At 39.1% G+C, this 72089-nt stretch overlaps 4 protein-coding genes and 2 pseudogenes across 6 annotated transcripts; 1 reads left to right on the top strand and 5 right to left on the bottom strand.

Moving 5' to 3' along the window:
- Positions 1–28062: 28062 nt before the first annotated feature.
- On the bottom strand, positions 28063–29939 carry LOC112189251 (annotated as a pseudogene).
- An 856-nt stretch (positions 29940–30795) lies between these two features.
- Positions 30796–39340, bottom strand: LOC121051778 (7-deoxyloganetin glucosyltransferase-like). The gene is made up of 3 exons (XM_040515039.1): positions 38803–39340; positions 37702–38696; positions 30796–31180 (listed from the first exon to the last, which is right to left on the bottom strand). The coding sequence occupies exons 1-2, from the start codon at positions 39308–39310 to the stop codon at positions 37756–37758; spliced, it is 1449 nt and encodes a 482-aa protein (XP_040370973.1). The 5' UTR covers positions 39311–39340; the 3' UTR covers positions 30796–31180; positions 37702–37755.
- A 778-nt stretch (positions 39341–40118) lies between these two features.
- LOC112189715 (7-deoxyloganetin glucosyltransferase) lies at positions 40119–43862 on the bottom strand. 3 transcript variants are annotated; one of them, XM_040515038.1, is made up of 4 exons: positions 43441–43862; positions 42466–42753; positions 41423–42358; positions 40119–40652 (listed from the first exon to the last, which is right to left on the bottom strand). In XM_040515038.1, the coding sequence occupies exons 1-4, from the start codon at positions 43589–43591 to the stop codon at positions 40618–40620; spliced, it is 1410 nt and encodes a 469-aa protein (XP_040370972.1). In that variant the 5' UTR covers positions 43592–43862; the 3' UTR covers positions 40119–40617. The 3 variants fall into 3 exon arrangements, with proteins under 3 accessions (XP_040370972.1, XP_024184832.2, XP_024184831.2); XM_024329064.2 differs by having other exon boundaries at positions 42466–42913; positions 43441–43858; XM_024329063.2 differs by lacking the exon at positions 43441–43862 and having other exon boundaries at positions 42466–43053.
- A 1100-nt stretch (positions 43863–44962) lies between these two features.
- On the bottom strand, positions 44963–47782 carry LOC112189714 (annotated as a pseudogene).
- Positions 47783–48272: 490 nt separating this feature from the next.
- LOC112189716 (7-deoxyloganetin glucosyltransferase) lies at positions 48273–50587 on the bottom strand. Its single transcript, XM_024329065.2, has 2 exons — positions 49690–50587; positions 48273–49582 (listed from the first exon to the last, which is right to left on the bottom strand). Exons 1-2 carry the CDS (start codon positions 50195–50197, stop codon positions 48642–48644), a joined length of 1449 nt encoding a protein of 482 aa, XP_024184833.1. The 5' UTR covers positions 50198–50587; the 3' UTR covers positions 48273–48641.
- Positions 50588–65926: 15339 nt separating this feature from the next.
- On the top strand, positions 65927–67909 carry LOC112188300 (7-deoxyloganetin glucosyltransferase). Its single transcript, XM_024327399.2, has 2 exons — positions 65927–66542; positions 66695–67909. Exons 1-2 carry the CDS (start codon positions 66041–66043, stop codon positions 67630–67632), a joined length of 1440 nt encoding a protein of 479 aa, XP_024183167.1. The 5' UTR covers positions 65927–66040; the 3' UTR covers positions 67633–67909.
- Positions 67910–72089: the final 4180 nt, after the last annotated feature.

The following is a 72089-nucleotide window of genomic DNA, read 5'->3' as shown; positions in this document are numbered from 1 at the left end:
TGACCAGTTACACATTTTTAGCCCAATATATGCCCAACTACTCCACCTTCCTCTAATTTTGCCCACTTACCCAATTCTATACGTTCAAGACTCTTATAGGTTCAGGGAACAAACATTATTACGGTAGTGCCACTTCACTAACACCCCACGACTCGTCAGTTACCAATCCTTATCAATCGTCAAACCGTTTCAAATCTCTTCCTCCTTCCATACCCCGATTCTCCCTCTCTCTGCCTCACTCACTCTCTAACCCTCTCTCTATTTGGGTCTCTGACCAGTATTCTCACCGTTATACTGCGACGACGCTTCAAGGTCCGACAGTTTAGTTTTTAATTTTTCTCGGCTTGGAAGATATCGAAACAGGTAAAAACCTATTACGACTCCGTTTTCCAGATTTTGCTTGATTTCTGGTGGACCTGTTACAAAATCTTTCGTTTAAAGTAGATTGAAGTTACTATTTGGTGACATTTCTGTGAATTTTCTCGAACGAGTTTGCATATATTTGTGAAACTGGTGAAATATAGGGTTTCTAGTTCATAACTGTGAAAATATGATTCGAATCTTAATCAGTTCTTCAAAACATTTATTTTAGATGAAATGAGGTTGGACCTGAGACATATTGGGGAGGCCCCTTAAAATTGGTAACATTAGTGCCCCCCAGTAGAGTACGTACTGGGGGCCAATTATCAATGATTGATTCATTGGCGTCTTTCAACATGCTATTCCAAATTAAATTTTGGATAAAACTGCAGTAGTCGATTATTTGTTCAAGTTATGTTGTATGTCTCAGTTTAGTTGGGGGCAGTAGACAGTATATTTACCATCCTAGTGCGTGATATTGGGACATTATTTTTTCTTTTCGGTGTTATTTTCTTCTATAAACCACGAAACATAGAATGCGGGGTAATTTTTGATGCAAAATGTGAGGGATTTGGCAGTCTAGTGGGGGGCAGTAGACATTTTATTGACATTCTTACTGTGTGATTTTGTACATTAATTGTTATTCTGACTGTGAATAACTGCTATAAACAGTGAAACTTGGGATGCGGTGGATTGTTAGATGCAAATTGTGATGGTTGTTCAGGGCTAGTGGGGGGCAGTAGACAGTATATTGACCATCCTGATGTGTTAGTTTTTGGACATTAAGTGTTGTTTTGATTGTGAATAAGTTCTATAAAACGCGAAACATAGAATGCGGTGGATTTTTTGATGCAACATGTGAGGGGCTTGGCAGTCTAGTGGGGGGCAGTAGACATTTTATTGACCATCCTAATGTGGGGTTTTATACATCCTAAGTTCTATAAAACGCGAAACATAGAATGCGGTGGATTTTTTTATGCAAAATGTGAGGGGCTTGGCAGTCTAGTGGGGGGCAGTAGACAGTTTATTGACCATCCTAATGTGGGGTTTTATACATTAATTGTTGTTTTGAGTGTGAATAACTGCTAAAACCCGTGAAACATGGGATGCGGTGGAATGTTTGATGGTTTACTGGTGGGCAGTAGACTAGATAGTGCCAACCAATAATGTTTCTCTGGTTTACTGGTGTTGTTTTGGTTGTGAATAAGTTCTATAAAACGCGAAACATAGAATGCGGTGGATTTTTTGATGCAACATGTGAGGGGCTTGGCAGTCTAGTGGGGGGCAGTAGACAATTTATTGACCATCCTAATGTGGGGTTTTATACATTAATTGTTGTTTTGAGTGTGAATAACTGCTAAAACCCGTGAAACATGGGATGCGGTGGAATGTTTGATGGTTTACTGGTGGGCAGTAGACTAGATAGTGCCAACCAATAATGTTTCTCTTAGGACACAGTCATCATCTTTTGTTGATTATATAATGATCATTTTTGGTTTTCTTTGTGATTTTAGTGCATTACACTGTTAATCCAAAAAACTTGTCCTAGTTTTGATGGCTTAGTGGATGACAGTAGACACATTACTGCCCCTCAATAATAGGGTTTCTGTAGTCAGAACCCTTGTATTAGCTATTTTTGATTGATCATTGTGGTTTTATTTTCGGTGCAGAATGGGTAGACCAAAATTCACATTGATGAGTGACTCAGAGGAAGATGACCGGAGTTCATAGAGTTCCGATAACTTTACTGAGACCACGTTTAACCAAACACTGCAAACAAAGTTTGTCGAAATAAGAAAGAGGAAGCGACAACAGGCAGCACATTTTACTGACGAAGGATCCGCTGAAGAAGAAGTTGGAGAAGATTCAGGACGATCGTCTGAAGAAGAATCAGAATCAGAGGGTGAACAGACAACGAAAAGGTTTGTAATCAAAACAAGAAAACAACCAAAAAGGAAACAACTTCTAGAGGAGGTGGGTACAGAAGAAGAAAAGCCAAAGAAGAAAGCGAAGAAGCAAATAAAAAAGGCAATTAAAAAGGAGGAGAAAACAGAGACAACGAAAGCAAAGATTGAGTGGAAGCAACAGAAGTGCACGCTCAGTGCGTTCTGGAGGATGGTCAACGGACACAAAGACAGAATACCAGACCGAACGAAAGAGATTTTGATGGGCACCAACTTTGGTGAAATGATGGAGCCTTTCTGGTAGGACAAGATAACAGAGATCCAGCTGCACAAACATGAAGCGGACCTAGAGATACTCCTAAGGCACTTCGATCGTACCGACAACAAGTGGAAGTTTGGTGATACTGTTATGGAAATAACAGAGGAGGATGTCACTACTTTGTTTCACATCCCGGCTGAAGGAGAAGTGTTCAATGTGAACAGGAGGGTGGTAAGGGAAGACATGGAAGACTCTCCAATATTTGGGAGCCCTTTAAAGACGCAGGCTGTCCTCAGAACAAGGGTGGAGTCGACACTGATAGATGAGTTGACGAAGCCGGCATAAGAGAAAGATGCCAGGAAGATAGCCGTGCTAATGATGACATATCTATTCAGCACATTCTTCTTCACCAGAACCGGTGCTCAGATCACATGGGATATGGTCGCGATATGTGAACGGATTGAGACCATTAACATGTACAATTGGCCAAAGTTAATTATGAACTTCTTGATGGAAGGGTTACAAAAGTATAGGAGGAACAGTCCATCTGTTTTGAATGGATGCCTTCTCCTGATCTATTACTGGTTCCTTGAGAAAACCAAGGCAAAGACCTGGATTCCAGGAAGGCAGAATGAGACTCCACGTTTCATCCGATGGTCAATAAAGGAAATTTTTAGCCTGGAGCAGTTGTACATGAACGAGAACTTAGCCGTGGTAAGAAAATTACAAAAACATTATATATTTATACCTTATTTTCACTGTTGACTACACATTACTTACTTTATAAATGTATCAGGATTTGATAAAAGGGGGACCATGGTCTGCTAAAATTAGACTGGAAGACATCGAGCTGGGCGATGAGGTGCAGGACACACCAAGTTTTGACAACTGGGTGAGTGGCACAACTGAGCTTCTTACTGTGTCTAGTGGGGGGCAGTAGACATTTTATTGACATTCTTACTGTGTGATTTTGTACATTAATAGTTATTCTGACTGTGTATAACTGCTATAAACCGTGAAACTTGGGATGCCGTGGATTGTTTGATGCAAATTGTATCGGTTGTTCAGGGCTAGTGGGGGGCAGTAGACAGTATATTGACCTTGTCTAGTGGGGGGGGGGCAGTACTAATTGTGGTGTAATAAACACATTATTGGGACCCAGTAATGTGTTAATTCAGTAATAGGCCGGTAATAGATATGTTAAACATAGTCCATGAATCGAATTACTGATATTTGTTGCTCTAATTTAAAATCATTGAATTGTTTACATGTAGATCTGTGCTTTTTTGGCAATCTACTGGGGGGCAATAATATTGTTACTGGCCCCCAGTAACCACATTATTGGGGACCATAGATTGATGGTTATGGTTATATTCTGTTGGCAGGTACCACTGGCAAGCCAAGCAGAAGAGCAACAAAATGAAAGGCTAACGGGGAATATCAAGGAATTGATTAGGGAGATGGAGGAAGCCATTGGTGATACAAAGGCCACAAAAGAAATGGAGGTAAAGTTAGCAAGGATAGCCAAAGCAAATGAGGACCTGACTGCACAGAACAAGGATTTATGGGGAAAACTGAGGGTTGCCGATGAGAGAATCCGGGAGTTGGAAATTGAAAAGCGGGCCAAAAATAACCTCATCAGGGCATTGTACATACGTCTTGAAAAGGAGAAAGGAGAGGTCCCCCCACCTCAAACCCAACTTGAGATAGTTCCTTTCAAGCAAGGTGTGGTCCACCATGATGAAGTTGAGGATGAAAATCCAAACTTTGGACCGAACGTCGGAGAGGAAACCCATCATGCAGCCAGTGCGGGAAAGTCGACCGACACGGTGACGTCAGCGTTTCCTATCGCATAGGATGTACCTGTTGTAGATATAGAAAGCCGTTTGCCTATGGGGCAGCAACAACATGGCAATGAAGATGAAGATGCCCAGCTTGACAACATTATAAGGAACATTGCTGAGGCAGAAGTGATGCAGTTAGTTGGAAAGGAAAAAAAGAAGGAAGGGACACATGCCGATGAGGAACAAATGAAGAAAACTTCGGAGATACATTCGATAGTGAAAAACGTGAAGACATACCAGAGGGCTGCAAAGAAAGCTAGAGAGGAGGAGTGGGAGTACGACACTCCTGAAGAGGCAAAAATTTCAAAGCGAGCTGCACCTAAGAAGGCCGGAATCATGCTGCAAGCCCACGGAAAATTTCACAACAAGATAAAACTTAAGGGAGTCAAATGCGATAAGCAAACATGGAAGACATTGGATCCTGCAGTGGCAAGGTATTATCGAGACTTCTTCAACGTTGCTCAGAAAGACACGTAAGTACACATTATGGTTTAAAATTGGTGTTACAATTTAATTTCCGGTTTACATACAGAAAAAATACGTGTTGGAATCTAATGTTTCTGTTTCAATAGGACCGAGTACTGGATTAGCAGTGATCTTCTACGCCGGATCACGAAGCACAACCTAAGAGTAATAATCCAGGAGGGGGACATTGAAACTGATGTAAGTCTTTCAGTGAGCCGATCCAGTCAATTATCTACTGCCCCCCAGTAGATAGATTACTGCCCCCAGTAATCACATCAATTACTGCAATTTCCATTTTTCTTGTTACTTATAAAGTTTTGATGCATAGTCCACGTACTGAATTTTGCAGGTGATCGCCGTTTACATTGACTTGCTGAAGTCTGATGCAGAAAAGCAAAATGCGCAAGTGGGATTCCTCACAGTAGACGCCTACGTAAGTAGCATAAACCAAATCTATTGAGTTATGTGTTTATTCGGAAGCCACAATGAGTAAAATCCTGAAATATGGAGTACCCTTTGTGGTTACTGGGGGGCAGTAATCTATCTACTGGGGGGCAGTAGATAGTTTATGGCCCACTTTGTGGCAATCAGTATATGTAATTTTGTGTTTTGAAGATGTTCTGTATATGTATATGGAGTACCCTTTGTGGTTAATGGGGGGCAGTAATCTATCTACTGGGGGGCAGTAGATAGTTTATGGCCCACTTTGTGGCAATCAGTATACGGCTTCCTCATATTATTGCACCCCAGTAATTAATAAGCAAAATTTGATCTAGATTCAATGATAAGTTTTATTGTTAATTTGAATTAACTTGTTTACATTATGTTTACAGTATTATGCCATAAAGTATGAACAAACGAAAGAACAGGAAGAGGACACTCGGCCTTTTGAGTGTGGAGTCGAGACTATGATTTATGAACCACTATGGTCTGTCTTCCATTTCAAAAAGGTGCTATTACCAATTCACCACATCACAAGCATGCACTACACATTACTGGTAATCGACAATGAAAAAAGGAGATTCAGCCATATGAATTCATTGAGACCACCAGTAGATGAATTCAACAATGAGGAGAAGTACCACCTGAATGCAGCTAGAGTGGTATGTAGTAATTACAGAAATTCAGTTGTATCTTTTAAATACTGTTGGCATGCTTTTGTGGAATTAAAATTCTATGTCTGTTAAAAATAGGTAAAGCACATAAAGAAGTTCATACATGCTGTGAACTTGACTAAGATTAGAATGCCGGGAGAAAGCCAAGATCCCAATGTCACACGAGAAAAATGCAAAGGCGAAGATGATAACGAAAACCTGATTATTGTTGAAGAAGCAATGACTGAGGAAGAAAAACAAACCAGGAACTGGATCATACAGAATAACGTTGGGGAGAGAGACTATGAACTATATGAAGACTTTGACTGCCCGCAACAGAACCCATCATCGTAAGTACATTGAAGCAAAATATTTGTCATAATACTTGTATAACATTTGTCGTTGTTGCGTACATTCCTAAACATGTCTAATTTTTTCTTCTTTACAGTGGTGATTGAGGGCCCTTTATGCTACATTACATGGAGAGCATTGTAAACGGCGTGGAACCAACCAAGGAAGGTGGGGACAACATGAGAAAAAGACTGCTTGAGAGGTTGATGCACCTAGTATTGGGAAGAAAGTGAGGCATGAGATTAGATATTACATATTTATACATATAGTTTTCATATCCTCAGAGTAGGGGTTGTACAGTTATCGTACTAGTCTAAACTTTTTTACTATGTTGAAATGAACTGCATTATTAGATGATATTATACTGATGCTGACTTCAATTTAAAGCAGGCGCTTTACAAAAAATGCTCCAAATTAGACATGTTACTACCCTATATGTCCAAGTAAACCAATTACTGCCCCCCAGTAACACAATTACTGGGCCCCAGTATTGACACCCAATAAGCAATAACCCTGATTGAAAATTGAACTTGTGTTACGTCAATTCAATTTTAATCATCCCAAAACTAAGAATCTGACATGCGAATGGGAGAATGTTTATTTGAGACTGAATAGTAACAATTACTGCCCCCCAGTAACCCAATTACTGCCCCCCAGTAACCCAATTACTGGCCCCCAGTATTGACACCCAAAAAGCAGTAACCTTGTTGGGAAATTGAACTTGTGTTACGTCGATCCATTTTTAATCATCCCAATATTAAGAATCTGACATGCAAATGGGAAAATATTTATTTGAGACTGAATACTATCAATTACTGCCCCCCAGTAATCCAATTACTGGCCCCCAGTATTGATACCCAATAAGCATTAAACCTGTTGAATAATCATCACAACAGTAAGAATCTGACATGTGAATGGGAAAATGTTTATTTGAGACTGAATACTATCAATTACTGCCCCCCAGTAATCTAATTATTGGCTCCCAGTATTGATACCCAATAAGCATTAAACCTGTTGAATAATCATCAAAACAGTAAGAATCTGACATGTGATTAGGAAAATGTTTATTTCAGCCTGAATAAAAAAAATTACTGGAACCCAATAATCCAATTACTGCCCTCCAGTATTGCCACCCAATAATCAATAATCCTGTAAAAAAATTGAACTTGTGCTATGTCGATGCAATTTTTATCATCACAACAGTAAAAAACTGACATGTGAGATAAAAATGTTAATCTGAGTATGAATATAAACAATTACTGTCCCCCATTAAACCAATTACTGCCCCCACTAGACAAAGTCAAACCATTAAAACTCTCTACAGAAACATATATACTACTGCTGAACGAGAGGTTCAGTGCAGCTCAACTTGTTATGAGTGCCCATTTTTCCACAACGACCACAACGAAACAGCTTCTTTTCAACCTCTCCGGCCGACTTGAACCGCTTCACCCTAGGCCTCCCGGGGGGCCTCTTCGCAAGGGGAGGTAATATACATTCAGAGGCAGAATCCGAGGAAGACATATCAACATTGGTTATCGGATGGATAGGAAAACTGTAGCTCTTCTTGAACATACCAACATGAAAGTACTTATCAATATAATCATATACATTTTCAGAGGCAGCTTGTAATGCAGCAAGGCCGTGAGGACAAGGAAAACAATTGATCTGCCATTTAACACATGAACACGCATGATCGGAAATGTTGACAACATATGAAAAGTCAGATCGAACCTCATAAACTCCAGGACTTGAATAATGGACACTGAAGCGACGAGATTTCTCCATCTGCACCTTCAACCTTTCCTCCATTTTGGGAGTTAGTTCTGTGGTCCAGTGTTCTGCTTCTTCCCTCCTTTGACCCGCCATCTCCATTTGTTTAATTCTTGTCTGGTCAAGCATACAGTAGACTGGCATCAAACGCTCAATTGCAATTCAAGAGTTAAATGATTCAGCAATCCCATTAGCCATAATTCCATATCAGCAGCTAGTATAAAATGCACGGCACCAATTTTCCACAGGCAATTCAGAAAGAAAAGGGTCAATAATATCGGCACCTCCAGCTTCTCTACGCAACCGCAAATTGAAACGGTACTCATTCTGTGTAGACGAATATGCGACCTTAAAAAACTTCTGCTTTACATCTTCTATCAGTTTTGAATTACCTTTACCCCTATATTTACTGGCAAGGTTTGCCACCAAGTGCTTGTAACAAAACAGATGAGGATTACCAGCAAAAACCTTATCGAAAGAGCTCAACAATCCAACACCCCGATCACTAATAAATGTGATAACTCTCCCTTGAGGTTCAAGCAGACTCTTCAAATGTTTGAAAAAGAATGTCCAGTTTGCATCTGTCTCTGAATCACAAAAACATATAGCTAGAGGATAGAAACCTGCATAAAACAGATCACAGTAAAACTCAGTCTATTGGGGGTCAATAATGTTGTTATTGCACGGCAGTACAATGTCACAACGTCGCACAGCAATGTAAAAATGATATATAACACAATGACCGAAACTAAAACAAGAAATATTAAGTTCACAGGAAAAACTATAACAAAGGCCAATATTACTGGGTGACAAGAATAAATTTATGGGGGGGGGGGGGGGAATAAACAATTCAGTTACCTTGATTCCCATTCCTTCCAGTTGCAGACAGAATCTGCCCCTTGTAAATGCTTTTACCAAACGTTCCATCAACATACAACACTGGCAAACAGAATTGGAAGCCTTCTACACAACCTCCGTAAGCTACGAAAAGCCTCTGAAAACGATTTGAAGATGGTTCAATCTCCAACACAAAAGAAGAGCCGGGGTTACTATGCAAAACAGCTTCCTTATACCAAGATAACTTGCTGAACGTGTCTGCATTGGAACCATAAATCGCTTCCTTGGCCCGATGTTTCGCTTTCAAGGCAACCTTGTATGAAATATCAAACCCATATGTTGATTTAAACTTGCTCATAATCTCCCTTGGCTTCAATGAAAGATTAAAACTAACATCAGAAGCAATGCAAGTCTTGACAACATTGGACCCCAAAAGCTTGTGTTTTTGAGTCCTAACTACACCCTTGCAAGTGTGAGTATTATTCAACTCTGTGATATACAGGCAACCATTGGCAGATGATGAAAAAGCACGAAGATGCCAATCACAACCTTCCGTTCCAACATTTGCACAGACTGCATGAATACAGTCCAGATCATTTCTCAGGAATACAAACTCGAAACCAACTGCAATTGCATACTTCCTGAGCTTTTCACGGAGCTCAACAGCGCCATGAAACTTATCCCCGACATTATAGATATAAGAACTCCACTCATCAGACAAATACGTCTTGTGAACTTCAGTCCTGAATGCATCACCCAAATAATCATCTTCATCAATAACTTCCGAACCACTATCCACCGAACCATTTCTCCTAAAACCTCCCCCAACCTTTAAAACTGAAATATCGACACACTCTAGCCTATGTATCCTGGCAGAGCAAAACAACATATGGAAATCACGATCATTACGCAGAAAACAGACTTCACAACCTGGAACTGAATACTGAAGCTCAACATTATCAGTTGGGAAAAACTGGAATGTACGGAAAATGTCTTCATACAACTCAGAGTAGTCCATGCATTGATTCAAAGGAATCATATAACCTTTGCCAGAGTAAAGACACCTAGCAACCAGAGGATCAGGAATAGACCTACGAAGAAAACACAGGCAGACGAAGATGAAGTAGTACCAAACAACTTTCAAACCTACCAAAACACATATTACTGCCCCCTAGTAAACTGAATACTACCCCCCAATAATGAAATCAAACCTACCAAAACGAAGATGAAGTAGTACCAAACAACTTTCAAAAATGATGAAAAAGATGAAAAAAACAACAATTACAACTACTTAATAACACATTAAAACATTACTGCCCCCCAATACACAAATTACTGGTCCCCAGTAATATAGTCAATACAACCATTTAAAATTTGTAAGAGTTAATAAATTGCAATGTATTCAAAATAAATCATCAGTAAGCAACAATTATAGATACTAAAATATCGTTGAACAACATTATTGGCCCCCACTAGAAATATTACTGCCTCCCAAGAATATGGTCAGAACTACCGCAACACTCCGGGTACCAGCTCAACCCCAAAATCCAAACATGAATCCAACGAAAGAAACATGAAATTAATACAGAAACTCAAACCTAACACAATGCACTCAAAAACATCTGGAAGTTCAATACCAAAATTACAAAACCAATTCATAATCAAAACAATCGCCTGGAAGCTCTGATTCGGAAAATTCAGTTCGAAAATAAGACAACAAATCGTACAAAAAAAAAATCCTAAAATCAAACATATTAAACAGAGCTAAAAGCCAAACGAATTAGATAGATGTAAAGAAACAAAAGCAAACCTCAGTGGATGAACTCGAAGAGCATCTGGATCACGATCCATGTGAAAATCACAGCAGAATTCCTCGCTATATGAATCGCAAAACTACTACCACCAGCTCTAAATCGCCGAAGATTCACACACCGAAAACGTCGTATAGCTTCAATAAACGGGACCAGGATGCTTCTCTCTCCTGCCTATATAAATCGCACAGCACCACTCTCTCTCTCTCTAAAATGATAGAGCTCCACACTCAAAACCGGAGAACTTCTCTATCTACAGCCGAACCTCTCTCACTGAAATCGGAGAGCTTCGCTCCCTAAATCCCGTTTCTGTTACGATTTCAAAACGTTCAGTTATAGAGCTTTCAGTTATAAAGGGGCAAAAGCGTCCACAAAAATGAATAAAACAGCCACACGTTGAAAAAGTTGTTTAATTGGGGTTTAAAAATGAAAACTAATGATTAAGTGGGCAATCTCTTAGAGTGTTTGGGTAAATGGGGTCAAATGTCACAGAAATGGGGTAAACGATCATTTCCCCTTGAAAAAAATCATATTTGTATTTAATGTTATGAATTATAATTAGAACCTTATAATGACATTAATGACTAAGTTGGGAATATGGAGTATCAACACATCAGATGCATTTATAATTTATGCATGTAGGGTGAAAAAAGTATTTGATAGGGTGGAGAGCCTCACCCTTAAGAAATGCAGAATTTATAACGAGTGACCAGATGACAACATAGTTGGAAAGTCGTTATTTTACTGTATGGAAATTATTCTATGCACCGACGGTGTAAGACCATTTCCCAAGTATGCACTTTCGAAAGGCAGAAATTCAACAATTAGGGTGTTGTGTGCTACTTGGCTGCAAGTTCGACATATACTGAATGGGGAAGCTCATTCAATAGTTTTAACGTAGTCATGATTTGACTACACGTACAGTTAAATTGGAGTATGGGGTTTTAATTTTTTTTTTTTACTATGTACTTTGTATTTTTTTTTGTTTATGAGCGAACATGCATATGTAACTATGACATTATGTGAGAGAAACTTATTTTTACGGGTCACTATATGGCAGATCTGTTTGTAATGTTACAATTGATAAATAAAGTTATCATTTCTACTAAAAAAAAAGGTGAGTGATGGGATGGGATGGTGTTAGGAGTATGTTAGGGTAGGTACTTCGGTAATTTTGGTAGTTATTAAAAGCTGAGAAATATAAGTTCTTGTAATTCTGTAATGGGTAATCAAGTAAGTGACAATGTAGTCCTTCATGATATTTCGCGTTTCTTTTCCTTTCGGTTTTCCTTCTTCTTCCTTCCTTCTTCTTCTACCTCTAGACTATATCTAAAATTCCAGCAAATGGAACCACTGATAAAAGTAAGGGTGGGGGAAGATATATATGTAAGACCTTATTGAACTAGACATCAGCATTTCACTTAAGTTGACATTGTAAGGAGTATTAGAGTTTATTTTGTAACATCAGAGTATTCAATAAAACTTGTAATCAAAAATAGTTTTATTAATGCAATCTGTTTTGAATTTGAATTCAAATAGTATGGTTATTTAGAATAATCCATCAGATAAAGACAAGGAAGTTAGAAGACAGTTCCTTGATGGAAGGAACTGCCTTAACTGCTTTTCTGATCATATAAAGTGGATTAAAACGCCTTCATTGATCCTTGCTAGAGCACCACATGATGAATCTAGGAGAAGAACAATGCAAGGAGGCAGTGGATCTAGTTAGTATCTCTACAATCCGTTTATCTTTGATTTCAATTTATATTGCTAGCTGCGATATATATATATATATATATATATATATGTATGTGTACTTACTGTGTTATGAGATTGCAACGTCATACGCATCCTAACTTAGGATCAAAATAACATATCAATCCTATATTTGTCGTAGTTGATCTTCTGTTCATGTAAATCTGCAGATATTAGGATAGATATATACTGTTGCAGTCCTAAATTAGGATGCGACTACCACAACACTCCTAATATGCAAATTACAGTATATGTGTTTACATGTGCTTATTCTAAGATAGTTTATAGTACTCATTTTGTGTAAATTCTAACAATTGGTATCAAAGCTCACTATCTTCAGATGAGTTATATGTTACTGATATTCAATTAAACTTACTCTCAACCGATTTTTGGGAATTTCATGTCCATATAATCCGCATGCAGTTATATATATATATATATATATATATATATATTGCATATATGATGCATTTATCCACATATGCACACTCTCACATTTGCCAATCCAATTTGCTCCGAATTGATGCAAGTGAAATTGGATTCTCCCAAATTAATGATCCATTACCCTCATTCGTTGGGAGGAGGAGAAAACGACCAGAGAGTAATTAAGGCAATCACCAACCGATATCACTCATGTATCCACTAGCCAATGGCTAATATTCCCTCGAGTTGCAACAATTTAGAGCAAATTGAGCCAAAGAATGAGCAACCAAGTTGAATATCAGCACAAGGGTTGTAATGACTAATGAGATTACAAAAAATTAACAAAAGAATTGAAGAAAAGGAGACACCCTCTCAACCCTCTCAACCCTAGCCTTGCCGGAGTTGTTCTTCCAATCCGTCTCATGCAGCAATTCAAGATCCTTGCTTGGAACTACAGAGACCTGAATAATACAGAGACCCAGGATGCGCTCGTCGACATTGTCAGGAAACAAAACCCTAGCCTGGTTTTTCTTTTTGAAACCCTAGCCTCACTGGATCTGTTAACGACTGTTCGTCGTAAAATTGGCTTTGATGGGGTCGTGTGTGCTCCTAAGGATGATGATTGCCATTGACTGGCGCTGTTTTGGCTCAACGAAACTCCAGTTCGACTTCGGACGTATTCTCCTAATCATATAGATGCTGAGGTTGGGGTTGTAGGATCTGAAGGTGTTTTTCATTTTACCGATCTGTATGGAGTCGCTACTGCAGCTAATCGTACCATTACTTGGGACATTCTTCGATTATTAGCCTCTCAACTTTATCTCCTTTAGCTGGTAGCCGGAGACTTTAACGAAATACTTAGATATGCTGACAAATCAGGGGGTCCTCCTCGTAGTGCAGACCAGATGAACAGGTTCAGACAATCACTTGTGGATTGTGATCTGATAGACATGGGGTTCGTTGGAGCTCGATTTACGTGGTCCAACCGTTTCACCAAGGAGCAACTTGATCGAGTTGCCAAAAAGTTTCATGGAGAGACTTATATCCCTTCTCTATGGTTATAACCTTCCCTCTGAGTCAATCTGATCATTGCCTTGTCCTAGTAGAAGTCAATCCGGAATCGATTATTTTGCATCACAGGCCTCGATCCTTTATTTTCGAGGAGATGTGGTTACCTCATCTAGAGTGTGATAAGGTGGTAGAACAAGGATGGATGCTCCCTACTTCAGGTGATTCCATGTTATAGGTTGGAAGGAAGATCAAACATACAGGGCCACTTTTTATGAGCTGGAACTCTGGTGTGTTCCAACAGTGGCAAACTGAAATGAAATTGATACAAGGTAAACTGGAGGAGTTGATGAAGCATGGTCTTGAGGATGGACATTTTGATGAACAGAAAGCGCTACAACTTCACTTGAATGAGTTGCTTACTACTAATGAAACTTATTGGAGACAAAGATCTAGAGTTCAATGGTTGAAAGAAGGCGATCATAATTTCACTTTTTTCCATAGACGAGCTTCGAATCGTAGATGCCGGAACTGGATCAAAGGTCTCACTAATAAAGCAGGTCATTGGTGTTCCAAACTTGAGGAAGTTTAAGAACTTTTGATACAGTACTATGAGAAGATCTTTCAGGCTGGTGGATCTGATCCTGAAGCCCTTAACACGATCCTAGATTGCTTACAACCTAGGGTTTCTGCAGAAATGAACTTAGAGCTTACTGCCCCTTATTCGGATGATGAGATTAAGCGGGCATTATTCCAAATGCATCCTTCTAAATCGCCGGGTCCTGATGGCATGTCTCCTTACTTCTTTCAGAAATTTTGGAATGTGGTTGAAAGAGATGTTTGCATGGCAGTTCGAGAGGTGTTGAGTACGGGTCAGATTGCTCAAGAGTCCAATTTTACTCACCATACTCTCATTCCCAAGGTTAAGGAACCAAAACTTCCTTCAGATTTAAGGCCTATAGCACTGTGTAATGTGGTGTATATATAAGATTTCCTCCAAGGTTTTGGCTAACAAACTTAAACCGATCTTTCCTCACATTATTTATCCACTGCAAAGCGCTTTTGTTCCCGGTAGACTCATATGGGATAATACCTTAGTGGCAATAGAAGTAGCTTATTTCATGAAGAAACTTCATAGGCAGGCTGAGGGTTTCTTTTCATTAAAATTGGACATCTCTAAAGCATATGATTGGCTACAATGGAAGTACTTAGAGGCCATTTTGCTCAAGATGGGCTTTTGTCGAGGATGGGTGGACATTGTGCTTTCAACAATTAAGTCCGTTAGTTATTCTATCTTGTTCAATGGCTTACCTACGGGCTTTATCTTTCCTTCGAAGGGTATCCGACAAGGGGATCCCTTATCCCCATACTTGTTTATTCTATGCGCAGAGGGACTTTCTACACTTTTTTCCTCTTGTGTTCAGAATGGTACCATTAAAGGTCTCTCTATGACTCCTACAACTCCTACTATTCTTCACATGTTATTTGCAGATGATAGCTTCCTATTTGGGGAAGCCTCGAGCTGTGAATGTCAAGCTTTCAAACATGTACTTTCTATCTACGCACGAGCTTCTAGCCAACACGTCAATTTATAGAAGTCTAGTGTTGTTTTCAGTGATAATGTCAGTCAATGAGTCAGGACTTCTTCTACCATACTGAGAGTGCAGTGTGTTAAAGAGCATGGCTTGTACTTGGGCTTACCTATTCATATCGGGCATAATAAGAAGGACATTTTTTTCTACTTGAAGGAGAGATTATCCAAGAAACTCATTAGTTGGCGTTCAAAAATCTTGAGCTCAGGAGGAAAAGAACTACTTATTAAAGCAGTGGCCCAGACTTTGCCTAACCATGTGATGAATTGTTATGCTTTACCTAAGTCTATGTGTTATGAATTATAGCAACTATGTTGTCAATTCTTCTGGGGAAGTACTGATGATAAAAGAAGAATTCATTGGAGGTCTTGGGAGATGATGTGTATCCCTAAAGACAAAAGAGGTATGAGAATTAAACATCTGCACTCACACAACCTAGCTATGCTCTCGAAATAAGGTTGGAGATTACTTTCAAAACCGGATTCTCTTGTGGCTCGAGTTTTCAAAGCAATGTATTATCCGTTTAGTTCCTTCCTTACAGCTAACATGGGCGACCGACCTTCTTACTCATGGAGGAGTCTGATGGGGGCAAGACCGGTTTTGCAAGCAGGCTTGCTTTGGCGTATTGGCAATGGCCAATCTGTTAGAATTTGGGAAGATGATTGGATCCCTATTATCTCTCACTACTCTTTATCTTGACCCTCGAACTCAGTTTTTGAGACAGTCTCCAACTTGATCAATCAAGACTCGTTATTGTGGGATATCCCTGCAGTCCACTCCTGCATTGAACCTTCTGTAGTGGCACAAGTCTTGTCGATCCCTCTCAGTAGGCGCTTTGAAAGAGACAAGCCTTTATGGAAGCTTGATAAGTAAGGTTACTTCTCGTTCAAGTCAGCATACAAAATAGCCTGTGACTTCTCTATCGCTAATCTACTTGCCTCAGCCTCCACTGGAGATCCATATGGTCCTGTATGGAAAGCTTTGTGGAAATCAAAAGTACCCAGCAAAGTAGCCATCTTTAGCTGGCGAGTAGTTCACAATCTGCTTCCCACACGAACTGCTTTGTCCTAGAAGGGCTATACGGGTACCATGCAGTGTGTTATGTGTTCTACTCAAGTGAAAACTTTAGAGCACGTATTCTTTCACTGCAGTTTTATGTGTGAGATTCTTGGTGCTCTGCCTTTCTCTATTCCTACATCATCCTTGTGCTGGAAAGACTGGATTTTAGATTGAGTCTTGTCGTTATCTCCAAGAGGTTTTGATCAATTATTAGTATTGCTTTGGAGTATTTGGAGAAACCGTAACGATGGGCTCTGGCTTGACCACGCCCAAACTAGTGCTACTCTGGTGCATGGCTAAGGCTATGGCTTGACATGAGGAATATCTCCAGGCTAACTAGTCTCCCAGTGTTAGTCCACAAAGTCGGTCTAAGCGCTGTAAAGTATGGGTTGCCCCAGAAGAGGAGAGGTTGAAAATCAATGTAGATGGAGCTTTTCTAGCTTCGGTTCAGTATGGTGGCCCAAGAGGTGTAGTTAGGAACTCCTATGGCCAATTTCTTGCTGGCTTCTGGTTCAGAATGGATTTTGTTAGCTCACCGCTTCATGCTGAGTTGCTTGCCTTGAAAAATGGTCTGGAATTGTTGCAGGCTATGAGTATTACTTGTGCTACGATTGAAAGTGATTGTTTAGTTGTAGTGCAGGCTATTAATTCTTCAGCCCCAGACATATCTCCTTTGGGTGCGCTGATTGCAAATATTCAAGGACTGCTAGCTGCCACTGTGGACTTAAAACTTTTACATGTTCCTCGCCAGGCCAACACAGTGGCACATAGGCTGGCAAACTAGAGTTTTGAATTCAATGGTCATCTTGAATGGTTCTTTATTACTCTAGATTTCATCCTGGATGCCCTCTTGTACGATTTCAATCGTATCTAATAATAACATCTTCTCTATTCCTAAAAAAAATAGTGCCATCTACCAAGTTGGTGTCGACCCAGGCCTTGCTTTATGAGCAGATGAGTTGTGTATCCAAAATATCAATCCTTGATTTGGTGAGTTCCCTTAAGGCATTATAGTGAAACTATAATTTACTTGGTTGTTTGATATTAAAGTATGCTGCTTACATTGTTAGTGTGTGGCTAGTTTAATTGGTATGTGTTAATGTATTACCTGGATTATAATTGATGGGTGGTGCAATCTGTGTTAAATGATTTGAAGCTTTGACATGTATGATCATAGTCATCTTTGAAAATTTGCATATGAAATCATAGACATGAAATTGACTTAATGGTCAGCAACAAGACCAAATTTGGCTTTGCTAGTCATACATTATATATTAAGCAATTGTATCATGGGGACATATGATTGTTTACTTGTTTAATTAATGTGCTTTCAATCCGAGTAACAGTCTGAGAACATTTCTTAGAAATCACAATGCTTTTCTTGGTTGGTAAATCGGGTGGTGAAAAGGTTTTTAGCCAAAGAAAGAGATTTTAGCCATTTTCAGATTTTCTGGAATTTCAACTCAGCCATTTACTTTTGTAAAACTGTACTGATCTACTGGGAATTTAAGGTTGGTTTCTTCTAAAGCGTTCTAGTAGACATCTTAAAGAGTCAATTAGAACTGAAATCACTCAAAACAGAATTTTCTGGAATTAGTTATGAATTTCCAAAGTCAAGAGTCGATCACAGAAATTTCTGATATCAACTTATTAAGTTTAACCAAAGGCAGACTCTTATAACACCTTTGATTCAATAGAGGACCTCTATTTCATATGAAGATTATATAGTATCCATCTCAGTGCATATTTATATTTTTCAGATTATTTCGAAATGCTAAATGATGGATATGCATATTTAAAGTTTCTTATATTGATTTTGAAAAACTTCATATATGAAGCCACTAATGAAGATTCTAAAGGATCAAATACACTGATGAAATGTATAGAATGAATTCAATTGCATTTTGCATATGAAAAATGCTATCAAAATGGTCTCATACAGATAGCAATAAAAACTTTCTTCAGTTTCATCAAGAAAGAATTATGAAACATAAAATTTAATTTGATCCTTATTTCCAAAGAAGTCTGGTATCAAATATCTGGTTCCTGATTTTGAATATGATGAAAATTAAATATTCAGATATCATTGGAGATTAGTACATCCCAAAGGATGTCAAAATCTTGAAAATGATAAAATTGTTTAAGGAAAACTGAATTGGGAGAGAATTGAGTCGTACTTTCATTGATAATAGGAGCCTCTTTATATAGAGGATTACAAGATATAGAATCAAAGTTGTATAAGGAAAGATAATCCTACAATTAATCGGATATCTATGAATATCTCTAATTCAAAACCTTATTTCAACTAGGTCAAGTAACCTAGAGTTTGGGCCAAACACATATTTTGGATTTACTTGAACACTCCCCCTTGTGTCGCCCAAAGGTGGTGCTCCTCTCGTTGCCTCATTAAAAACCTTGTCGAGTAACAAAAATCCAGTGGGACAAAAATAACCTTGATCAAAGGGGAAAAAGAGCATAACACACCCTTCACGTTTCGAGACCATACATGTAGACATCTCCCCTGATGTCTACATCTCCCCCTGAAGACAACAGTCATGGGAGTTCGGATAACTTCCGCAAACGACGCTACCAACATGTTTCTTGAAAGTGGAATTTAGGCAATGACTTAGTGAGCAAGTCTGCCATACTGTCCTTAGATTGAACCTAGTTCACTTTGATCTTGAGGAGAGTCTGTTGTTGCTAATTATGCTTGGTGTTGTCGCTTTTGATGTAGCACGCCTTGCTTAATTTGTTCAAAACAAGCAGCATTATCCTAAATGCTTGTAGGCTCATATATGATAGACTTCAAACCACAATTGTTCGAACATGCGCAATTATGGATCCAATCCATATACATTCACGAAACACTTCTTGAAGAGCAATAATCTCTGCATTGTTCAAAGATATAGCGACTAGGGTCTATTACGTAGACCTCCAAGATATCGCGATCTTACCCATGGTGAACACTTAACTAGTTTGAGAATGACCTTTGTGTGGGTCAGAGAGATACCCAATATTAGCAAAACCTTCCAAAACACATGTCATTTTGGGATGGGGATAAAGGATGCAGGCCAGTGTTTGCGGCGTTCCTAGTGTGTGATGGGTCCAAATCCATCGTCTCTCTGTAGGGATAGAAAAAGCTCATATCAATCGTATATCTCAAGTACCGAAAGATATCTTTTACACCAATCAATGGCGTCGCGTTGGCGCAAAGCTATATCTAGCTAACAAGTTCACTGCAAATGAGATGTTCGTCTTGCGCATTGAGCTAAGTACAATAATGCGCCTATTGTACTTAAGCATAACACTTTTGCCTTTCGCACGTCTTCGTCATCATCCTTTGGATGAAGAGGATCATTTTCAAGATCAAGACTACGGACGATCATGGGGGTGCTTGAAGGCTTGACCTTGTCAAAATGCCTAAGCATCTATCAACACGATGCCCAAATTCCAAACCAAGATATAATCGTGTTCTCCCAAAATCCTTCATCTCAAACTCGGATTTCAAGTATTCAGCGGTTTCCTTAACTCTTTAAGTGCTTCCAATGAGGATCATGTCCAACATGAACCGCGATAGAATCAGAAACTTGTTATGAAAACGCGCGGGCATATCTCTTCCCAATGAAGTAGTCACTTTAGGGAGCGTTTCAACCTTATTGTAAACGCGCTCCATGGTCTAGAGCCACGTGACTTGGGTAAATGAAGTTCACCATGAACCTTCGTGTATATTCCGTATCTAGATCCCTATAGAGATACGTAGTGACCAGATTTATAAGCTGCATGTTCAGTTATTCGGAAACTACCAAACTGACAAGGTAGTGGAGTGCAATGACATCCATTACGAGAGAATATGTCTCGTCGTAGTCGGTTCCAGGGAGTTTTGTGGGAATCCTTGCGTCGTAAGGCTAGATTACTATATCTTTTTCTCAACATGCTTTCTAACGAAGACCCATTAGTCAATAGGTTTTGTGTCTGGAGGTGTTGGCATCATCGGCTCAAAAACCCACCTCTTCTTTAGAGAATCCAACTTAACCTGGAAAACATCTTTCCATTTAGGCTAAATCTCTCTACATTGGCATTCATTCATCAACGGAGCGTGGTTCCATATCATAGGACTCAACAAACTCATACGCAATGAAATGCGCAACTACATCATCAATTATGATGGAGTTTCTATCCCACGTCTCATGTACATTAGTGTAATTTTTAAAGAGCTCTATATTCTCAGGAATAGGTTCTGATGTTGAGGTGTCTCCTAACGATAACCATAATCTGGAAGATTCTCATGAGACGGATTTTGAGTCTTGATGATCAAAGGATTGGAATGTGCCAAAGTATCATTCGAACCCACGGGCCTCCCAAGTATCATAGCTGGGCCATGGCCTATAACGCCAGAGTGTCACTCTCTTTGGCGTTGGCGCCATGCCTACCTTAGTGTAGGGTGGTGCTACGTCCTCTCGTAAGGACGTCATTCCTTGCAGGCATGTTTGTAGCAGATATGTGTGATCTCGTCACTTTAGTGGGGATCGAAATGAGACATAGTGGGGATAGACCACGATAATTCATGTCGTTCCTGCTGAACATTTGTGTTCTTATCTCTCCCTAACGACGGGAAGACTATCTCATCAAACTGATAATCCACGAGACATATGGTAAAGAGATCGTCTAGCAAGAGTATTAAGTGGCTGACTATTGTTAGAATCTCAAATCCAACGTAGTTGCCCATTCATCTGTAAGGACCTATATAGTGCGTTGTGGCGGAGCAATTGGCATATAAATGGCACACTCAAATATGCGTAAGTATGATACTTATACCCAGTCACTAGCTGTAACGCAAAGGTAGACTGAGTGGCGATGGGTCGTAGATGAATTAGCATAGCTGCATGCGATATTGCATCACCCCAAGCGGATATAAGAAGATAGGTGCGCATTACCAATGTCCGGACTACCATCGTAGTCGTTTCTGTGAGACCATTTGGGTGTGTTCATGGGAAGATAATGTCCAACATCAGTCCCAATGCAACAACCATCGAAAGTCTTTACTATAAACTCTCTAGCAATGTCAAATCCAATTGACTGAATAGGATGATCCGGGGAGTGAGCCCGTTCATATGATATGTGCTAGGAGTGTAGCATAAGCAGCATTTATAGGTGGACAATGGCATAACACGTGACCAGCATGTTTACGTGTCAACCAACATCATGAGATATTTAAACGTCCGCAAGTTGGTTGAACTAGTCCACAGAATCCCTACGGACTCTATGTAAGAACAGAATGATATTTTCATATCCTTTTCATAGGATAGTCTCAGTCCTAAGTTCCCTAAGGAACAAGCTTTGTAAAACTAGTGAGAGGCTTTAGAAGCAACCAATGAGGATTTTGGTTGCATGGGCCTGGGTTATTCCATGCCAACCAGGGCGCCATTTAACAAGGTGAACTTGGGCTATTCCATGTCCTTGAATTAATACTGATGGACCAGCCATCATAGTCACAAAGTAGTATGCTCAGAATCAAAATGGAGTCATAATGAAAAGAACTCGAAATTTTATTCATAAGCCAACAGAGTACATCATTGTCTCTTAACCATTAAGAAATCTAATCCAAATGCTAGCTAATGCAAAACAAAGGTAGTCGCTTGACTTCTTTCGGTAACTCCAAAATAAATATGACTAGGTGAGTAGAGAGATGTCGGTGGTGTAAAGGTCACTTAAGTACCACTTATCTCAAAATCTTCCTAGACATCATACTCATTTTGGATGAGCCTATGCGAAGAAAAACTAAACCAATGGCATTTACTACAAAGTATATTGCAATTGCCTATTACATCTCTTAGGAAAATAAAGACTTAAACAGAATTGGCGATCTATTGATCCCAGCCAGATTTGTAGTCTTCAACCCTTCATTCTAGATCATCTTCTTGATCTTCTTGTTCCACATAGTGAGCTTCTTTTTCTTCAAAATATGCTTTGTAGGCGGTGACAATTTCTTCACGAGCTCTACAAATGTATGCCTAACGACTGGATACTCCACATCAAGAACATACATCTCTTTACTCAGACTCCATTGATTGAGGCGTTTTGAATGCGTCATTTTGATGGCTCTTAGTGTTGGTGGGGCCACCAACATGGCCCCACTCTCTCTTTCCATGTTGACCTCTTAGGCTTCGTGTTTACCTATTTTGAAGGTTACCTTCCCAAGTAGAGTGATTATATGGACCAGAACGTCCAGAAATATCCCTAAGATTAGGGTTTCTCTCTTGGCTCCCCCTCTTAGAGGCGCAACTATAATTGGATTCTGAAATATGCTCTGTTTCCATGGATCTCTAATTATAGTTATTCACAAGGATGTTGTCATGCTTTACAGTGACATTCATAGCTCCAATGAGCTCATGAAACCTTGTGATCCGTCCTGCAGTAACATCGATTCGATAGTTCTTAGCAACCATCAATGTAGAGACAGGGAAGGTAGAGAGAGTGTTCTCAATCAACATCGCATCTATGATCTCTTTACCACAGAATTCCATTAAGGATTTAATGCGAAGTGCTTCTGAGTTGTAGTCAAGAACTGACTTGAAATCACAGAAGCGGAGGCTATGACATCTCACTTCTAGATCAGGAAGCAGGGAGTCATGGACATTGCCAAATCTTTCTTCGAGTGAGACCCACAGCCTTTTGGGGTCTTCTTCATTCATACACTCGTACTAGAGAGAATCATCCATATGACTAGTCATTAGGATGATGGATTTTGCCTTATTTTCCTCCAAGGCTGCTCTATTTACTTCCAAAGCTTGAGCTGGCTCAATAGTTAACACGTTCTGGCTAGGCTTGAGAATTGTATCCAGGATTCCATCGCCCTTGAGATGCTAGTGGACATCACGAACCCACTTGTGATATCCAGAGTCAGTTGTTCCCAATAGAGCAAAGTCCAATTTGTTCAGGTTACTCATCTTGAAAGAGAACAAGAAAAAAGGTTAGTTTCGGAGTGGAAACAGCTACCACAAAAACATATAAAATTTCTGAGCGTAATTGCTTCCAAGATATTCTGAATTTCTGAGCGTAATCGCTTCCAAGAAATTCAATTCCAAGAGGTATTGGATTAGATCAAAACAATGGCGTAAGTGGTCGATCATAAATTCTCTACAAACTCTAAGTTTGGAGATCTCAACAAGCTCCAAGCTTGGATTGAGCACGAACCCCCACAGTTTGGCTTAATTAGGTCTCCCATATGATGAAGAAAGGGGGGTAGAAGAAGAGAATTTGCAAGTCCCCAAGAAATGAAAAGCAAAAACAATAAAAAAACTTCAAAACCTAGAACTAATAGAACCTTTAAAACATACCTTAAAAAGTGTAGAAAATTGCCGGAAAAAGTCCCTGGAATTTGGTTGCAAGAAATCGACAGTGGCTGGAGGTGGCCGGCGGTGGCCACCAGTGACCGGAGTCGGCTGGAAGCTGGGAGCCTTCTTCTTTTTCCCTTTTTTTTTCTTTCCTTCTTCTTCTGCTAATATGGGCCTCCTTTTTTTTTCTTTTCTTTTCTTTTCTTCTTCTGGCCCCGCTCCTTCTCTTTTCTTTTTCTTTTCTTTTCTTCCACTCTTCTTCTGTTGGCGGGCTTCTCCCTTTTTTTTTCTTTTTGTTTCCTTGCAGACTTTGACTGAAAAGTTTGGCCCCCCCTTCATGGCGGCTCCCCACAATTTTTTTTCTTCTCTTCTGCCTTTGATCGAGGGAGCCTTTTTCTTCTTATTTTTTTTTTTCTTTCTTTCTTTCTCCTCTGCCTTTGACCGAGAGCGTCTTCTTCTTATGTTTTTTTTTTCTTTTCACTGGCAGGGGCTAATCGGCTATAACATGCAGAAGCTTTGTGGATGAGGCTAACCGGCAATGAATCGAGGCTAACGCGCACCTTTTTTTTTTTTTTTTTTTCAAGGGTTTGGGATTTTAGGGTTTCAGGGTTAGAACTTCGTGCTGATAACTTGTTTAAGGAAAACTGAATTGGGAGAGAATTGAGTCATACTTTCATTGATAATAAGGGCCTCTTTATATAGAGGATTACAAGACATAGAATCAGAGTTGTACAAGGAAACATAATCGTACAATTGATCGGATATCTATGAATATCTCTAAGAATATCTCTAATTGAAAACCCTATTTCAACTAGGTCAAGTAACCTAAAGTTTGGGACACATATTCTGGATTTACTTGAACAAAAATTTTATTTTTTGAACATATGCATTTGGTCTGAAATGAATGTTCAAATCATGAATTTTCATTTTATTTGGGACATAATCATGAATTTTCATTTTATTTGGGACATACAGACAATTACAGAATTATGGTAAACTAGAATGATTTTATTGATCAATTTCATATACACTTGTACATTTTCCTTTGAGCATGAATCAAGCTGCACTACAGCATGACTCAAATTTCGGAAAACGGTAAAGTGACATTGAGTTGAACTTGGGAGTACAAGACTAAGATGGAAAACTCAAGTGTGTCATGTAAGTCTGTTATGTTTGTGTGCTGGTATTTATGTATTCTGCAGATATAGGATTGATATGGCGACTTCAATCCCAAGCCTAAATACACAATCTAATGATGCACAGTGATTTCATTTATATTGCTTTATAAATCATACAGTTTATACAATATGCATACATAGGATATACATGATGTTTCAATGCTAAATGCTAATTACGATCACTATTACACTGCCACATATTTATATAGAAATTCTTGTTTACATGTGTTCATGATAAAATAGATTTATAGCACTAGAACAGAGTAATTTCTAATTGGTAATGCACATATTGGAGAACAATACAGTAGACTTCAATGTCTTAGCATTGATACTGTTTATATTTGTTTTGTCATATGAGATATAGTTTAGACTACTCTCATCTATGAGTCATCATTTTAATTTTTGGTTCAATAAATAATAAAAAAATGGGGGAAATATACATGTATATGTGTTTTTATTATCATAGTTATAGTTATTTTCTGCATGTACTTGAATTTGATTGTCTCAAATTGTAAATTTATTGAGTTCTCTTAAAATCTGCTCCTCATATTGTATCAGAAAAGGTAAAAGTGAGGAACAGTGGGAGTAACTTCCTAGTGAATTACTTATTATCTTAGCAATTTTTTTTAGTCTTATATTGGTGCATATCAGTTTTACACTTTTTGCTGCAAATTATATTTGTGTGATTTACAAATACATGATACATTATGGATGATCAAAGCTTTGAGTTTTGATTATATCTCAATAGCATTTGAATCATTATCTTCATTCATAACATATATCTGCAAAGAGTATAGTACTGTATTACTTATGTTTCGAGTTATCATAATGAATCCTTGATGTTGACATAGCTATTGGTATCGCTTGCGAGTTGGAGCTAGTATCTAAAAATTGGTCAATCTTGAGTGTAAGACCAGAAACTACTGCATTTACATTGTATTACATTATGCTGCCAAAGTAGCCGTGTATGCAAAGTTATATGCAAACTAAATGTGTTTTCTTGATTATTTCATGCATCTTATACTTCTACCATCAAAGTGGTTGTTGTGTAATTGCATGAACTAATTCATTTGTTAACAGAAAACTATAACTCAAATTAGCTTAAAATTTAATTTGATTCTGATTTCTAAAGACGTCAGTGATCAAACATTTGGCTATTTGAGTTTGCATGCATGTATACATCAATAAACATTCAGATGATATCAGAGATAAGTGTATCACAAATGGTACCAATTTCTTGAAAATATCATAGTTTGTTGATCTGTGTATGTGCATTCAATAAAATGTTGTTCAAAATAGGAATTAACATTTGGGACAAACATTTCTGGTGCATAGTTTAATCACCAGAATAGAAATGACTAGTTGCTAAGCTGCGTAGGCGGTTGATAGCATGCAACAATGACACTTTTGGCCCAAGGTTGAGAGTGAAATCTGAAGTCTTTTGTTTATTTTCATCTGTTTATCAGTGATTTTGATTTTGCTGGTATATTAGGATTCAAATAATGTTGCACTCGTATATTAGGATTGAAATAATACTGCTCTCCTTCTGTACCTTATCTATATATTGTTATTTATTTTTGTTTATATATATATATATATATATATATATACTGTGATTATATGTTATATTCAGTGACCCTATGAATTGATTTAGGCATAACAATTTATGACTTTTATGATGCTTTGCTTCCATAGTTTAGCTATAACTCTCTGTTACAGTTCTATCTTCTTCAATGATGCCATATGTCTCGATCATGAATTAAATTGTGCATTCTGTAGTATTCTAAACTCATAGCAAGCTTATTGTTTCCCTTTACTATACCATACCAAGAAGATATGGTTATTCAGAACAAACAAATTGTGATGCATCATAAATTGGTCTTAAACTATCTAGTTATGCATCAATACTTTATTTAGAATTAAGCAATCAAGTTTAACTCTTTTGAGACAAGATTTCTGAACTTAGTGACTATAGGCACGAGAGCATGGATGTGATAGATTATTTGTATATTACTTGAATATCTCATCCTTTTGTTTATTCCAACTCATCAATGATTATTAATGAGAATAGATTATGTCAATATGTGATACATTTGTATGAACATATTATGTGTCTATTTCAGTTAATTAGTCATTTATGAATTTATCATCTGCATTTTGTCATTTGAATAATTAGTTTTCAACATTTAGTTGCTGTATAGGTAGAACATGTACATATGCAGAACCTTGTACATATAAGGAACCTGATACTGATATACTAAATCAGTGAATATGTACGTACATATGCAGAAGAACCTGACACTGATATGCCAAATCAGTAAGATAATACAGCTCTTCATCTAGTTGAAAATAATTTTGGATCAAACATGTTTTTCAAATCGATTACTGTAAATAAATTAAACATATATAAAATCATACTTGAGGTAGTTTCATGTAATTTTACTTGCTGCATTGTGATCATAGAAAACTAATGATTTTCCAATTCATTATAATTTTCTGTAGTTCAATGCAGTTTAGCAAAATTGACAGGACTTTGAAAAACAGATGATGTCCTTGAACTCTTGTGCACACTTAAGAATACAACTCAACAGTATAAGTTGATTTTGCATGATATCAAGTTCAGTGGGAGATTGTAAGACCTTATAACATATCAATCCTATATTTGTCATAGTTTATCTTCTGTTCATGTAAATCTACAGATATTAGGATAGATATACTATTGCAATCCTAAATTAGGATGCGACTACCACAACACTCCTAATATGCAAATTACAGTATATGTGTTTACATGTGCTTATTCTGAGATAGTTTATAGTACTCATTTTATGTAAATTCTAACAATATAAGCATCTTTCGATTACGACATTTTCGATTACTACATTTTCAAGCACTAAAAGCTAAGACCTTAACATTGAGATCAATGCAAGACCAGATGATATGAAGTTCAAGATCGTAAAGTATAGCATGAGTACTGTTGAGTACATCTATTTTCTTATTGATGAAAAATATCTAGCGTTTTTCTTAGTAGCACTTGATTCACTAAGTTGTCTAAGTTTGTGGATGAAGAACCATGTGGAGCAGTGGCTTCTTCCGCAAGTTTCTCCACTCCATGGCCTTCTCTTTTATTTTCTTACCCTTCTCTCCCTCCATTAACTCCCTCACAAGCTTCTCTATATTGTCTCTCTTGACATTGTTGTCAATCTCCATGCCACTGCCCCAATCGTTGCAAGTATAGTAACAGTTCGTCAGCTGCTCGGCGAGGATTGGCCAACAGAGCATAGGCACTCCTGCAGACAGACTCTCAATGGTTGAATTCCATCCGCTATGTGTCAGAAAACCTCCAACTGATGGGTGGTTAAGAACTTGCTCTTGTGGACACCAACTTGCAATCAGACTTCTTCCCCTTGTCTCAGCTACAAACTCAGGTGGCAAAATTGCTGACTCGCCATTTACTAGATCAGGTCTTATTACCCAGAAGAAGGGTAGCTTGCTATTTGCGAGTCCCCAACCAAACTCGAGAAGATGTTCGGGTGTAATGACTGCTAAACTGCCAAAATTAACATAAATAACTGAATTTGGTGCCTTAGAATTCAGCCACTGGAGGCACTCAGTTTCTTCTTTCCAAAGACTGTACCCTCCAGATTTGAGAGGGTCTTCTGGTACTTGATTGAGTAGTAATTGGAGAGGCCCAATGGCATAAACTGGTGGAGGCGTAGAGGAGAGAGCATCCAAAACATCTGGCTCCAATGCATCAAAAGTGTGGACAACAACTGCTGAAGCTTTGTGCACTCTATCCATTGCTTCTATGCAAAAGTTAAAGAAGATGTCATCGGGATTTGTGGTTCGAAAGCAGCCTGGGAGATCCCTTAAACGGATACCTTTCATTCCTGGAATCCAATCTACAACCTTGTCCAAGAAGCCATTTGTAAAACAGCTCTCATCTACGACAGTATCCAAGTAGTTAATTGAATGAATTCACTTTTCATGTTTAGAAACAAGCAGAGAGTCATGAAACAAAGGAAATGCTCTAATATTTAATTGTTATACCTTTCAGTGGGGCAAGTCCTTTCTCCTTCAAAACGGAATATTGTTTGGACCCCAAGAAACCGCACCCAGCAATAGTTAAGAACAGTGCAGTAGGGATTCCAAGTTCTTCAGCAGCTGTGATGGTGAATGTCATATTGTCATGAAGCCATCCGAAACAATACTAGTTACTGGAGGGTTGTTGGAATAAGTTGCCGAGTCATTGAGTTTGTTGAGGAGATCACAAAATGGAGCCAAGCAATTCTTTCGGCCGATGGAATCACAAAGCAAGATGAGGTCTTGGGTGTCCTCTTCATCTGAACTTGGAAGGCCATCTGGAATAGTTTCAAAGCGAAAATCAGGCAAGCCATCAAGGGAGTTTGGTCCAAGAGATTTAAGAAATCGCTTGTGGTTGAACTCTGTGTTGACAAAGGTTATGTGAAAACCTCTATGGTGGAGGAGTTTTGCTAGTTTAAGCATTGCCTTTATATGGCTTTGCATGGGGAGTGGAATACATACAACATGAGGCTTTTTGCTTACTTTCATGGAACTCATCTCAGATTTACCGTAAGCGTATGTTTTTCCACACCTACAAATGCCTTACCACATATAAAAGAAACTAACAATTCTGTGTTTAGTTATGGGGCTATCAATAGCTATGTAGTGACTGACAATGAGTCCAACAAAGAGTCTGGTCACAAAGAACAAGAATGGACGGCAAAGTTTGTTCTTTCATCCAGGTACACATCGAACCTTTTAGCCTGCCGTTTAAATTAAGGCAGGCAAATCAGTCCTTAAACCATAGCCTTTGTCTTTTACCTCTCTGAAAAGCAGCTTATACGAAGAAACAGCATGATTTTTTTTTTTTTTTTTTTTTTGGGTTAAAAGATCGTGGATAGGAGAGGAAAAAGCCTCCCTATCACACCATTTTATTAATCAAAGAAGAAGAGCGAAGGAGGGTGACCAAAACCAAAACCTCCTAAAAAAACAAACAACAGACTAATTAAAACGAAATTGAGGCAGACCTGTAATGTCACTATTACAATACGATACTATAAAAGGTGGAGGATCATCCCACCACACGAAATTAGAACAAGACATACCATGATAAGCAAGACATACGATACTATAAAAGGTGGAGGATCATCCCACGCATAAGCTATTTTATTTCCTTCCCGAAAAATATGAGAAGCTCTAATTAAAGTTCATCTGAGAGATTTTATATAAGCAATTCAACCAACGAACTCGAAGAGACCAATGGACAAGAGAAGGTATACGGATATAACCAAGTACTAGAGATGAATCAACCTCCAACCAAATATGTTTCCAATCTCGAACCCAAGTAAGCTCAATGGCTTTTATGACAGCCATTATCTCTGCTGCAATCGAACTAGGAGTCTCAAGATTTGAGCCAGAAACTCCAAGAAATTTACCTTTACAATCCCGGTAAATAGCACCATAACCACCAACTCCCTCTTCATGTTTCCATGATCCATCAGAATTAATTTTCATCCAATCAAGAGAGGGTGGGAGCCAATTAACTTCAACCACTCTAAGAGCACGACGAGGTCGACATGGGGCTCCAAAACACTTCAATATGTAGCTCTTGGACAGCATTATGCATGGGACCTGTTGTAAGATGGCTAGTTGCTCTTATATGCCCACAAATAAGCCTACAAACGTGCAGCTTGAACTGAGAAGCGACGACCATAAAAAACCGCATGATTTTACAAACACATTAATTAACCAATTTTATTACGATAAAAAAAATGTTTGGAATAAAATTCAAATCATTCGTTCGTTGGTCTGCTGAAGCTGTAGACCTTATTTTCAACAAAAAACCAAAAACAGCAGTAGCAAGTAGCAACTAATTCTAAGAAAACCCAACTTGGGGCTGTTGACACAGAGCAAGCTGATATTGATCAGAGCTAAGGAGTTGGAGAAGAAGAGTGCTTAATGGGAAGGAGTTGGAGAAGAAGAGTGCTTAATGGGAAGGACTTTGGCTGCTCACATAGATTACATCTATACCCAGAAGACTAACCTGACCTTCATTTGTTTGTTAACTACTATATCTATGGTGACTATTACTTGTTAGCTACCTAGCTATATAATTAACAAGATGTTTAAGTATAATGTATTTGAGAGAGATTGATGAGAGAGATGTGTTCTTATTATTGAGAATAGGAGCCCTATATATAGGGATTACAAAGTGCTAGTTCTAATGTTACAAGGAATACCAATCCGTGTAGGATTGGGAAATCTAGAACCTTCTCTCCTATTCCTATTCCTAGTTTGATAAGGCACACTAAACTTGATTTTCCTTCAACACTCCCCCTTGTGCCGCTCAAACTTGGTGGTGACGCTTCATCCGTTGCCTCGTTAAAAACCTTGCCAGGTAACAAAAACCCTGTGGGACAAAAATAATCCTGGTCGAAGGACAAAAGGAGCACAACACGTCCTTCACTCTTCGAGATCGAACATGTAGACATCATAACTCCCCCTGATGTCGATATCTCCCCCTGATTGCTACAATCGTGAGAGTTCGGATAACTTTCTCAATCCGATGCTCTTCACATGTTTCTCGAAGGTGGATTTAGGTAACGACTTAGTGAATAAGTCCGCTACATTATCCTCTGATCGGATTTGATTTACTTCAATCTTTAGAAGTGATTGTTGTTGCTGATTATAAAAGAACTTGGGCGATATATGCTTGGTGTTGTCGCCCTTGATGAAACCTAACTTCATTTGTTCAATACAAGCTGCATTATCCTCATAAATGCATGTAGGTTCATCTGTGGTAGACTTCAAACCACAACTTCCTTGAATATGTCGAATCACAGACCTTAGCCATATACATTCACAAACGGCTTCATGTAGAGCAATAATCTCTACATGATTCGAGGAAGTAGCAACAAGGGTCTGTTTCGTAGACCTCCAAGATATCGCAGTGCTTCCCATGGTAAAGACATAACCAGTTTGGGAGCGACCTTTGTGAGGGTCAGAGAGGTACCCTGCATCAGCAAAACCCATCAAGACATCATTGTCGTTTTGATGGAGGGGAATAGGGTGAGGCCGGCCACCATGGGCGGCGACGGCGCTGGCGGTGACAACATGGCCGACAGTCATGTTATGGACGGCGGCTCCATGCCTAATGGGGTCCGATCCCATTCTTCTGTCATTCCTTTTCTCTCTGTAGGGATAAAGTAGGCCCATATCAATCATACCTCCAAGGTATCGAAAGATTGTCTTTATACCAATCCAATGGCGGCGTGTTGGCGCAGAGCTATGTCGAGCTAACAAGTTCACTGCGAATGAGATATCCGGTCTTGTGCATTGAGCTAAGTACAATAATGCGCCTATTGCACTTAAATAGGGCACTTCGGCCTCTAGGGGTTCTTCGTCCTCATCCCTTGGACGAAACGGATCTTTTCCGGGCTCAAGACTACGGCCGATCATGGGAGTACTCGCAGGCTTTGCTTTATCTTCATTAAAGCGCCTTAGGATTTTCTGAGTATATGCAGACTGATGGATCAAATCCCATCACTACGGTGCTCGAGTTCTAAACCGAGACAAAACCGTGTCTTCCCAAGATCTTTCATCTCAAATTCGGATTTCAAGTATTTAGCAGTTTCCTTCAACTCATCTAGAGTTCCAATTAGGTTCATGTCATCGACATAAACTGCTACGATTGCAAATCCGGAACTTGTTCTTTTGATGAACACGCATGGGCATATTTCATTGTTAATATATCCCTTCCCAATCAAGTAGTCACTTAGACGGTTATACCACATCCGTCCGGATTGTTTTAATCCATATAGTGAGCGTTTTAATCTTATTGAAAACGCGCTCCGTGATTTAGAGCCACTTGATTTGGGTAATTGAAGTCCATCTGGAACCTTCATATATATCTCTGAATCTAGATCCCCATAGAGATATGCTGTAACCACATCCATAAGCTGCATGTCAAGTTTTTCGGAAACTACCAAACTGACAAGGTAGCGGAACGTTACAATGTCCATTATGGGAGAATATGTCTCCTCGTAGTCGATTCCAGGGCGTTGTGAGAAACCTTGCGCCACAAGGCGGGCTTTATATCTTACCACCTCATTTTTCTCATTACGCTTTCTAACAAAGACCCATTTATGGCCAACAGGCTTTACACTTGGGGTGTCTGCGTTACAGGCCCAAATACCTGTCTCTTTGTTAGTGAATCCAATTCAACCTGGATCGCATCTTTCCATTTAGGCCAATCTGCTCTTCGTTGACATTCTTCAACAGAGCGAGGTTCGATATCATCATATTCTATAATCCCTTTCGCAATATGATATGCAAATGCATCATCAATTGCCATGGAATTTCTATCCATCATCTCATGTACACTAGTGTAATTTATGGAGATCTCTCTATTCTCTGGAGTTGGTTCTGACATTGGAGCGTCCCCCAATGATAACCATAATCCGAAATATTCTCATGAGATGGATTATTTATATCGATGATTAATGAATTATTTTGTGCCAAACTCGCTTTCTTTCTTGGGCGAGAATCCATCGAACCTATGGGCCTCCCGCGCTTCCTGGCAGGAGCCGTGTGCCTAGCCATAACGTCACTACCACTGTGGACGTTGGCGCCATGCTCAAGTGCCCTTGAGGTGGTGTCATATCCTCTAATTTTAGGGACATCAATCCTTGCAGGCACGTTCGCAGCAGGTATGTGTGATCTCGTCACTTTAGCGATATCAGAAAACGCATCAGGCATCGATTCTGCTACGTTCTGAAGATCGAGAATTCTCCGCATTTCAATTTCGGACTGTGCGGTTCGGAGATCAAGATGAGACAGAGTGGGGACAGACCACGACAATTCCGGTCGTTCCTGTTGAACATTGATGTTCTTATCTCCCCCTAACGATGGGAAGACTGTCTCATCGAAGTGACAATCCACAAATCTTGCGGTAAAGAGATCGCCTGTCAAGGGTTCTATGTAGCAGATAATCGTTGGAGAATCATAACCAACGTAAACGCCTAATCGTCGTTGAGGACCCATTTTGGTGCGCTGTGGAGGCGCAATTGGCACATAAACTGCGCACCCAAATATGCGTAAGTGTGAGACATTGGGCTCATACCCAGTCACCATCTGGGACGCAGAAAAGGGTTGAGTGGCAGTAGGCCTCAGACGAATAAGCACAGCTGCATGCAATATTGCATAGCCCCAAGCAGAAATAGGGAGATTGGTGCGCATTACCAATGCCCTAGCGACCATTTGTAGTCGTTTAATGGCGGCTTCTGCGAGGTCATTTTGGGTGTGAACAAGAGGAACAGGATGTTCAACATCAATCCCAATGGGTATGCAATAATCATCAAAAGTCTTTGATGTAAACTCTCCAGCATTGTCTAATCTTATAGACTTAATAGGATAAGCAGGGTGGTGAGCCCTTAACTTAATGATTTGTGCTAGGAGTTTAGCAAATGCAGCGTTCCTTGTGGATAATAGCATGACATGTGACCAGCGTGTCGATGCATCAACCAATACCATAAAATATCGAAATGGTCCGCATGATGGTTGAATAGGTCCACAAATATCACCTTGGATTCTTTGCAAGAATGGTATATTTTCTTTAGTGTCCTTTGCATAGGATGGTCTTGATCCTAACTTTGCTAAAGAGCAGGCTTTGCAGAACGAATGATGGGCTTTATAAACAACCAATGAGGATTTTGGTTGAGCCACAAAGGCACAAGTGACTTTAGAAGTAAAAGTTGGAGACAAAAGAACCTTGGTGGCGTCAATGCCACCCTGAGGCCGCAGGGGGAAGGCGGCGCCGGCCAAGGATGGCCGGATTTGGGGGTGAACGGCGCCGTGAGGCGCAGGGGCTCCTTCGGTGTCCAAAAACCGAGTTTTACTTCTTTTCGTTCTGAAAAAGGGATGTCCGTGTGAAGTCTTTAATATACGGATCATCATGTCACGACCTGGGTGTCCCAAACGGTCGTGCCAAAGCCTATATGTGTCGGAATCCCATAAATCATCTCTCATGACATGGTTGGATTCAATGACTCGAATAGTGGTTGCATACAACCCACTAGAGCGACACATAAGTTTCTCTAAGACTCGTTTATGTCCGTAGTCATTAGAGGTAATGCAAAGGAACTCTTGTCCATTCTCACAATGCGTTTCCGCATGAAAACCATTGGCTCTTACATCTTGTAAGTAATAAAGTTCGAGAAGTATGTCCATGACATAAGATAAAATAAATCGATACTTTATTAATAATAGCCAATGATTACATCAAAGTTTCTTGACCAAAATCTAATCCAATATAAAAATCAAACCGTAGACAAATCGTAGTCACTCAATCCTTTCGGTAATTTCAATTTAGTTGTGACCAGATAAGGTAAGGCGAGATTTTGGTGGAGCATTGCTCACTTTTAAAACCGTTCTCTCAGATCCAACCTTGCCTAGACATCACAAGTACTCTTGAGTACGCCTAGAGGGAAAGAGTTAATACAATAAGTCATTTTATTGATTTAAGGCATAATAGCCATTACATAATTCTTGGAAAAATAAAAGACTATAAATAAAAATCTGCTGCATTTTGTCTTCATTGCCAGATTTAAAGTCTTTGTGATCTCGAAGTCTTGATCACCATGATGCGACTACCTTCGTAGGTACATTGCAAGTTCAGGTCCATTGATCAGACGTTCCATATCAGAAATAGACACCATAAAAAGGATTCTCCCTTGATTGAGGCGCATTGGCGCAATGTGCATAGTCCCTAGGACTGGTGGCGTTGGAAAGTGATATCCATGGCCAACGTTGGCTCCATGGTTTCCAACCCTATGTCCCTCAAAATCACGCCTCCTACGGTCGTGTGATTGTCGCCTTGAGCGATTACCTTCTTGAGCATTTCGATCGTATGGATCATGACGTCTATGGCGACTTTCTCTAGCCATAGGATGATGCTCTTGATAGCTATCTTGAAGCCTATCAAATCTTCTTTGCACAAGTTCATTGCCATGTCTTTCAGCAGTGGCCATAGCTTCAATAAGCTGTTGGAAACTTGTGATCCGTCTTGCATTTACATGAGTCCGGAATAAGTCAGAGGACCTCATAGCATAGACGGGGAAGGTATTGAGGGTTTTCTCAATCAATTGGTCTTCTGTGATTGTTTTTCCACAGAGACGCATCATTGCTCTGATGCTGAGAGCTTCCGAATAAAATTGCATGACAGTGTCAAATTTAGAGAAGCGAAGATCTTTCCATTCTGCTTCTGTATTCGGAAGTATGGAGTCACGAACATTGCCATATCGTTCGCGAAGCGCATGCCAAAGCTTTATGGCGCTATCCTCATTTATGAACTCAAACTGTAGGTCACTATCCATGTGACGTTTCATGAAGGCAAGTGCCTTGGAATTATCTTTCTCAGTTTGAGGGTCTGGAGCTGTTTCTATAGGACAAAGCTCTTGGATAATATGCAATAAATCACGGGCAATAAGGTGGATCTCGATATCAATGACCCAAATTAAGTACCTTTTGCCTGCATAATCCAATGGAACAAAATCGAGTTTGTTCATGTTTGACATCCTGAAAGATGAAACAAGAACAAGTTAGTTTCGGAGTCAATGCTTCCACGAAAACTAATATAAATAAGATTTCCGAGCTATGCTACCAAGAAATCTATTTCCAAGAATAATTGGATTAGACCGAAACAATGATGTTTGTATGGTCAAAATAGATGCTCACGAACGCTCTTAGTCCGTAGCATACGAACGCTCTTAGTTCGTTAAATCGATGCTTACGGACGCTCTTAGTCCGAAGTCTTACGAACGCTCTTAGTTCGTTAATTGCGTGAATCCCCACGATTCCGCTTTTCAAGAATCGAACCCACGTTATAAGAAAGGTGGGATGTAGAAGAAGGGAGGTTTTCAAGTCCCCGAGAAAAGAAGAAGAAATATAAATTCCGAATTATAGGAAACTTCAAAACTTACTCTTTTGAATACTTACTTGGTGAAAATTCGGAGCAGATTCTGTTCTGAACAGCTTGTACCTCGATTGGTGTACAGATCTCAATATGACTCCGATAAGGCTGAAATTCGGACGTTAGATGGAAGAGACAGAGACGAACAACTTTGATGAAGAAAGTTTTTCGATCTGAGCTTCCGAACTAGACGTTTCGAGGCTTCAAGAAGACGGATGTGCACAGGAACGGAAAAAAGATGCAGTGGGTGTGCGTTGGCTTGTTTGCGCAGCAGGGATGCTTCGGTGGCAGCAGGCTGGAACGCAGGGCTGCAGGAAGGGGGCAGCAGGGGCTGCTTTGCAAGGTTGCAAGCACACGGGCGCTCGGGCTGCAGCGAAGGCTCGGCTAGCTCGGGCTAGGGGCTGCTTTGTGAATGAGTTTTGGTTTTCTGTTTTGTGGTTAGAGTCGTGCTGATAACGTGTTTAAGTATAATGTATTTGAGAGAGATTGATGAGAGAGATGTGTTCTTATTATTGAGAATAGGAGCCCTATATATAGGGATTACAAAGTGCTAGTTCTAATGTTACAAGGAATACCAATCCGTGTAGGATTGGGAAATCTAGAACCTTCTCTCCTATTCCTATTCCTAGTTTGATAAGGCACACTAAACTTGATTTTCCTTCAACACAAGAAATTTAAACCAGCAGTCTTATCTAAAAAAAGAACTGTATGAATAACATCTAGCCTTTGCTTAGTAGCACTTGATATACTAAATTGTCCAAGGTTATAAGTGAAGAACCAAGTGGACCAGCGGCCTCTTCTGCTAGTTTCTTCCACTCCATGACCTTATTTTTCATTTCCTTACCCGTCACTCCTACCATTAACTCTTCAACAAGTTTCTTTACTTCATCTCTTTTCACATCATTACTGATCTCCATGCCAATACCCCACTCATAGCAAGTATAGCGACAGTTGATCCGCTGGTCAGAAAGTAATGGCCAACAGAGCATAGGCATTCCTGCGGAAATACTCTCCATAGTTGAATTCCAACCGCTATGTGTTAAAAACACTCCGACTGATGGATGGTTAAGAACTTTCTCTTGTGGGCACCAACTTGCTATAAGACCTCTTTCCTTTGTTTCAGCCAAAAACTCGGGTGGTAAAATAGCAGATTCGCCAGCAACCAAATCAGGTCTAATGACCCACAAGAATGGAAGCTTGCTATTTGCAAGTCCCCAAGCAAACTCAATGAGATGTTGTGGTGTCATAACCACTATACTCCCAAAGTTCACATACACAACTGAGTTTGGTATCTTATCATTAAGCCATTGGAGGCACTCAGTTTCTTCTTTCCGTAAACTGTATCCCACAGACTTCAAAAGGTGTTCCGGTATCTGATTGAGAAGTAATTGGAGAGGGCCAATGGCATAAACAGGTGGAAGCATAGATGTAGTGCTGGAGAGAGCTTCCAAAACATCTGGCTCCAACGCCTCAAAAGTATGAACAATAACTGCTGAAGCTTTATGCGCTCCCTCCACTGCTTCTAAGGTGAAGTTAAACACGATGTCATCTGGGTTTGTAGTTTTCCAGCTACCTGGAAGATCCCTTAAACGGATATCTTTCAGTCCCGGAACCCAGTCTATTACCGTGTCCAAAAAGTCATTTGTTATACAGCTCGCATCTGCAACACCCATGTAAAAGAAATACTTCATCCTCTGTTTATACTTTATACACAAGCAATATTTAAGCATAAAACTGGTAAATTGTTCAAATATTGCTTTCATTACCTTTGCGGGGTGCAAATCCTTTCTCCACCAAAGTGGGAATTACTTTGAAGCTCATTAATCCAACTGCGGCCACGGTAAAGAACTGTGCAATAGGAATTCCAAGTTCTTTGGCAACTGTGATGGTGAATGTCAGGAAGCCATCCGAGACAATGCTAGTCACCGGAAGATTCATATTGCCATTCAGTTTGTTGAGGAGGTTACGGAACGGAGCCAAGCAATTTCTTCTGAGGGAATCACAAAGCAAAGGGATGTCTTGGGACTCCTTTTCATCTGAACTTGGAAGGCCATCAGGAATAGTTTCAAACCGAAAATCGGGAAAGCGATCAAGAGAGTTGGGTCCAAGAGATTTAAGAAAGCGCTTGTGGTTGAAGTCTGTGTTGACAAAGGTTATATGAAAACCTCTGTGGTGGAGGAGTTGAGCTAACTGAAGCATTGCCTTTATATGGCTCTGAAATGGCAAAGGAATGCAGACAACATGAGGCTTATTGCCTACTGCCAAGGAACTCATGTTAGACTGTATTCAGTTTTCACAAAAACGCAGTACTGCATCTTTATAGGATCGACTAAGAAAGGTTTGGCACGGCTGTTCCCTGTGATAAATGGTCCAATAAGGTAGGTAGGCAGTCAGTGCGGTCTTAGGAAAAGAAGAAACCGCTCGGCCGACTTTATTGAATATTGAAAAGGTATCGTGCATGATGCATCTCATGTATGTATATAGTTAGTCGCTTAAAAATAAGAAAAAAAAAGGCCCTAAAATCCAAATAACAAAGAAAAATGCCAACGAAAGAAACCACAGAGAAAGTTCAACATTTCTGGAAACTACTTGTACAGTCCTACCAAGCATGGAGCTCATTCATGCATATCATCCTAAAGTAGTAACACCAGAAAAAAAGAAAAAGAAAAAGATATATATGTATATCTGTGTGTGTGTTATTCAAAGGCGCGTCAGAATTACTAAGGGATCTGGTATAACTTAAAAGAGCATCCCCACTGCAAGAATATGCAGCTTATCGGCAATATTTTACTCACAAAAACCAAAACAGATGATAATCAGAAGAATCGAAGAGCACACAATTCAAGCACAACACTAGACACCAAAACACTCGAGGCAAGAACCACATATAGCTAACAAACAGCAGAAGAAAAAACCAATAAAAGGGCACATAACCTCATTCACAAAATCTAAGAACAAAAGAACAAACTATAGCAACTCGGAATATATATCAACTTCTACAGGCATTACTTTGTTCAAACACGTACGGTACGTGTAACGTATAGACATCACTCACTATATGCTAAGGCACTCTGAAAAGAAGGAAGTTCAAACAAGTAATTCTATTATTGCCAAAAAAAAAAAACAAGCAATTTCTATAGATCCAGAAGTAAGGGCCACAGAAAAAAGGGCCTCAAGTCCTGTTTACTCATTCCACAAATTTCTTGTACAATATTCACAGGGGAGAAAGAACTAGTCTCTCATATTAAGGAAACAACTAGTCTTGCACATTTCCAGCACACATGCATTGAAGTCAAGAAATCAATGAGTTTCATTAGCAGATTGCATATTAACCAGAAGGGCAGGCGGTCCCTCACACATCGCTCCTGAGCTTGCCGCACTAACAGCAAGTGGTTGTTGAAGCAGCTGACTGCCTCCAAATTCAATCTGAGCATTCTTTCGAAGGAACTGAACTAGAGAAGCAAGAACTGCGTCTTACACCAGAGCTGGCTTCGACGTTTGTCTCACTTGAACCATAGGTCACCTTGGCACCACCACATTGAACACCAGCAGCAGCTGAATGCCTACATGCCGCAGTATGCTCATTGCACCACTTGAAAAAATTGCAAGAGATTCCCTGCATCAACCATAACTTATCTACTAACCACTTCCATCCCAATTCAGAAACGCACAGTACATATACATGAGAGATTTTCACATATGTCTACTTGTAGCAAGATAACAGAAGAAGAGCTTTCTTAGACTATCAAGAACATCATTTTGCGTGGATATAAAAAAAAAAAAAAAAAAAAGAAGGTTCAGCGTGGATCTGTTATAGGATAGTGAGTCCTATAAAGAGTCTGGTCGCAAAGGATAACAATGGACGGCATGGTTTGTTATTTCATGCAGGTGAAAAACAAATTTTGTAGAATAGTAAAATGGCCTGTCCGTTGATAGAGTATATTAGAGCAGGAAAACCAGTTCTCAGACCACGCCCTTTATCACAAACCAGCGCTCCAATTGATGAAGAAACCACAAGATCTTCCCTAAATCAGCCAATTAGAGAGCCATTAACCAGTTTTATTACAATCCAAATGCATAGTACATGGAGATGAAAGATTGCAGTTAATAATATATCTTCAGATATACCAGTTTGTTCATTGTCCCGCCAAAGCAGTATACCATCCTTTGAACAAAATCAAAATAAAAAAACAAGCCAAAGAAACTGAAAGTTGAGATCAACATAAATCTTATAGCAAATGAAATTAAAGATGGTTAAAGAGAGTTGAGACAATGGCCACTAAGCAGTATATGCCTATACTACATGTAGTTACTTACCAAGGCAACCAATAACATCCACAAAAACTTAATTAAGGTCGTCATATGAATAACATCTAACATTCTAACCTTTGCTTAGTAGCACTTGATACACTAATTTGTCTAAGGTTATGGGCGAAGAACCAAGTGAACCAGCGGCCACTTTTGCTAGTCTCTTCCACTCCATGACCTTATTTTTCATTTCCTTACCCTTTTCTCCTACCATTAACTCTTCAACGAGTTTCTGTACTTCGTCTCTCTTCACATCATTACTGATCTCCATGCCAATACCCCACTCATAGCAAGTATAGCGACAGTTGATCCGCTGGTCAGCAACTAATGGCCAACAGAGCATAGGCACTCCTGCGGAAATACTCTCCATCGTTGAATTCCAACCGCTATGTGTTAAAAATGCTCCGACTGATGGATGGTTAAGAACTTTCTCTTGTGGGCACCAACTTGCTATAAGACCTCTTTCCTTTGTTTCAGCCACAAACTCGATTGGTAAAATCGCAGATTCACCAGCAACCAAATCAGGTCTAATAACCCACAAAAATGAAAGCTTGCTATTTGCAAGTCCCCAAGCAAACTCAATGAGATGTTGAGATGTCATGACCACTACACTTCCAAAGTTTACATACACAACTGAGTTTGGTGCCTTACCATTTAGCCATTGGAGACACTCAGTTTCTTCTTTCCGTAAACTGTATCCCAAAGACTTCAAACGGTGTTCCGGTATCTGATTGAGAAGTAATTGGAGAGGGCCAATGGCGTAAACAGGTGGAAGCATAGATGTAGTACTGGATAGAGCTTCCAAAACATCTGGCTCCAATGCCTCAAAAGTATGAACAATAACTGCCGTAGCTTTATGAGCTCCCTCCACTGCTTCTAAGGCAAAGTTAAACTTGAAGTCATCGGGGTTTGTAGTTTTCCAGCTACCTGGAAGATCCCTTAAACGGATATGTTTCACTCCCGGAACCCAGTCTATTACCGTGTCCAAAAATTCATTTGTCATACAGCTCTCATCTGCAACACTGGTGTTAAAAGAAGTACTTAATCCTCTGTTTATAATGTATACACAAGAAATATTCAAGCATAAAACTGGTAAGTTGTTCAAATAATGCTTTCATTACCTTTAAGGGGTGCAAATCCTTTTTCCACCAAAGTGGGAAATATTTTGAAGCTCATGAATCCAACTGCGGCCAAAGTAAAGAACTGCGCTATAGGAATTTCAAGTTCTTTGGCAACTGTGATGGTGAATGTCAGGAAGCCATCCGAGACAATGCCAGTCACCGGAAGATTTATATTGCCATTCAGTTTGTTGAGGAGGTTACGGAACGGAGCCAATAAATGTTTTCTGACGGATTTAAAGACCAAAGTGGTGTCTTGGGAGTCCTTTTCATCTGAACTCGGAAGGCCATCTGGAATAGTTTCAAACCGAAAATCAGGAAAGTGATCAAGAGAGTTGGGTCCAAGAGATTTAAGAAAGCGCCTGTGGTTGAACTCTGTGTTGACAAAGGTTATATGAAAACCTCTGTGGTGGAGGAGTTGAGCTAACTGAAGCATTGCCTTTATGTGGCTCTGAAATGGCAAAGGAATGCAGACAACATGAGGCTTATTGCCTACCGCTAAGGAACTCATCTTAGATAATTTTTTTTTTTTTTTTTTGCCAGAAGGAACTCATCTTAGATTGTGTATTCGTTCTTCACAGAAATGCATGCAGTACAGCTTTATAGGACTAAGAATGGTTTGGCACGGCTGTGTCTAATGATGATAAATGGTCAAATAATGTAGGTAGAAATTCAGTGCTGTCTTAAGAAAACAAGAAACAGACGTTATTGAATATTGAAATGGCATCACGCCATCATGCAGGCTGATGACTATATCAATGATGTATGTATATGATTAGAGTCACTCAAAATAGGGGAAAAAAAAAGGCGCTAAAATCCAAATAACAGAGAAATGCCAACGAAAGAAACCACAAAGAAAAAGTTTTAACATTTCTGGCAACCAAGTAAGGAGCTCATTCATGCACATATCATCCTAAAGTTGTAACAACAGAAAATATAATCTTCAAAGACTGGAGCATCCCAACTGCAAATCCTTACCTTTGACTGTCCTCCCCACGCCAATTAAGCCCAGACCCTCTCGCCACGGCCACCACTCATCCGGCGGCAGAAACTCACCCTTGCAGTCGTCGTCGTCGTCATCCGCCAGGTCAGCGAAATCATCGTTGATCCCCTGCCGCTCCATTATCATCGCCTTGGTCAAGTCACACGACTGGGGCCCCCATCAGAACTCAGTGCTGCAGATGGGATTGACTGCTTGGGTCGAGAATTTGACTGACATTCTCGTCTTCTTTTTATAATTAGGGAAAAGTTTTTTGTTTTATGTACCCATGTGGAATTTTTGTGGGATCCCAATGGGGGCACATCATCATATAACAGCCATGTCAGCCATTAACCGCCACGTCATCATTTGACAGTTTTTTTTTATTAACGAATTTGTTAACCAAGGTATGAAATTGTCTTTTTTTTTTTTTTTTGGAGAAATAAGGTATGAAATTGTCTCTTCTTAAAAAAAAAAAAGGGTATGAAATTGTCTAACGGAAGAATAGTAATCTATTTCTCTAAAAAAAAAAAAAAAAAAAAAAGTATGGTATGAAAATGTAAAAATTTGAAGGTTGGATTTGAAATTGAAAATAATCCTCTAATTTGGAGGGGTATTTTGTAATTAATCCCTACTAATTAATTCCACAAATTTCTAGTACGACACTCACAAGGAAGAAAGAACTAGTCTCATATCTAAAAAACTAGTCTTGCACATTTCCAGCGCACATGCATTAAACTCAAGAAATCAATGTGTTTCATTAATAGATTGCATATTAACCAGAAGAGCAGGCAGTCCCTCACACATCGCTCCTGAGCTTGCCGCACTAACAGCAAGTGCTTGTTGAAGTAGCTCACTGCTTCCAAATTCAACTTGAGCATTGTCTTGCACAGTATGCTCATTTTACCACTTGAAAAACTTGCAAGAGATTCCCTACATCAACCACCAACTTATCTACTAACCACTTCTATCCCAATTCAGAAACGCACAGTACACATACATGAGAGATTTTCACATTTGTCTACTTCTCGCAACATATATAACACAAAAAGAGCTTTCTAGGATTATCAAGAAAATCAATTTTTGTGGATATTAAAAAAAATAATTAAAAAAAAGTTCAGTTTGGGTCTGTTATATGATAGCGAGTCCTACAAAGAGTCTGGCAGCAAAACAGAACAATGGACGGCATGGTTTTGTTATTTCATGCAGCTGCAAATCAAATCTTGCAGAATAATAAAATAGCCTGCATGTTAATAGAGTATATTACAGCAGGAAAACCAGTTCTCAGACCATACCCTTTATCAAATACCAGCGCTTCAGTTGATGACGAAACCACAAGATTTTCCCTTAATCAGCCAATCAGAAAGTCATTAACCAGTTTTATTAAAATCCAAATGCATAGTACATGGAGATGAAAGATTGCAATAACCAGTTTCTGTTCATTGTCCTGCCATATACCATCATTTGAACAAAATAAAAAAACAAAGCTAAAGAAACAGAAAATTGAGATCAACATAAATCTTATAGCAAAAAGAAATTAAAGACGGTTAAAGAGAACTGAGACAAGGGCCTCTAAGCAATGTATGCCTATGACTACATATAGTTAATTACTTAGTAGCACTTGATATACTAAATTGTCCAAGGTTATAAGCGAAGAACCAAGTGGACCAGCGGCCTCTTCTGCTAGTTTCTTCCACTCCATGACCTTAGTTTTCATTTCCTTACCCTTCTCTCCAAATATTAACTCTTGAACAAGTTTCTTTACTTCATCTCTTTTCACATCATTACTGATCTCCATGCCAATACCCCACTCATAGCAAGTATAGCGACAGTTGATCCGCTGGTCACCAAGTAATGGCCAACAGAGCATAGGCACTCCGGCAGAAATACTCTCCATAGTTGAATTCCAACCGCTATGTGTTAAAAATGCTCCGACTGATGGATGGTTAAGAACTTTCTCTTGTGGGCACCAACTTGCTATAAGACCTCTTTCCTTTGTTTCAGTCACAAACTCGGGTGGTAAAATCGCAGATTCACCAGCAACCAAATCAGGTCTAATAACCCACAAAAATGAAAGCTTGCTATTTGCAAGTCCCCAAGCAAACTCAATGAGATGTTGAGGTGTCATGAGTCATGACCACTACACTCCCAAAGTTCACATACACAACTGAGTTTGGTGCCTTACCATTAAGCCATTGGAGGCACTCAGTTTCTTCTTTCCGTAAACTGTATCCCACAGACTTCAAAGGGTGTTCCGGTATCTGATTGAGAAGTAATTGGAGAGGGCCAATGGCGTAAACAGGTGGAAGCATAGATGTAGTGCTGGATAGAGCTTCCAAAACATCTAGCTCCAACGCCTCAAAAGTATGAACAATAACTGCCGAAGCTTTATGAGCTCCCTCCACTGCTTCTAAGGTGAAGTTAAGCTTGAAGTCATCGGGGTTTGTAGTTCTCCAGGAGCCTGAGAGATCCTTTAAACGGATATCCTTCAGTCCCGGAACCCAATCTATTACCGTGTCCAAAAAATCATTTGTCATACTACTCTCATCTGCAACACCCATGTTAAAAAGAATTACTTCATCGTCTGTTTATATTTTATACTGAATTATATGCAAGCAATTAACCATAAAACAGGTAAGTAATTCAAATATTGCTTTCATTACCTTTGAGGGGTGCAAATCCTTTTTCAACCAAAGTGGGAAATACTTTAAAGTTCATGAATCCAACTGCCGCCAAAGTAAAGAACTGCGCTATAGGAATTCCAAGCTCTTCAGCAACTGTGATAGTGAATGGGAGGAAACCATCTGAGACAATGCAAGTCACAACAGGAAGATTCATGTTGACATTCAGTTTGTTGAGGAGGTTACGAAACGAAGCCAAGCAATGTGTTCTGACGGCCACACAAAGCAAAGTGAGGTCTTGGTTGTCATCTTCATCTGAACTTGGAAGACCATCCGGAATAGTTTCAAACCGAAAATCAGGCAAGCAATCAAGAGAGTTGGGTCCAAGAGACTTAAGAAAGCGTTTATGGTTGAACTGTGTGTTGACAAAGGTTATATGAAAACCTCTGTGGAGGATGAGTTGAGCTAACTGAAGCATTGCCTTTATATGGCTCTGAAATGGCAAAGGAATGCATACAGCATGAGGCTTATTGATTACTGCTATGGAACTCATCTTGGTTTCTGTATTAGGTATTCACAGTTTCACACAAATGTTCTCACAAATTTTGGAGTGGCTCTATCTTGTGAAAATGTGGCCTATAAAGAGTCACTCTAGGTAAAAATCAAAATGTGGCTTACAAAGAAGAATCGAATCTTATTGAATACTGAAACGGCATCCTGCATGTTCTTAAGTATGTTTTATAATGTATATGGTAAGAGACAATTATAACAAGAAGAAAATCCAAATAGTGAAGAACAATGCGAACAAAAGAAGCCACAAAGAAAAGTTAACAATGCTGGCAACTTCTCTAACCCCATGATGCAAGTGAATCTCCCTAAAAGAGATATATTTAAATTGGGTATTTATCATCACTTTTTTTTTAATATATCAATCAAGCAATCCCATCTAGTATTGGACCTCACTCATGTATCTTGATCATCCTAAAAGGGTACGTAAGCACGTAACAACAGAAAATACTCAAAGACCTGTCAGAATCAAGGGCACTTCTCTCTATAACCTAAAAAGCATTTCAACTGCAGCTCATTGGAAATGTTTCATTTTTTTATGAACTAAAACTGAGGATAGTCTGAAGACTACAAGAGCACACAATTCGAGCGACTAAGCACCAAAGTGTGGCCAGAACAAAATAACACAAAGTTTTCATTCAAAAATCGAAGGACCAAAAGAACAAGTTGAGGCAATTCAGAATATCAACTCCTTTTGGTCCTTTATTTGAACATGTACTTGTACGTGTAATGTATGCAAACATGAGACATATCGATCACTACATGGCTATGGTCCTCCAAAGAAGAACATCAAACGAGCAATTTCTACTGAGAATAAAGTCAGGATCAAACAACAAAGGCATCCAGTTCTGTCTACTGGTTCCACAACTTGTAAAATATTCATAGGCGAGACTACTCCCATCTCATAACATGCAACATAAAACTGGTCTTGGCAATTTCAAACAGAGATGCATTACCCATTAGTCAAGAAATTAATGTGTCATCAGCAGATTGCATATTAACCAGCAGGACACTACTAACCCGATGATAGCTTGCCACACTTATAGCAAGTGCTTGTTGAAGCAGACCGTCCTCCAAATTCAAGTGGAGCATTGTTCGAAGGAACTCAGCAATCTCCATGTCCAGTGCCCTGCTTTTCCGCACTAAAATCAGGAAGAACCGGTACTTGCACCATAGCTGCGTTGAACCATAAGTCACCTTGGCAGCGTCATGTTGAACACCAGCAGCTGCCAGTGTGCTCCTTGCACCATAGATGCCTATATTAACCAAATAATTTATCTCTTCCCACCTGCATCCCAATTCAGAAGCACACACTACATATACATGACAGACTACACATTTACCAAATACCTTTATCTACTTGTACCATAATTTTGAAAAACAGATTTATAGGGATATCAAGAACAGCATTTCATGTGGATAAAAAAAGAAACCGAAAGTTCTGTGTGGGTCTTCTATATGACAATGAGTCTAATAAAGAGTCTGGACACAAAGAATAACAATGTACGGAATGGTTTTGTTTTTTCATGCATGTACAAATCAAATCTTGTAGAATAGTAAAATGGCCTGAACGTTAATAGTGTATATTATAGCAGGAAAACCAGTTCTCAGACCATACCCTTTGTCATAAACCAGCACTCCAATTGATGAAGAAACCACAAGATCTTCCGTTAATCAGCCAATTAGAAAGCCATTAACCAGTTTTATTACAATCCAAATGCATAGTACATGGAGATGAAAGATTGCAATTAATAATATATCTTCAGATATACCAGTTTGTTCATCGTCCTGCCAAAGCCGTATACCATCCTTTGAGCAAAATCAAAAAACAAAGCAAAAGAAACTGAAAATTGAGATCAACATAAATCTTATAGCAAATGATATTAAAGATGGTTAAAGAGAGTTGAGAGTTTGGCCGCTAAGCAGTATATGCCTATACTACATGAAGTTACTTACCAAGGCAACCAATAACATCCACAAAAACTTAATTAAGATTGCCATATGAATAACGTCTAATCTTTGCTTAATAGCACTTGCTTAACTAAATTGTCTAATGTTATGGTTGATGAACCAAGTGGAGCGGTGGCCTCTTTTGCTAGTATCTTCCACTCCATGACTTTATTTTTCAGTTTCTTAGCCTTCTCTCCTACCATTAACTCTTCAATGAGTTTCTGTACTTCGTCTCTCTTCACATCATTACCGATCTCCATGCCAATACCCCACTCATAGCAAGTATAGCGACAGTTGATCCGCTGGTCACCAATTAATGGCCAACAGAGCATTGGAACTCCAGCAGAAATACTCTCCATGGTTGAATTCCAACCGCTGTGTGTTAAAAATCCACCAATTGATGGATGGTTGAGCACTTGGTCTTGGGGACACCAACTTGCTGTTAGACCTCTTTCCTTTGTTTCAGCTACAAACTCAGGTGGCAAAATTGCAGATTTACCAGCAACCAAATCAGGTCTAATAACCCACAAGAATGGAAGCTTGCTATTTGCAAGTCCCCAAGCAAACTCAATGAGATGTTGAGGTGTCATGACCACTACACTCCCAAAATTCACATACACAACTGAGTTTGGTATCTTACCATTTAGCCAATGGAGGCACTCGGTTTCTTCTTTCCGTAAACTGTATCCAACAGACTTCAAAGGGTGTTCCGGTATCTGATTGAGAAGTAATTGGAGAGGGCCAATGGCGTAAACAGGTGGAAGCATAGATGTAGTGCTGGATAGAGCTTCCAAAACATCTGGCTCCAAGGCCTCAAAAGTATGAACAATAACTGCCGAAGCTTTATGAGCTCCCTCCACTGCTTCTAAGGCGAAGTTAAACGAGATGTCATCAGGGTTTGTGGTTCTCCAGGAGCCTGAGAGATCCCTTATACGGATATCTTTCACTCCCGGAACCCAGTCTATTAACGTGTCCAATAATTCATTTGTTATACAGCTCTCATCTGCAACACCCATGTTAAAAGAAGTACTTTATCCTCTGTTTATACTGTATACGCAAGCAATATTCAAGCATAAAACTGGTAAGTTGTTAAAATATTGCTTTCATTACCTTTAAGGGGTGCAAATCCTTTTTCCACCAAAGTGGGAAATATTTTGAAGCTCATGAATCCAACTGCGGCCAAAGTAAAGAACTGCGCTATAGGAATTCCAAGTTCTTTGGCAACTGTGATGGTGAATGTCAGGAAGCCATCCGAGACAATGCTAGTCACCGGAAGATTCATATTGCCATTCAGTTTGTTGAGGAGATTACGGAACGGAGCCAAGCAATTTCTTCTGAGGGAATCACAAAGCAAAGGGATGTCTTGGAACTCCTTTTCCTCTGAACTTGGGAGGCCATCCGGAATAGTTTCAAACCGAAAATCAGGAAAGCGATCAAGAGAGTTGGGTCCAAGGGATTTAAGAAAGCGCTTGTGGTTGAAGTCTGTATTGACAAAGGTTATATGAAAACCTCTGTGGTGGAGGAGTTGAGCAAACTGAAGCATTGCCTTTATATGGCTCTGAAATGGCAAAGGAATGCAGACAACATGAGGCTTAGTGCCTACTGCTAAGGAACTCATCGCTTTACCAAAATCTTCTCTTATCCACCGAACCCCAAATTTGTCTTCACAATTCCAGAGAGAGCCTTACCCGCCGAACGACAAGGGTCAAGGCTCGGCTCGTCGGACAGGAGAGCTACGTCAGCAGCGGGAATGAGCAATCCGGTGACGACGTCTCGCCTTGTCAGTCCACAGCTTCCTCGAGGAAGAAGAATCGTCTTCGGATTCGCGGTCGCCGGACAACGACGATTATGACTCGGTGTCGGATCGTGAGTTTTGTGATCGTCGGCGAATGCAAATGATGAAGAAGAAGCTCCGGTGCACTTCAATCGTCCTCTAGTAAACGATTGTGAGGATCCAAGCAGGGTGACTGAGAGCTGACCCTTAAGGCCTTAACTCATCGAATGAGGGCTGAGAGTACGAGATGGGCCTAGTTGTTTTCACTGAGCAGTAACCGTTGATAAGTTATAATTATAACATTGTAAAAATGATAGAGTTCGATTATCACTTACATATATAAATGTTTGATAGCTAAGGGTTTATTTTATAGAAAAAAAAATGTAAAAGTAAAATGGAATTGGAATTAGTCTACTCATTTTATTTCATAGTATCTTTATATAGAGAAAGAATTACAATAGAAATATCAATTACAATGATGACATTAAATGTTGATTGATCTGTAATCCTTGCTGATTGATGGCAATCGCTAATTTCTTTGATTCTCTCTCCGTCAGTCACTTTGACGAAGGCACATAATGTGTTTTTCTTTAACACTCCCCCTTGTGCCAAGTCAAAGACAAAATAGTGCATGAGTTGTTTTCTTACTAAAACCTTGGCAAGTAACAATAAAAACCCTATAGAACAAAAAATTAATACACCTTGATCGAAGGAAAGGAGCATAACGCACGTTTTACATTTGAGGATGACATGTGTGTGTTAGACTCCCCCTGATGTCTACACCTCCCCCTGATCCTTACATTAATCAAGGAAGATTGGAAAGTCTTCGCATTCCTATGATTTTCACATGTTTCTCAAATATGGCCTTAGGCAATGATTTGGTGAAAACATCTGCCACATTCTCCTCAGACCTTACTTGATTCACTTGAATCTTGAGGAGGGCATGTTGTTGCTGATTGTAGAAAAACTTTGGCGATATGTGTTTTGTATTATCAACCTTGATATATCATAACTTCATCTATTCGATGCAAGTTGCATTATCTTCATAAATGCAAGTAGGCTCTTCAGTGGTAGAACTCAAACCACTAGTCCTTCGAATATGTGTAATGATAGCTCTTAACTATACACACTCACGAACTGCCTCATGTAGAGCAATGATCTCTAAGTGGTTCGAGGAGGTAGCCACAAGGGTTTTGCTTGGTTGATCTCCAAGATATCGCCTTGTTCCCAATGGTAAATTAATACATAACCAGTTTGAGAATGACCTTATGTGTGAAATTGTTTTTCACACAGATATCCGTGTGAAAATGTTTTAGTTTTTACACAGATATCTGTGACTGTTGTTTATGCACACGGATTTCCGTTGATATTGTTATTGTATAAATTATTGTGGGCCCCGTTATGCTCATTTCACACGGATTTATGTCAGTATTTCTATTTCACACGGATATCTGTGGCTTTTAACTACAGTAAATCCGTGTGTGTTGTTATTTTGCTAGTAGTGTATACACCTATACTTTTTCACACGGAATTTTGTAGCTAATTGTTATTTTCACACAGATATCCGTGTGAAAAGGTTTTAGTTTTTACACAGACATCAGTTACTGTTGTTTATTCACACGGATTTCTGTGTGTAGTCTCCTTTTTGGCTTTTTCACACGGATTACTGTGTCAACATTTTCACACGGAAATCCATGTCTATTACTCATTTCACACAGAAATCTGTATCAAATACTTATTGTAACGGAAATCCGTCCCTCCATAATTCACATAACATAAAAAATTAATGATTTCGAAATAAACTAATTTATAATACATACAGAAATCCGTGTGAATTGTTTTTCACACAGATATCCTTGTGAAAATGTTTTAGTTTTTACACAGATATCTGTGACTGTTGTTTATTCACACGGATTTCCGTTGATATTGTTATTGTATAAATTATTGTGGGCCCCATTATGCTCATTTCACACGGATTTCTGTCAGTATTTCTATTTCACACGGATATCTGTAGCTTTTAAATACAGTAAATCCGTGTGTGTTGGTATTTTGCTAGTAGTGTCAAAACATCATGTTAGTGAGCTACAAGACCTTCCCCTTATAGTATTGAAGGGTGACTGAGACTTTAAGCTTTTAGAAGCTTTAGATACTTCCTATAGGTGTCTTAGAGTCTACTTAACCAGCCATTTTGGGTACCAAAAGAGCTTTACACAAAAGAACCAGTTTATGCAGATTTTCAGTTTTCAGTAAAATCTGACCCAGTTGCATTCATTTCAAAACTGGAGCTAAACCGTTGAGAATTTGGGGTCAGTTTCTTCTAGAGAAATATATTAGACACATATATGAACATTTCAGAATTTGAATCACCCCAAAAGCATTTTTCTAGAATTAGTTATGCAATTTTGAAATAGGTGGACATAAGCTATTATTTCTGGAGAAAACCTGCACATTGTTTTACTTTAGCTTCTGAAACCTTTCCTCTTCACATGGCTTCACTCAAAATTCTATAACCATTTCATTCTTACTGAGTTGATTGTTAAACCATCTTCTTTCCAAAATTTTCCAAGAATCACCTCAAGTATTGGCCAAATATCATTAGCTTACAATCTCCCCTTGAACTTGACATTGCCTTAAGTCATGTCTGAATACTAGCATACATCATATATATACATAAAATTGATCAACTGGAGAGTGCACTGCGAGTTTAAAACACTTAAGTTATTTAAATTCAACTGATTAAGAATTTTGTCAATAATGTCTGCTTAAAGCAACCTAAGAACAGTATGGTGAATAAACATAAACATCACCTTGCAACAGGCTAATATCACATGAATTTCTGCTACAGTAGCAGTATAAGCATACTTTGTGTTATAAATGCATTCAATCACAGGCATGCTCGAAGTCCTACCAAAATTTCTAAATTAATAGAAATAAAGCAAATTATATTCCACTATAAAATTTTATCACAATCTGCATCATATACATATTGCCATTCAATGAATAGCAACTGAAAGTTGTACAACTTGATTTTGGCAGATAATTAATTAGATAAAATCTTAATAATATAACTGCATTTTATTGATCATATCACAACTTAAATAACAGAACTACTAGTCAATACTAACTTGTGAGATAAAGCTGGTACAACTTGATTTTGGCAGATAATTAATTGGATAAAACCTTAATAATATAACTGCATTTTATTGATCATATCACAACTTAAATAACAGAACTACTAGTCAATACTAACTTGTGAGATAAAGCTGATATGTTCTTCAGCATCAAATAGTGTCTGCAATGCCCATATTTGCAGCATGTTTCACAAATTCAGCCACTGGTAAAGCCTTAGTCAATGGATCTGCTAACTGCTCTTTTGTTCCAATCTTTACAACTTCAATTTCATTATCTCTAACACTTTCCCTTACTGCAAAGTACTTGACATCAATGTTTCTGGAACCTGAGGACCTCTTGTTATTCTTTGAGAAAAAGACTGCTGATGCATTATCACAATAAATCACCATAGGCTTTTCAATAGAACTTATCAATTTCAAATGAGAAATAAAATTTCTCTGCCATAATGCATGACCTGTTACCTAAAAAATGGCAATGTATTCAGCTTGAAAAGTTGATGTTGCTGTCAAGGTCTGTTTGGTAGTCTTCCATGAAATGGCTCCACCTACTAGAAGAAATATATAACCAGATGTTGACTTTATGTCATCCATGTCTGATTTGTAGGATGCATCTGTATAGGCCTCCACTTCCAGTTCTTGTTCATTTAATTTTCTGTAAACTAGCATGTGATTTCTGGTTTTCTTCAAATATCTTAGTACTTTCTTGCCTGCTATCCAATGCTCATGACCTGCATTTGATTGAAACCTTGAAAGCATGTTTACTGCAAATGAAATATCGGCCTTGTACAAATTTGAGCATACATCAAACTCTCGACCAATCTTGCATATGACACATTCTTCATGCTTTCTACTTCCAACATATTTTTAGGACACTGACCCTTATGGAGCCTATCTCCTTTAGATATTGGTGCATCACCTGACTTGCAGCCTTGCATTCCAAATCTTTGCAATATTTTATCCACATAATTCTTCTAAGATAGATCTAAAGCATATTGCTTTTTGTTTCTGGTTATCTCAATGCCTAGCACATAACGTGCTTCTCCTATGCCCTTCATATCAAATTGACTCAAAAGAAAGGCTTTCGTTTCTTTCAACAAATAAATGTTGCTACTTGAAGTAGAATGTCATCAACATACAGAATGAGCAAAATAAAATTGCTCCCACTGGTCTTGAGATAAATGCACTCATCTAATTTATTTTCCAAAAAACCAAGTTGAGTGATTACCTTATCAAACTTGAGGTACCATTTCCTGGAAGCTTGCTTAAGACCATGTATTGATTTCTTGAGCTTGCAAACCTTGCTTTCATCTTTTGCAAAACCATCTGGTTGCAACATATAAATTTCTTCATGCAAATTACCATTCAAAAATGCAGTCTTGACATCCATCTGGTGTAACTCAAGGTCAAAGTGTGCTACTAGGGCCATGATGACGTTGAATGCATCTTTGGTTGAGACTGTAGAGAAAGTGTCATTATAATCAATTCCTTCCTTGTGATTATAGCCCTTAACCACCAATCTAGCTTTGTATATCTCAATCCTCCCATTTGAATCCATTTTTGTTTTGAACACCCATTTACATCCTATAGGCTTGGCATTGCATGGTTTGTCAACCAAGGACCACACACCATTTTGTGCCATGCTGTAAAGCTCATCCTCCATTGCCAACCTCCATTTTGCACTGTTTACTGAATGCATGGCTTCTGCAACTGAGGTTGGATCATCCTCATCTCCAATGTTAGTTTTTTCTATAGTTAAATACACTTTATAATCATCTGGTATGGCCGATTTTCTAGCTCTTGTAGATCTTCTCAAGGCTATAGGCTGTGGTTCTTCTTCTATTAGTGCTGCATTCACATTAACTTGTTCTTCTTGCCTTTGTACTTCAATTTGCTGCTCACTTGCGATTTGTTCATTCTGAACATTATCCATGCTATGAATTGTAGTTCCTACTTGCTGTGCTATAACTTCAGCTTGTTCATCATTTGGAATGAGATTTAAATCCAAAGTTGAACTGCTGGTGCAGTTCTGATTTGGGATTGCTAACTCACTGTCATCCTGGTATACAAACCATTCTTCTATATTGTTATCTGCTTGTGAAGTTTCCATATTAGCTTCAATATCCTTTCCAGCATCGTTATTAAAAACTTCATCATAGAATGTGGCTCTGTGTGATTCTACAATTCTTGTACTTTTTCTTGGACAATAAAATCTGAACCCCTTTTATTTTTCACAGTAGCCAACAAAATAGCCACCAACTGATTATGAATCAATTTTTCCATCTGCTACATTGTGAACTCTGATATCTGCATTGCAGCCCCATACATGAAAGTGATTCAAACTAGGTTTGTATCCACACCAAAGTTTAAAAGGGGTTTTTAGCACAGCCTTACTTGGAGTTCTATTGCAAATATAATTTGCTGTTTTTAAAGCTTCTCCCCACAGAAATTTTGGTAGTCCTGATCTCACTATCATGCTCCTAACCATGCTGATCAATGTTCTATTTCTCCTTTCTGACACTTCATTTTGTTGTGGAGTATATGGTGTAGTGTATTGTGCCATTATTCCACATTCCTACAAGTACAAAGCAAAATGACCCTTATGTTGTCCTCGTTCAGAATACCTGCCATAGTACTCACCTCCTCTATCTGATCTGATAGACTTGATGACCATGCCAGTTTGTTTTTCAACCTCAATTGTATAGATTTTGAAGAATTCAAAAGCTTGTGATTTTTCAGAAATTAAATAGATATGACAATACCTTGAAAAATCATCGATGAGAGTTATGAAATAGCAGTTTCCACATATTGTGTTAACTGGAAAAGGGCCATAGATGTCTGTATGAATCAATTCAAGCAAATGCTCACTTCTTTTTTATCCTGTCTTTCTAGCATTTGTCATTTTCCCCTTTAAACAGTCAAAATTACGCCAATCTATTGAGATATGGTATGCTACAAGTGAATATTTGAGACAAGAAATTAATCCTAATTTTAGGATGACGGACCCTTTTAATCCAGTCCATATGATGTATTTTTCGGGAGCTAGAGGAAATGCATCTCAAGTACACCAATTAGTAGGTATGAGAGGGTTAATGTCGGATCCACAAGGACAAATGATTGATTTACCTATTCAAAGCAATTTATGTGTCTTTAACAGAATATATCATTTCTTGTTACGGAGCCCGCAAGGGCGTTGTGGATACTGTTGTACGAACAACACAAGTTTCAAAGTCAGCAAAGTTTAAATGAGGCAAAATTTCTTGTTTAACCAGTTCAACCAATCTTTATTTTGAAATATGGCCAAGTCTTTTGTTCCACAGAAAAGATGAAGAATCACCAAATTTTCTCTTTGAACTTGGTTTGTTTAGAAAGAAAATATATTTGCTTTCATTTTCTGCTAAAACATTTGTGCAATTAACACACCAGTAACCATTCAAAAGTGCAGCATCACCAAAACATTTCAAATTAAAATAGAACTTCATAACTTTATTATTACTAGAGAAGCTGAAGCCATTGTTTGCTACAAATTGAGATCCAGAAATCAAGTTCCTACTTATACTTGGAATACAATAGACATTGTTCAATACTAATACATAATTATTCCTAAACTTGAGTTTGACAATTCCTACAGCCTTCACAGCCACCCTTTGGCCACTCCCAGTACACACCCTTGTCTCATTCTTTCTTGGGATTGAAATCTCTGACAATCCCTGTAATGAATTGACAATATGAATACGGGAACCAGTGTCAAACTACCAAAAATTGTCATGCACATAATCATTTGACTCAAAACTGAAAACAGATTTGGATAAAAAACTACCTTTCTTTTTCAGCCAAGCTTTGAAACCTTCACAATCTTTCTTAAAGTGACCTGGTTTCTTACAAAAGAAACACTTAATGCCACCTGCAGGTCTATACTTCATTTTATCAACATCAGATTTCATAACAGTTTTGGAAGTGCTTACAAAGGTACCTGGCTTGGAGTTTCTATTTCCAAACTTCTTTTTGTACTTGGTTTTGGTCATCAGATTCACAACCTTGTCAGTTCCTTCTTGCTTCTCTTTCTCTTGCTCAACTTCTACACACAGTGATTTCAATTCATTCACACTCCTTTTCTCCTATTGAGTCTTGTAGAGTGTCTTCAATTGAGAATACTCACTTGGAAGGGAGTCTAGAAGCATGTACACTAGGAATGAATCATCAATGGCCATGTTCAATGCTCTAAGCTTTCCAGCAATGTCTAAACCTCTCATTATATACTCTCTAACACTTGTCTTCCCATTGAATTCATTCTTGCAAGAGACCTCACCAGATTCTACACTTCAGCTTTGTTTGAAATTTTGAACTTTTCTGCAATAGAATCAAAGAACACTTTGGCTAATTCTGAATCAGGTACACTACCCCTCACAGTTTCATGCATGCTTTTCTTGATCATGATCAGTGCCATTTTGTTATGCTTGTACCATTTGTCATGCTTTTCCCTTGCTTCTCTACTAGAACTTTCAGTCACTACTGCTGGTGGATTCTCCTTTAGAACATGATTGATTACACGTATTTTTATGAATGTAATCGTATCTAAAACACTATAAACAAGTTAATCCTCAAGTCGATTAATATGTAATTAATCCATTTTTTATTTATTGTGTAGGAAATATGCGGAATTGCGGAATTCAAGATAAATGACGTGAAATGGAGCAATTCGGAGGTTTTAACAAAAAGACGAAATTGTAGAAATCTTAATTAAGCAATTAAGTTAATTGATTAATGCAATTAAGCTTAATTGGTTAATTAAGCACAAAACGTGCAGCTATGTTGTTAATTGCTTAATTATTTAATTGTTTAATTGCTTGTCACTTTGTGGTCTGCTGCCTTTGCTTTAATTGCAAAGACTAGGTCATAAGATGACAGCAACATGGCCTGCACGTGTCACCTTACCTCACCAGCTCTCTATTCTTTCATTTTCCTTTGTTTTCTTAGCCGTAGATCTTCCTGGATCCCTCACGGATAAGCGTCTATTTCTTAGCGAGGGAAATATATATAGAGATACACACACACACACACACACACACAACCATCTCTACACTAGGAGAAGGGAGAACTGAACAGCGCCCCCTCCCTCCTTCCCTTCCATTTTTCTCTTTTCTTTATAATTTCTTTTGAGATTAGAAGAACTACTCACACAAAGCTTCAAGGATCTATCAAGGACCTCAATTTCTACAAGATTCAAGATTTGGGTATTTTGTGGGGTTGTAATTCAAGGCTAGTCATACTAGCTTCATAGCTATTTGTGACTATCCTTGTTTTCTCATACACGTCTCTACTCTTTGCTATTTGAATTTTGTAATTTTGATGTTCATTAATATGGGTTGTGAGTAGTTACTTTTGGGAGCTAGGGTTTCTAACTCTAGCTCAATTTTGATGTAATGAACATATTTTCAAGTGATAAATAATGTATTTTCATATGGGTGCACTCTAATTACTATGTTAATTAATTCTTGATGCATAAATTTTAGGGAATTGACCACTCTCTTTGTTATGTTTTGAGATTTGTGTTGTGTGATACAATTGGTGGTTCTTTTGTTCACTAGCTTCATGTAATTAGTAGTTGCTTAATCGAGAATGAATGATTGCCTAAGTTTCTATTTTTTTGTGCCCTTTGCCTTTAATCCTAGACGTTGCGGCCCTAACAAGGCATAATGATTAGGGTTAGAGAGTTCATTCTTGCCTTAACCGGAAGAATGGATACCAAATGAGAGAAATTGACTTAGTGGCCTTAACCGGCATTAGGTAGAGAACTAAGTAATCTTTTACATTTTAGGTTGTAACTATTGCATGCTTAAATCCCTAATTTCTAGAGCTCTATCCCATTAGTTCATGTTTTGGTAGCCCTGACAAGGTACTAATTCCTGAGTTAGAGAGTTCATATTTGTCCTAACTGAAAATGTGAATACACTTAAGGAAATTAGGCTTAGTGGCCTTGACCGGCATTAAGTACGGGATTTGGTTCTCATGAAGATATATTATTTGTTTCTTGAAATGTGTTCGTTGTATTGAAATTGCTATAGAGTGATCCCTAGTACCCAAATCTATCTCTCTTTTATTTTATTTTATTTCTTTGTTTTTAATTGTTGTTGTTAATTTAGTTTTTGACTTAGTCTTTTAGAAAATTAAAACCACAATTTTGAATGACAATTTCTATCTCATTGTAAATAGCCATCACTAGGCTCTTAGTTTTGATTAGGCTTTGGTGAAAATCAAAGCCGAGCATTGCTAGGGCTTGGTGCCTTAGAATAGCATTTTTATTTATTTTCTTTTTCTTTTGTTTGCTTAGTGACTTTAGTTTCAACTACCCAAGGATTGTGGATTAGCCACTAATCCCGGTGGTACGATAATTTTGGGCTTAATACTTCCCTATCTTGACAACGATTCGTACGCTTGTGAAAGTTTATGCATCAAGTCAATGATTATAATCCAATATTCCCAGATTCAGTTCTATGTCACCTTTCCATTTCTTAAAATTTGAGCCATTCAGAAGCTCAATTTGATTGATACTCATTGGAAAGTGCATAGCTGCATGTGAAATGATCAACCAAATTAAACTAGTGTAACTTAATACCAGAATAAACTGAATATCTGACTTGATACACATTTACGCAAGCGTACATATCATTGTCAAGATAGGGAAGTATAATGCCCAAAGTTATCGTACCACGGGGATTAGTGGCTAACCCACAATCCTTGGGTGGTCGGAACTAAAGTCACCAAGCAAATAAAGGAGATAAAACAAATAAAATAAAATAAAACTAATCTAAGGCACCAAGCCTTAGCAATGCTCGTCTTTGATTTTCACCAAAGCCTAATCAAAACTAAGAACCTAGTGGTGGATATGCACAAATGAATGGAATAGTTCAATGTTTGTGAGTTCATACTCTCCCTTTTACGGTTTTTATCATCTTGTAATCTAATACTCATGCTTTTATTTGTTGAATTTAAGATGATGTGTGGCTAGTTACTTTTTGTTAGGGGCGAGGTTTGAAGCCCCAATTATGTAGAACATATGTTTGTTTAAATCTAGTTTCTTGATATTTGGTGTGAATTGGTTGTTTATTTCTGATTGATTGAAAACTTTTTCATGTGTATGTTTTATGGTCGCGAACATAGGATTTATGCATGTAATTGGAGCTAGGTTTAGAAAATAATTCACCTAATCGTCTTGTTTTCTAATCCACAAGTATGCAAGGCTTTGGACAAAAGCTGATGTCTTAAACAATTAGAAAAGCATGCTAGGTAGGCGTTCCACACTAGACTGCAACTCTATAATCAATCGTTTCCATAAGATCTTAATGCTTCAAATATGTTGACACTATATGTGTTGTTGATAGGATAGCGTTCTATACCTTGATTGCATGTTTGATAGGCTTAGCTATTGTGCGTTCACGTAGACTAAGTAATTAGGGAAACATTAATAAGGGACATGATCTGCTCCGACTTGTTTCTTGGTTGGTTTCTGTTCACACCTTAGTAATTGAATCTAGGTTAACTTAACATTGTTTGAAAGTAATTGGTGGTGGATTTCCAAGTCTCTAACATGTTCTCCATCTTATTTTCTCAAAACCTAAAATAAAAATCGTTTTTCTTTTATATTATCATTTATTTTCGTTAAAAACCAAAAACCCCAAAATATTGTTCTTGTTTAGGATTGCAGAGCCCCTTTCTATCCCCTTCTGTTTCCTGCCATCTTTTTCTCTCTTTTCTAGTATTTGACTTTTTTTTGTTTTGTTTTGTTTTGTTATTTGTTTTGTGCTTTAGTTAGTTTTGTTTTGTTTTCTTTTGCGTGAATTATAAAGTTACCCTCAATCCCCGGCTTGAATGATCCCTGCTTACTCTATATTGCTAACGACTACATCTTGCAGGGTTAAGTTGATAGTCTATTTTGGGCGTATCAATTTTTGGAGCCGTTGCCGGGGATTCCCCCACACTTAGCTTGAATCAATTCCCCCACACTTAGCTTTTGCTAGTCCCTTAGCAAAATCAAAACAGAGAAATGCAACCACTATTCGAATAATTGAATCCAATCATGTTATGAGAGATGATTTATGGGATTCTGACACATATAGGCTTTGGCACGACCGTTTGGGACATCCAGGTCGTGATATGATGATCCGTATATTAAAGACTTCACACGGACATCCATTTTTCAGAACAAAAAGAAATAAAACTCGATTTTTGGACACCGAATGAGCCCCTGGGCCTCATGGCACCGTTCACCCCAAAATCCGGCCATCCTTGGTCGGCGCCGCCATACCCCTGCGGCCTCAGGGTGGCCTTGACGCCACCAAGGCTTCTTTGTCTCCAATTTCTACTTCTAAAGTCCAATGTGACTTCATGGCTAAACCAAAATCCTCATTGGTTGTTTCTAAAGCCCATCATTCGTTCTGCAAAGCCTGCTCTTTAGCAAAATTAGGATCGAGACCATCCTATGCAAAGGACACTAAAGAAAATATACCATTCTTGCAAAGAATCCAAGGTGATATTTGTGGACCTATTCAACCACCATGCGGACCATTTAGATATTTTATGGTGTTGGTTGATGCATCGACACGCTGGTCACATGTCATGCTATTGTCCACTAGGAACGCTGCATTTGCTAAACTCCTAGCACAGATTATTAAGTTGAGGGCTCACCACCCTGATCATCCTATTAAGTTTATAAGATTAGACAATCCTGGGGAGTTTACATCAAAGACTTTTGATGATTATTGCATGTCCATTGGGATAGAAGTTGAACATCCAGTTCCTCATGTTCACACCCAAAATGGTCTCGCAGAAACCGCCATTAAACGACTACAAATGGTTGCTAGGGCATTGGTAATGCGCACCAATCTCCCTATTTCTGCTTGGGGCTATGCAATATTGCATGCAGCTGTGCTTATTCGTCTGAGGCCCACTGCCACTCAACCCTTTTCTGCGTCACAGATGGAGACTGGGTATGAGCCTGATGTCTCACACTTACGCATATTTGGGTGTGTAATTTATGTGCCAATTGCGCCGCCACAGCGCACCAAAATGGGTCCTCAACGACGATTAGGCATTTATGTTGGATATGATTCTCCAACAATTGTCCGCTATTTAGAACCCTTGACAGGCGATCTCTTTACCGCTAGATTTGCGGATTGTCACTTCGATGAGACAGTCTTCCCGTCGTTAGGGGGAGATAAGAACATCAATGTTCAACAGGAACGATAGGAATTGTCGTGGTCTGTCCCCACTCTGTCTCATCTTGATCCCCGAACCGCACAGTCCGAAATTGAAGTGCGGAGAATTCTCGATTTTCAGAACGTAGCAGAATCGATGCCTGATGCGTTTTCTGATATCGCTAAAGTGACGAGATCACGCATACCTGCTGCAAATGTGCCTGCAAGGATTGATGTCCCTAAAATTAGAGGACATGACCCCACCTCAAGGGCACTTGAGCATGGCGCCAACGTCCACAGTGGTAGTGACGTTGTGGCTAGGCCCACGGCTCCCGCTAGGAAGCGCGGGAGGCATGTTCGATGGATTCTCGCCCAAGAAAGAAAGTGAGTTTGGCACAAAATAATCCATTAATCATCGATGTAAATAATCCATTTCATGAGAATATTCCGGATTATGGTTATGTCCAAGAGACATCATTGGGGGACGCTCCAATGTAAGAACCAATTCCAGAGAATAGGGAGATCTCCATGAATTACACTAGTGTACATGAGATGATGGATAGAAATTCTATGGCAATTGATGATGCATTTGCATATCATGTTGCAAAAGGAATTATAGAATATGATGATATTGAACCTCGCTCTGTCGAAGAATGTCAACGAAGAGCGGATTGGCCTAAATGGAAAGATGCGATCTAGGCTGAATTGGATTCACTAGCAAAGAGACAGGTATTTGGGCCTATAACGCAGACACCCCCAGATGTAAAACCTGTTGGCCATAAATGGGTCTTTGTTAGAAAGCGTAATGAGAAAAATGAGGTGGTTAGATATAAAGCCCGCCTCGTGGCACAAGGTTTCTCACAACGCCCTAGAATCGACTACGAGGAGACATATTCTCCTGTAATGGACGTTATAACGTTCCGCTACCTTGTCAATTTGGTAGTTTCCGAAAAACTTGACATGTAGCTTATGGATGTGGTTACAGCATATCTCTATGGGGATCTAGATTCAGAGATATATATGAAGGTTCCAGATGGACTTCAATTACCCAAATCAAGTGGTTCTAAACCACGGAGCGCGTTTTCAATAAGATTAAAACGCTCACTATATGGATTAAAACAATCTGGACGGATGTGGTATTGTGGTATAACCGTCTAAGTGACTACTTGATTGGGAAGGGATATATTAATAATGAAATATGCCCATGCGTGTTCATTAAAAGAACAAGTTCCGGATTTGCAATTGTAGCAGTTTATGTCGATGACATGAACCTAATTGGAACTCTAGATGAGTTAAAGGAAACTGCTAAATACTTGAAATCCGAATTTGAGATGAAAGATCTTGGGAAAACACGGTTTTGTCTCGGTTTAGAACTCCAGCACCGTAGTGATGGGATTTTGATCCATCAGTCTGCATATACTCAGAAAATCTTAAGGCGCTTTAATGAAGATAAAGCAAAGCCTGTGAGTACTCCCATGATCGGTCGTAGTCTTGAGCCAGGAAAAGATCCGTTTCGTCCAAAGGATGAGGACGAAGAGCTATTAGAGGCAGAAGTGCCCTATTTAAGTGCAATAGGCGCATTATTGTACTTAGCTCAATGCACAAGACCAGACATCTCATTCGCAGTGAACTTGTTAGCTAGACATAGCTCTGCGCCAACACGTCACCATTAGATTGGTGTAAAGACAATCTTTCGATACCTAAGAGGTACGATTGATATGGGCCTATTTTATCCCTACAGAGAGAAGATGAATGACGGAAGAATGGGATCAGACCCCATTAGGCATGGAGCCACCGTCCACCATGACAAGGTGGCCGGCCATGTTGCCGCCAATGCCGTCACCACCACCAGGGGTGGCCGGCCTCACTCTATCCCCCTCCATCAAAACGACAATGATGTCTTGATGGGTTTTGCTGATGTAGGGTACCTCTCTGACCCTCACAAAGGTCGCTCCCAAACGGGTTATGTCTTTACCATGGGAAGCACTGCGATACCTTGGTGGTCTACAAAGCATACCCTTGTTGCTACTTCCTCAAATCATGCAGAGATTATTGCTCTACATGAAGCCGTACGTGAATGTATATGGCTAAGGTCTATAATTAGACATATCCGAGGAAGTTGTGGTTTGAAGTCTACCACGGATGAACCTACATGCATTTATGAGGATAATGCAGCTTATATTGAACAATTGAAGTTAGGTTTCATCAAGGGCGACAACACCAAGCATATATCGCCTAAGTTCTTCTATAATCAGCAACAACAATCACTTCTAAAGATTGAAGTGAATCAAATCCGATCAGAGGATAATGTAGCGGACTTATTCACTAAGTCGCTACCTAAATCCACCTTCGAGAAACATGTGAAGAGCATCAGATTGAGAAAGTTATCCGAACTCCCATGATTGTAGTAATCAGGGGGAGATATCGACATCAGGGGGAGTCATGATGTCTACATGTTTGATTTCGAAGAGTAGAAGACGTGTTGTATTCTTTTTCTCCTCCTCGACCGTGTTTTTGTCCCACAGGGTTTTTTTTCACTCGAGCAAGGTTTTTAACGAGGCAACGGATGAAGCGTCACCACCAAGTTTGAGCGGCACAAGGGGGAGTGTTGAAGGAAAATCAAGTTTAGTGTGCCTTATCAAACTAGGAGTAGGAATAGGAGAGAAGGTTCTAGATTTCCCAATCCTACACGGATTGGTATTCCTTGTAACATTAGAACTAGTATTTTGTAATCCCTATATATAGGGCTCCTATTCTCAATAATATAATGACAATTCTCTCAACAAATTCTCTCTCAAATCTATTTTCCTAAAACACTACATATATAAAGCAATAATAGCTGATTAGCAACTCTGTTTGGTCGAATTACAAGAAAACTTACAATTATTAAGCGGACTGATCTGGTGGTCCTTTGTAATATTTCAAGTGATGGGGTATATATGATCAGTACTTTCATGGAAGGGGGATACATCTCGATTTCTTTGCTTGCTTGTTACCCTGCTAAGCCTAGGCACTTATAATTTTGCTATGATATCCTCAATTTTCTGACATCCTGCTGAACGGTTAAAGATAATTTTCTCACTGGTGACTCGGACTTCACGTCCGCATATGATATGATTCTATTTATATTTTATTTCAAATCTCGCAGTTTTTGTTTACTTGTCATTCTACTCTCACTCAAATTTGACCTGTTTTCAGAGTTCTAACGGGACTGGTGTGATTGCACCCACTAGAGTTGCAAATATAATCTAGAGTACGTATTCAAGATTCTGCATAAGGATTAAAGACCACATCAAAAAATAGCCCTTTAGCCCTATAAATGATGTGCAACTGTGAGACCACATACACACACTGGAAATTCTAAGATGTCTCCCAATAAGCCTCATGCTGTTTGTATTCCAAGTCCTGCTCAAAGCCATATAAAGGCTGTGCTTAAATTGGCAAAACTCCTACACCACAGAGGTTTTTATGTAACCTTTGTCAACACAGAGTTCAATCACAAGCGCTTCCTTAAGTCTCTAGGACCCAACTCCTTAGATGGCTTCCCTGATTTTCAGTTTAAAACCATTCCAGATGGCCTTCCAGATTCAAATGAAGATGCCACCCAAGACATTGCTTTACTTTGTGACTCTGTCCGAAAAAATTTCTTGGCTCCTTTCCGTGATCTCCTCATAAAAATTAACAACACTCAGACTAATCTTCCAGTGACTTGCATTGTTTCAGATGGTTTCATGTCGATGTTTACCATCACAGCAGCTGAAGAAATTGGAGTCCCCATAGCACTCTTCTATACTGTTTCTGCTTCCACCTTCATGGGATTCAAACAATTTCGCACTTTGGTCCAAAAAGGGCTTGCACCATTCAAAGGTGAATAAATAACTAGCCACACATACATATACATACATAAATTTTGTGTGTGTGTGTGTGTATTACATATGTATATTGACATGCAGTTTTTTCATTTTATTTTGATGCCCGGGAAATTTTCGTATCACTAATCTATTACTTGGGTGCTGCAGATGAGAGCTGGTTCACAAATGGATTTCTGGATGGAAAAATAGATTGGATTCCAGGAATGAAAGATATTCGTTTGAGGGATCTCCCAACCCTTTTTCGAACAACAGATCCCAATGACCCCGTGTTTAACTTCTGCATGGAGGCCACGGATAGCGTTCATAAAGCTTCTGCAGTTGTATTACTTACTTTTGATGCTTTGGAACATGATGTTTTGGATGCTATCTCTTCTATGTTTGATCAGCCACTTGTTTATACAATTGGCCCTATCGAGTTACTTCTGAATCAGATTCCAAACGACCCTTTGGAGTCTATGGGATACAGTCTGTGGAAAGAAGAATCTGAATGCCTCGAATGGTTGAAGAATAAGGCGCAAAATTCAGTTGTTTATGTGAACTTTGGTAGTGTGGCGGTCTTGACACCACAACAGCTTGTAGAGTTTGGTTGGGGACTTGCAAATAGCAAGTTTCATTTTTTGTGGGTAATGAGGCCTGATCTTGTTATTGGTGGATCGGCTATTCTGCCACCTGAGTTTGTAGTTGAAACCAAAGAAAGAGGTCTCATAGCAAGTTGGTGTCCACAAGAGGAAGTGCTTAACCATCCTTCAGTCGGAGGGTTTCTTACACACTGTGGCTGGAATTCGACCATTGAGAGTCTGACAGCTGGAGTGCCTATGCTCTGTTGGCCATTCTTTGGTGACCAGCAAACAAACTGTTTCTATACTTGTAAAAAATGGGGGATCGGAATGGAAATTACCAATGATGTCAAGAGAGACGAAGTAGAGAAGATTGTTAAGGAGTTAATGGAAGGAGAGAAGGGTAAGAAAATGAAGAGCAAGGTCATGGAGTGGAAGAAACTTGCGAAAGAAGCTACGGCTCCGGAGGGTTCTTCGTTCAAAAATTTGGACAATCTAGTGAACCAAGTTCTACTGCAGAAAAGTTAAATGTTATCTATGCATTAGAAAATTGTTATTGAAGTAATGTCTGTTTGGCTTAGTAGATTGTGTTAAGAGAGTAATTTGTAATTTGTAATCTTGTGCTTCCAAGATTAGCATTAAATGTGTTGTCTGTCATAGCTAGTGTCCTCTAGAATTCTCAATATCTTGGAACTCTACTAATCTCTAGAATCCAACTCTCCAAGTTTAAATATGTGTCTGCAGCTTTATGATGCAACTAAGAAAAAGAAGAACAGATAGTAGGAGCAGTTGCTCTGCTTATCCATTCATCTTTGTAATCCCCTCTATTTTGTTAAATCAAATTTTCTTTAAAAAACTAGTTTCTAGCCTACTGCACTTTCGTTTTACCCCAATAAAATTTGGTATTAGAGCTAAATTCAGATACTTTTCCTCACCTAAAAATCTCACGCCTTGTTGCAATGAATCCAAATTCACTCCCCACCTTATTTGCATATCCCCAAGGAAAGTCCCCATCTTTGAAGGAGAAAACTATGATTATTGGATTAGTCAAATGGAGATTTTTTTTCATGCCTCATGATCAGTGGGATATCATCAACACAAGCACAAGATAAACAAGACAAGGAGAATAGAAGGAAAGATGGTACTGCACTTTTGTTTTACCCTAACAGATTGAAAGGATATGGTTGAATTGGTAGTCTCAAGAAAAAAGTCTCTTTCAAGCTTTAAAGTTTTTGGCTCTAAGTTTGGTTGTATGGTTGTGCCGTCACTTATAGTTGGCCCAGAGTGTCACTGATAATAATGGACAGCTGCAAATGTATTCATTGGCAATAGGTCCCAATGATCTTGACTTGAAATGATCGTGCTTTCATGGATGATTTCATCCAGCGCGAATGTACAAGTGGCCTAAAGCTCCAAAGCCGAATATATGATCTTCAAGCTCAGAGCAACTTATGCAGACCATTAAATCACTAGCAGGCATGATATTATTCTGAAATAGGCAAGGGATACTGTTCGCAACAACGACAGGGATATTTGTGTGAGACCAAGGATTTAGATTTAGGGTGGTGCTATTCATACACCATTTTTCTCTATTCACACACCCCCTCTATTAATCTATTATTTTAAATATGTTTTAGAGAAACGAGAATTGAGAGAAAATTGCTATGTATTCTCATTGATAATAGGGGCCTCTTTATATAGAGAATTACAATGTATAGAATCTGAATCATACAAGGAAATGTAATCATACATTAAATAGGGGCCTCTAAATTCTTTTAATTAAACCCTATTACCACTAGGTCCAGTAACCTAGAGTTTGGGCCAGACATATATTTTGGATTTACTTAAACGCTCCCCCTTGTGTCGCCCAAACGTGGTGCTTCTCTCGTTGTCTCATTAAAAACCTTGCTGAGTAACAAAAACCCTGTAGGACAAAAATAACCTTAGTCGAAGGGGAAAAAGAGCACAACACACCCTACATGTTTAGAGACCATACATGTAGACATCTCCCCCTGATGTCTGCATCTCCCCCTAATGACTACGGTCATGGGAGTTCGGATAACTTTTGCAAACGATGCTACCAACATGTTGCTCAAAAGTGGAATTTAGATAATGACTTAGTGAACAAGTCTGCCACACTCTCCTCAAATTGAACCTAGTTCACTTTGATATTGAAGAGAGTTTGTTGTTGCTGATTATCCTTGGTGTTGTCGCCTTTGATGTAGCCTTGCTTCATTTGTTCAAAACAAGTAGCATTATCCTAAATGCTCGTAGGCTCATCTGTGGTAGACTTCAAACCATAATTTTTCAAACATGCGTAATTATGGATCCAATCTATATACATTCGCGAACCACTCCGTGAAGAGCAATGATCTCTGCATTGTTCGAAGATATAGCAACTAGGGTTTATTCTGTAGACCTCTAAGATATCATGGTCTTTACCCATGGTGAACACTTAACCAGATTGGGAATGTCCTTTGTATGGGTCAGAGAGATACCCAATATCAGCAAAACCTTCCAAAACACATGTTGTTTTGGGATGGGGATAGAGGACGCAGGCCAGTGTTGGCGGCGTTCCTGGTGTGTGATGGGTCTGAATCCATCATCTCTTTGTAGGGATTGAACAAGCCCATATCAATCGTATATCTCAAGTACTGAAGGATACCTTTTACACCAATCCAATGGCGTTGCGTTTGCGCAGAGCTATACCTTAGCTAACAAGTTGACTGCAAATGAGATGTCCGATCTTGTGCATTGAGTTAAGTACAATAATGCACATATTGTACTTAAGTAAGGCACTCCTGCCTCTAGCACATCTTCATCATCATCGTTTAGACGAAGAGGATCCTTTTCAGGATCAAGACTACGGACGATCGTGGGGGTGCTTGAAGGTTTGACCTTGTCAAAATGCCTAAGCATCTATCAACACGATGCTCAAGTTCCAAACTGAGATATAATCGTGTTCTCTCAAAATCCTTCATCTCAAACTCGGATTTCAAGTGTTCAGTGGTTTCCCTTAACTCTTTAAGGGGCTTCCAATGAGGATCATGTCCAACATGAACTACGATAGAATCCAAAACTTGTTATGGAAACGCGCGGGCATATCCCTTCCCAATCAAGCAGTCACTTTAGTGAGCATTTCAACCTTATTGCAAACGCGCTCCGTGATCTAGAGCAACCTGACTTGGGTAAATGAAGTTCACCATGAACCTTCATGTATATTCCGTATCTAGATCCCTATAGAGATACGTAGTGACCGCATTTGTAAGCTGCATGTTCAGTTATTCGAAAACTACCAAACTGACAAGGTAGTGGAGTGCAATGACATCCATTACGAGAGAATATGTCTCATCGTAGTGGATTTCATGGCGTTTTATGAGAAGCCTTGCGCCATAAGGCGAGATTGCCATCTATTTTTCTCATCACGCTTTCTAACGAAGACCCATTTAGTCAATAGGTTTTATGTTAGGAGGTGTTTGCATCACTGGCTAGAAAACCTTCCTCTTCGTTAGAGAATCCATCTTAACCTGGATCGTATCTTTCCATTTAGGCCAGATTTCTCTACGTTGGCATTCATTCATCAACGGAGCATGGTTCGATATCATCGAACTCAACAAACTCAGGCGTAACGAAATGTGCAACCACATCATCAATTATGATGGAGTTTCTATCCAACGTCTCATGTACACTAGTGTAATTTTCAAAGAGCTCTATATTCTCAGGAATAGGTTCTGACGTTGAGGTGTCCCCTAACGATAACCATAACCCAGAAGATTCTCATAAGACGGATTTCGAGTCTTGATGATCAAAGGATTGGAATGTGTCAAAGTATCATTCGAACCCACGGGCCTCCCACACATCCTAGCTGGGGCCATGGCCTATAATGCCAAAGTGCCACTCTCTTTGGCATTGGTACCATCCCTACCTCAGTGTAGGGAGGCACTACATCCTCTCGTACGAACGTCCTTCCTTGCAGGCATGTTTGCAGCATATTTGTTTGATCTTGTCACTTTAATGGGGATTAAGATAAGACATAGTGGTGACAGGCCAAGACAATTCCTGTCATTCCTGCTGAACATCCATGTTCTTTTCTCCCCCTAACGACGGGAAGATTGTCTCATCAAAGTGACAACCCGCAAATCTAGGGGTAAGGAGACCGCCTTGTAAGGTTATTAAGTGGCGGACGATTATTAGAGTCTCAAATCCAACGTAGTTGCCCATTCGTCTGTAAGGACTTGTCATAGTGTGTTGTGGCGGCACAATTGGCACATAAATGGCTCACTCAAATATGCTTAAGTACAATACTTGTACCCAGTCACTAGCTGTAACGCAGAGGTAGATTGAGTGGCAGTGGGTCGTAGACGAACTAGCATAGCTGCATGCGATATTGGGTCACCCCAAGGGGATGTAAGGAGATTGGTGCGCATTACCAATGTCCTGACTACCAGCGTAGTCATTTCCGCGAGACCATTTGGGTGTGTATATGGGAATATGATGTCCAACATCAGTCTCATTGCAATAACTATCAAAAGTCTGCGATGTAAACTCTCTAGCATTGTCAAGTCCAATTGATTGAATATGATGATTTGGGGAGTGAGCCCGTTGTCATATGACATGTGCTAAGAGTGTAGTATAAGCAGCATTACAAGTGGACAATGACACAACACGTGACTAGTGTGTTTGCGTGTCAACCAACATCATAAGATATTAAAACGTCCGCAAGTTGGTTGAATCAATCCACAGAATCCCCATGGATTCTTTGGAACAGAATGAGTATTATCATATCATTTGCATTGGACAGTCTCAATCCTAATTTCCCTAAGGAACATGTTTTGTAAACGAGCGAGAGGCTTTAGAAGCAACCAATAAGGATTGTGGTTGGGCCTGAGCGTTTGAAATGTTATTTGAAGCAAAGTTGGTGATTCCAGCATCACTTAGGCGCAATCACCATGATGGATACCATCCATGGCGTCATGGATAGGGAC

This window comes from Rosa chinensis, chromosome 2 (genome assembly GCF_002994745.2).
Source record: "Rosa chinensis cultivar Old Blush chromosome 2, RchiOBHm-V2, whole genome shotgun sequence".
NCBI classification, from domain to species: domain Eukaryota; kingdom Viridiplantae; phylum Streptophyta; class Magnoliopsida; order Rosales; family Rosaceae; genus Rosa; species Rosa chinensis.
The sequence above is the reverse complement of the archived record's forward strand: the minus strand, read 5'-3'. Positions and strand labels throughout refer to the sequence as shown.

Bases quoted from the DNA above. Each gene is read 5' to 3' on its own strand.
- LOC121051778 (XM_040515039.1), bottom strand. From the start codon at position 39,310: ATGAGTTCCTTGGCAGTAGGCAATAAGCCTCATGTTGTCTGCATTCCT. The intron at 38,697-38,802 runs GTAATGAAAGCA...TGGGTGTTGCAG, and splicing joins AGGATTTGCACCCCGCAAAG to ATGCGAGCTGTATAACAAAT.
- LOC112189715 (XM_024329063.2), bottom strand. From the start codon at position 42,973: ATGAGTTCCTTAGCGGTAGGCAATAAGCCTCATGTTGTCTGCATTCCT. The intron at 42,359-42,465 runs GTAATGAAAGCA...CCAGTGTTGCAG, and splicing joins AGGATTTGCACCCCTTAAAG to ATGAGAGCTGTATGACAAAT. The intron at 40,653-41,422 runs GTTAGAATGTTA...TGGTTGATGCAG, and splicing joins TCAAGTGCTACTAAGCAAAG to GGAATCTCTTGCAATTTTTT.
- LOC112189716 (XM_024329065.2), bottom strand. From the start codon at position 50,197: ATGAGTTCCTTAGCAGTAGGCACTAAGCCTCATGTTGTCTGCATTCCT. The intron at 49,583-49,689 runs GTAATGAAAGCA...TGGGTGTTGCAG, and splicing joins AGGATTTGCACCCCTTAAAG to ATGAGAGCTGTATAACAAAT.
- LOC112188300 (XM_024327399.2), top strand. From the start codon at position 66,041: ATGTCTCCCAATAAGCCTCATGCTGTTTGTATTCCAAGTCCTGCTCAA. The intron at 66,543-66,694 runs GTGAATAAATAA...TGGGTGCTGCAG, and splicing joins AGGGCTTGCACCATTCAAAG to ATGAGAGCTGGTTCACAAAT.